This window comes from Manihot esculenta, chromosome 5, assembly GCF_001659605.2.
Source record: "Manihot esculenta cultivar AM560-2 chromosome 5, M.esculenta_v8, whole genome shotgun sequence".
NCBI lineage: Eukaryota > Viridiplantae > Streptophyta > Magnoliopsida > Malpighiales > Euphorbiaceae > Manihot > Manihot esculenta.
The window spans coordinates 25,778,519-25,833,264 of record NC_035165.2 but is presented as its reverse complement, the minus strand read 5'-3'; the positions used below and the strand labels follow the sequence as shown (position 1 = coordinate 25,833,264).

General features: G+C 40.5%; 2 protein-coding genes across 2 annotated transcripts; both read left to right on the top strand.

The window, feature by feature from the left end:
- Positions 1-40,614: 40,614 nt before the first annotated feature.
- LOC110615400 (cytochrome P450 83B1) lies at positions 40,615-41,457 on the top strand. Its single transcript, XM_021757241.1, has one exon. The coding sequence runs from the start codon at positions 40,615-40,617 to the stop codon at positions 41,455-41,457; it is 843 nt and encodes a 280-aa protein (XP_021612933.1).
- A 2,278-nt stretch (positions 41,458-43,735) lies between these two features.
- Positions 43,736-45,584, top strand: LOC110615115 (cytochrome P450 83B1). Its single transcript, XM_021756826.2, has 2 exons — positions 43,736-44,620; positions 44,822-45,584. The coding sequence occupies exons 1-2, from the start codon at positions 43,736-43,738 to the stop codon at positions 45,428-45,430; spliced, it is 1,494 nt and encodes a 497-aa protein (XP_021612518.1). The 3' UTR covers positions 45,431-45,584.
- Positions 45,585-54,746: the final 9,162 nt, after the last annotated feature.

Here is a 54,746-nt window from a genome sequence, read left to right as displayed (position 1 = left end):
TGTTTTAATGCAAAAACTCATTTCCATTTTACTTAAAACCATGAAATACCTTAAAACATTTTATGAAAACATGTTTCTACCCTACTAGAGGCTTCCGACATCCGAGATTCCACCGGACGGTAGGAATTCCGATACCGGAGTCTAGCCGGGTATTACAGTAATAGTCTTGACCCTCTCAAGATACACAAACGGGTCACCACCTGATTCAAACTGGGGAGCACCCAGCTTCATATATTCAGTCATCTTGACCTTGCTCCCACCAGATGAGCTAGGCTTAGGTAGTTGAGTTTCTGGAACTGGGGTTTCTGCTGGTGGTGGAGAAGGTGCAACATTTTCTGCAATAGGGTTTGCTAGATTTGGATAGTAGGGTGGTGGTGGATACATCGGGTACTGTGAGTATGGTGGGTAGTATGGTGGGTAGGGCATGTGTGTGGGATAAGGGGTAAAGCTAGGGTTATCCGATGTACCTCCCATCGAATACCCGGGATGTTGTGAAAAGTGTGGGTAGTAGGGTGGCTGGACAAATCCCGAGGCCTGAGTGCCTCCTTGGGACTCTCCCATACCTTCTTCTGACATGCTAACTCCCAGACTGCCATCCCTCCTCTGCTCTACATCCATATCATCCCCCATATCCTCTGACATTCCTCCCTGAACTGTTCCCCTCACTGATCTGCTTCTACCCAGATCCAGAGACCTTCTAGGGTCTCTTACTGCTCTGTCTCTGTTAGACCTACTAGACATTGCCCTAGGCAATGCTGGAGGACAGGCGCTCATGCCCTCATCCTCAGGTGGCACTCCAGTCAATCGTGCAGATCGACGAGTTCCTCTCATCCTGTTTTCTGAAAAACAGTACATATCAAGCAGACATTAGCATCATATGGTTCATGTGGGCACACATGAACCCTCATCACATACATCACATATCATAGCATATCATTAATGCACATGCATATTATCATGGCATTTCACATCATCATACAAGACAGGACTCTACATCCTATCCTAGTGGACATGATCTTCCTATTGTGCTTGACCTTCTATAACTTCTATGAGCCCGATACTCTAGGTCCGACCATATGAACCTAGGGCTCTGATACCACTCTGTAACGACCCGAAAATCGGACCGCTACCGGCGCTAGGATCCAGATCGGCTTAAGGCCGCCGGGACCCGTAGCAAGCCTGACATAACACCTGTAAACCTGTATAATCCCATACATGATCAACAACATACATAAAATTTAAAACTTTTCTTTCCGTTCATACACCAAACTCAACCTGTGCATGCACTGAACCTAACATAAATCATAAACATTGATCCCTCTGTGGGATCTCATCAGTGCCCCCAAAGGGTAACATATCATATATTGAGTTGGTTTACATAAACATCATAAAAGTCTCTAAGATCATGTATTAAAAGGGATAACAACCATCTATGGTCAAGCACACCTCTAACATCCATAAATATCATCTGATTACTTAACTAAACTGTACTATTACATTACATCATAATCATTTATCATGTCCACACTAACTATTACATAAACTGGCCTTACTCTATCCGACCTCCTCTTCTATCCTGTACCTGCAAGCCTGGGGGTAAAGGGAGAGGGGTGAGCTAAAAGCCCAGTGAGTAGAACTATAAAACATATTAATACAATGCTCCAATGAAATGCATCATAACACAGACAATTCACATAAGGGTTGGGTGAACTTGTCACCAATTAGTCCAAGCTAACTCTGTGCCAGGCCGTAGCATGGGGTCTTGGTCTTCCTGTCATAACATACATTACTTACCATTGCCCCAGGGCCTCCTCTGGGCTCCTGGTCTTCAAGTCCCATAACCGTGCCAGGCCGTAGAATGGAGTCCTGGTCTTTCCTTACTCTGTACCAGGCCGTAGAATGGGGTCCTGGTCTTCCTGTCATGGACTAATTGGGTCATCCAATATTCACCCACATTAACAACAAACGATGCAATGCGGCATATTCGTGAAAACTAATACAATCATCCTATTGCATAATCATGATGCATGAAACATGATAAAAATATTTAATTTCTCAATTTAAAAGATTAAGTTTAGTTCCACTCACCTCTGGCGGACTCTGATAACACCGAAGCAGCTGAACTCACTGCTGGGGTCCTCGGTTCCTCGGGTCCGAACCTACACAGGTGGACTCAAATGAGGGACCAAACATACTAGAACATATCTCTAAACTACTCCCCAAAAACCCCCTAAAACATCAAGAAACAACTATAGAAAAACATGCAAAGGAAGGCTGAACAGGGCACTTTTGGTGGCAGGTTCAGCGGCCGAAAGTCCATCCAGAGCCGAAAGTCAGGCAGGTTCGGCGGCACCTTCGGCGGCCAAAACTCCCAGACAGAGACGAAACTCATGCATGTTCGGCGGCACTTTCGGTGGCCGAAAGTCCCAGACAGAGACGAAAGTCTCCTTTCGGGGGCAGGCTTCGGCAGCCGAAAGGCTTGCCTCCCCAGCCATGTTCGGCGGCCGAAAGTCCTTCGGCTGCCGAACCTGGTTTCTGCCAAAGGGCAGAAACTTGGCTCCTCTATGCACATTTTCCTCAAACTCAAACCATCATGCATTTAGCTCAACCAAAACATGCATACAAGCTCCTAGGGGTCTCAAACTACCTTAAACCCCAACTACAACACATCAAACAACACAATCCAAGTCACATTGTTCAAAAACTTATCAAAAACCCATAAACTCAACCTAAGTTTACACATGCATTTTCTACCCCATGAACTTGCATAAAACTTGTTTAAAACATAATGTAAGCTAGAGATCGACTCTTACCTCTTGAAGATCGAGAGTAGAGGCGATCTAACTTGGGGTTGGGAGAGATTTGAGTTCTTGAACCTCAAAGCTCCAAAATTTGCTCAAATGCTCAAAATCTTCAAAACGAAGGTAAAACTAATGAAAATCGTGAAAGATTTGAAGGAAAGGACTCAAGATCAGTGAGGGATGGCGGAGAACTCACCTTGGCCGACGACGGGGGGAAAAGCTCGCCCGTTTTCGGCTAAGGGACCCTTTTATAGTGGCTGGCCAGGCCACGTTCGGGGGCCGAATGTGCTTCCGCATGCATGCGATGTTCGGCAGCCGAACTTGAGGTTCGGCGGCCGAACCTGGACTTCCCTCACTTATGCCTTCGGGGGCCTAAGGCACACCCGAAATGCATGCATGTTCGGCGGCCGAAGTTGAGGTTCGGTGGCCGAACCTGGGTTTTCCTTCAAGATTATTTTCATGCAAAAACTTATTTTCCTTCATGCTAAAAACATAAAACACATTAAAACATTTTATGAAAACATGGTTTTACCCTTCTAGAGGTCTCCGACATCCGAGATTCCACCGGACGGTAGGAATTCCGGTATCGGAGTCTAGTCGGGTATTACATAGAGCAATTTTTCAATTCATGCATAATTCAAAAAATAATTTTGAAATCATGCAGGATCTGAAAATATTTTCGGATCCTGTGTGTCAGCCCAGCGTGTTCGGCAGTCATACTGCTGAACACGCTAGTTCGACACCCATGGTGTCGAACAAAAGGAAGTTCGAAACCATGGGTGTCAAACCTCCCGTGATTAAGCTTGTTCAGCACCCATGGTGCCGAACAAGCTGTTCATTGCCACGGGAGCAGTTTAAACTGCTCCCGTGGCTGCACACGTGGCGTGTTCGGCACTGTGGGTGCAAAACACGCAATTACAAGAAAGCTCTTCAGCACTTATAGTGCCAAAGAGTGGATTTTATGTTGCATGCAGGCCCGTACCTATATGCACAGGAATTTGTTCGGCACCATCACTGCCAAACATATTCTTGTGCAGTCCGTGGCTCCGTGGCTCTGGCTCCTCTGCACAGCCGAACACTTTTGTCATGCATGCAGGCATTTATTCCCAAAGGCTAGTTCGACACCATCACTGCCAAACTAGCCAACGGCTATTCCCCCCCTCCCGGTCTCTCTATAAAATACCCCACCTAGCACGCTATAAATTACCTTAGCCCGCCCCTTCCCAGTCTCTCTATAGATTACCCCACCCACAACTCTATAAATTACCCAAAATCTGCACTATATCTCAACAAATTGTATTCTATAAACGATTTATTCCCATCTACAAATTTCACAAAATTATTGTTTCTACTCTTATCGATTCGACTACAAAAAAAGAAACGCCGGTAAGTTTTAAATATTTCATATTCTAAATTTTTATTTTTTTTATGTATTTAGTAAATTGAGTACAAATTATTTTTTATTCTAATTTTTTTTTATCAGAGAAATGGCAGTTCCTGCATATGCTAATATTCATTGGGATGGTAATATTATAAATAGTTGTATTGGTTACGATTATGATGGAGGTTTTTCAAATATTATTCCAATGGGTAAATGGGTAAGTTTTAATCAATTAGTCGGTAAAATTGCTTGTGCAATTGGATTATCCGAGAATAATGAATTTATAGAAACAATTAGTTTTAGAAAGCTTACAATTGTAGATGGATCCTTAAAATTTGAATGTATGGAGATATGCGGTGAAGATGATGTATCTAATATGTTTAATTACTTGTATCAAATTGGTAGTATACCTGGTATAGAAATATATGTTAAGATATTTCATTCTGTTGATACTACAAATGAGGATGCTGATATCGGTCCATCTTGAACTGCTGTGAAATCAAATGATGAACAATGTGAAGAGCAAAATGTAGTTGATGATTATGGTTCATCTGATAGTCTTGCAGGGCCGTCAATTAATTTATCTGATACAGTAGAGGATGAGAACGAGGATGAGAATGACGATGATTCATGGATGTCTACTGAGGATGATGATGATGATAATGGTCAGGAGGATAGTGGGAGTGAGTCTCGATATTACAACAAACAATTTCCTAATCCTATTGTGTCTGTTGTTCATCCTCCCCCATACGCAGAAATAAACTTCGATTTGCTTAGGATGGATCCTTATGATAAGCCAGAAGGTTGTTCCTTTTGGGATCCTTCTAAAGAGTTTTCAGTTGGGATGATATTTTCTTCGAGAGATATCACCTAAGACATCACCATCAATTTTGTTACCATGAAATAAGAGAGAAGAATTATTCTATAAAGTGTAAAGACAAAGACAGTGGGTGTGCATGGAGGCTTCGAGCATCCAAGAAAGGAGAGGATATATGGAAAATTACGAGATATAGTAGACCGCACATGTAACGACCCGGAATCGGACCGCTACCGGCGCTAGGATCCAGATCGACTTAAGGTCGTCGGGACCCGTAGCGAGCCTAATATGCACCTGTTATACCTGATAAATCCCATACATGATCATACATATACATAAAAACTTTAAACTTTTTCTTTCATCACCAAGCTTAAACTGTGCATGCACAAACTCATAATCATACAACCCCACATTGGAGCCCTCATCAAATGCTCCAATGGGGTAACATATCATACATTAAGCTTGGTTTACATAAACATCATTAAAACATTACATAGATCATATACAAAAGGGGTTAACTATAACTCTAGGGTCAAGCAAAATACTAATCCTTAACACAATTATTACATTACATTACATTAATTCTCATGTCCACATCTAACTATTACATACATAAACTTTTACTCTTGCTGACTTCCTGGTCTAGCCCGAACCTGCAAACCTAGGGGTTAAGGGAAATGGGGTGAGCTACAAGAGCCCAATGAGCAGAATAGTAAAACATTATATTAAAATTCATACTTTCATGAAATGCAACACATCACAAACAAATCACATTAAGGATGAACTTGTCACCAATAGTCCTCTACATATCCAATAGTGCCAGGGACGTAGAATGGGTCTTCCTGGACTTTCTCTTACATAACATATCATAACATTCCAATGTGCCAGGGACGTAGAATGGGTCTTCCTAGACTTTCTCATTCATTGTAATACCCGGCTAGACTCCGGTATCGGAATTCCTACCGTCCGGTGGAATCTCGGATGTCGGAGACCTCTAGAAGGGTAGAATCAAGTTTTATAAAAATGTTTTAATGTGTTTTATGATTTTTAAGTATTAAATAAAATGAGTTTTTGCATGAAAAGTCTTTGGAGGAAAACCCAGGTTCGGCCGCCGAAAGTCAAGTTCGGCCGCCGAACATGCATGCGTTTTGGAGGCACGTTAGGCCCCCGAAAGCATGAGTGAGGGAAGTCCAGGTTCGGCCGCCGAACCTCATGTTCGGCCGCCGAACATGGCATGCATGCGGAGGCACATTCGGCCCCCGAACGTGGTCTGGCCAGCCACTATAAAAGGGTCCCTTAGCCGAAAATGGGCGAGCTTTTTCCCTATTTTCGGCCAAGGTGAGTCTCCGCCGTCCCTCACCCATTTTTGATGTTCTTCCTCTAAATCTTTCAAGATTTTCACTTGTTTTCACTTGGTTTTGAAGATTTAAGCTTTTGAAACAAGTTTTGGAGCTTTGGGAACTCAGGAGCTCATTTTCGTGGATCTCCAAGTTTAGGTCGTCTCCCTCTCCATCTTCAAGAGGTAAGAGCCGATCTTAAGCTCCTTATGTGTTTTAAATAAGTTTTATGCAAGATCTATGGGTAGAAATGCATGTTAGGTTATATGTTGAGTTATGGGTTAATATTGATGTTTTGAACAATGTGGCTTGCTTGAGTATGTTTGAAGTGTTGTAGTTGGGGTATTTGATGTTTGAGGCCCCTAGGAACTTGTATGCATGATTTGGTTGAGATATATGCTTGATTTGAGGTTTTGGGAGGCAAGGGGTTCATGTGAACCAAGTTTCTGCCCTTCTGGCAGAAACCAGGTTCGGCCGCCGAAGGGAGTTTCGGCCGCCGAACCCCCTTTGTGGAGGTAGCATTCGGCTGCCGAAGTTGCCCCCGAAAAGAGACTTTCATCTCTGTCTGGGACTTTCGGCCGCCGAAGGTGCCGCCGAAAGTGCCAGACTTTCGGATCTGTCCAGGACTTTCGGCCGCCGAAGGTGCCGCCGAAAGTGCCCTGTTCAGCCATTTCATGCATATCTCTATGTGATAGTTTCAGGATGTTTTAGGGGGTTTTTGGGGAATATTTTAGAGTTATGTTCAAATATGTTTGGTCCCTCATTCGAGTCCACCTGTGTAGGTTCGGACCCGAGGAACTGAGGACCCCAGCAGTGAGTTCAGCTGCTTCGGTATTGTCAGAGTCAGCCAGAGGTGAGTGGAACTAAAACTTAATCTTTTAAATTAAATGCTTTATCATGTTTCATGCATCATGATTATGCAATAGGATGATTGCATTAGTTTTCACGAATATGTCGCATTGCATAAATTGTTGTTGTTGAGGGTGAATGTCGGATGACCCAGTTAGTCCATGACAGGAAGACCAGGCCCCATGCTACAGGCTTGGCACAGAGTAAGAAAGACCAGGCCCCAGTCTACAGGCCTGGCACAGAGTAAGGAAAGACCAGGATCCCATCCTATGGTCTAGCACGGTTATGGGACTTGAAGACCAGGAGCCAGAGGAGGCCCTGGGAAAATGGTAAGTAATGTATGTTCTGACAGGAAAGACCAGGACCCCATTCTACAGGCCTGGCACAGAGTTAACTTGGACTAATTGGTGACGAGTTCACCCAACCATTATGTGAATTGTTTGTGTTATGATGCATTTCATAGAGCATAGTGTTAATGTGTTTTTAATAGCTCTACTCACTGGGCTTTTAGCTCACCCCTCTCCCTTTACCCCCAGGCTTGCAGGTACAGGATATAGCAGGAGTCCGGATAGAGTAAAGAAGTCATGTTTATGTAATAGCTAGTAATGGACATGATCAAATTGTAATGTAAAACTACAGTATAGTTATGTAATGAGTTTTATGGATGTTAGTGTGTGCTTGACCATAGATTGTTGTGTCCCTTTTATACATGATCTTAGAGATTTTTATGATGTTTATGTAAACCAACTCAACAGATGATATGTCACCCATTGGGGCCACAGATGAGATCCCACAGAGGGATCAAAGTTATGTTCATGTTTATGCACAGGTTGAGTTTGGTTGATGTTCATGAAATAAAAAGTTTTAATTTTTATGCATGTTGTTGATCATGTATGGGATTATACAGGTTTACAGGTTTTATGTCAGGCTTGCTACGGGTCCCGGCGACCTTAAGCCGATCTGGATCCTAGCGCCGGTAGCGGTCCGATTTTCGGGTCGTTACAGAATGGTATCAGAGCCCTAGGTTCATATGGTCGGACCTAGAGTGTCGGGCTCATAGAGGTTATAGAAGGTCAAGCACAATAGGAAAAGATCATGTCCACTAGGATAGGATGTGGAGTCCTGTCTTGCATGATGATGTGAAATGCCATGACTTTATGCATGTGCATTAATGATATGCTATGATATGTGATGTTTGTGATGAGGGTTCATGTGTGCCCACATGAACCATATGATGCTAATGGTTATGTGTTGTGTACTGTTTTTCAGAAAACAGGATGAGAGGAACTCGTCGATCAGCAAGATTGACTGGAGTACCACCTGAGGATGAGGGCATGAGCGCCCGTCCTCCAGCATTGCCTAGGGCAATGTCTAGTAGGTCTAACAGAGAAAGAGCAGCAAGAGACCCTAGAAGGTCTTTGGATCTGGGTAGAAGCAGATCAGTCAGAGGAACAGTTCAGGGAGGAGCGTCAGAGGATATGGGGGATGATATGGACGTAGAACAGAGGAGGGATGGCAGTTTGGGAGTCAGTATGTCAGAAGAAGGAATGGGAGAGTCCCAAGGAGGCACTCAGGCCTCGGGATTTGTACGGCCACCTCACTACCCACATTTCTCACAACATCCCGGGTATTCGATGGGAGGTACATCGGATTACCCTAGTTTCACCCCTTATCCCACACAGATGCCATACCCACCATACTACCCACCATACTCTCAGTACCCAATGTATCCACCTCCACCCTACTATCCAAATCCAGCAAACCCTACCTCAGAAAATGTTGCACCACCTCCACCACCTGCAGAACCAGCAGCCCCAGTTGCTCAACCACCTAGACCTAGCTCAGCCAGTGGGAGCAAGGTTAAGATGACCGATTACGTGAAATTGGGTGCTCCTCAGTATGAAAAAGGGGATGACCCATTTGTGTACCTTGAAAGGGTTAAAGTAATCACCAATGAGATTGGGGCTGATGACAGTAGAGCCATTCAGATGGCCGGGTTCACGCTTAAGTGCAAGAAGGCACGGGAGTGGTTCAAAAATTATGTGAACCCGAGAGTGGACAGCATGACTTGGGAAGAGTTTGCAAACGAGTTTGCAGGATGGGCTTTTCCCGATAGTTCAAGGGAGCTGAAGATGATAGAGTTTGAACAGTTGAGGCAGACGGATGAAATGGGTGTGGAGGAGTTCACTGACAGATTTATGGAGCTGTTGCCTTTTTCTGGGCAGAGTCTGGACACAGATTCAAAGAGGTCAAGGAGGTATGTCATGAAACTTCATTCCAGGTATTCCTCCTTGATTCAGTCAGTGGACAGGGAGAGCTTCCATGCCATAGTAGATATGGCCAGGAAAATGGAGGCCAGTGCCATCGTTCAGGGGACAGTCAAGCAGTCAGTGGCACAGTCTTCCGATTCTAAAACTCCGGGTGGGGGAAGGTTAGATCCCTCTACCTTGAGTGCAGCAGCTTCAGGCAGTAAGAGATGGGGTAAGCCCAAGGGTAAGAAGAACAAGTTCTGGAATAAAGTCAAGTCCAGTCTGGGATTTGGGAGTGGCTCAAGCTCTGGTGCGGATAATGCAGTTTGTGCAAGGTGTGGTAGACCACACAAGGGAGTTTGTCGGTTAGGGACTACAGCCTGTTTTAGATGTGGTCAGGAGGGGCATATAGCTCGAGATTGTCCAAGAGCAGTCCCGATGGCTCCGTCCCAGCAGACAGCTTCAGGCAGTGTAGCGCAGCCAGCAGCTCCAGCCATGAATCAGGCCAGTGGCAGAGGCAGAGGGAGAGGAGCAGCCTCTTCTTCAGCGGGTTTCAGAGGTGAAGGTCCATCAGCCCCAGCACGGATCTTCACAATGACACAGCAGGAGGCAGACGCATCCAACACCGTGGTGGCAGGTAATCTCGTCATTGGATGTTCGGATGTATATGTATTGATGGACCCTGGTGCATCTCATTCTTTTATTGCGCCGAGGGCTGTAGAGAGGTTGGGATTGATGATATCTGGGTTAGAGTGTCCTCTCTGGGTCAGTGGACCCAAGTGTGATCCATCAGTGGCAGAGTCAGTCTGTCAGTGTAGTCCAATTTTTGTTGAGGGGAGAGGCATGTCCGCCGACCTTGTGGTTCTAGATTTGACAGACTTTGACGTCATTCTAGGGATGGACTGGTTATCTACCCATGGTGCTACCTTGGACTGCAGGGACAAGGTAGTCAGGTTCAGAGGTCAGGATGGATCAGAGGTTGTCTTCAGAGGAGACAGGAGGGGTACACCTAGAGGTATGATCTCAGCTCTTCAGGCTCGTAGGTTGCTTAGGAGGGGATGTCAGGGGTATTTGGCTCATGTGAGAGAGCTTAATAGTCAGGTTAGAGAGCCCGCCTCGGTGCCAGTGGTTAGAGAGTTCTTAGATGTGTTCCCAGACGAGCTGCCAGGTTTACCACCTGCTAGGGAGATAGAGTTCGAGATAGAACTGATGCCTGGAACCCGATCGATCTCTATCCCTCCCTACAGGATGGCGCCAGCAGAATTGAAAGAGTTGAAGGAGCAGTTGCAGGAGCTGGTAGACAAGGGCTTCATCCGACCGAGTACCTCACCCTGGGGTGCTCCAGTCTTGTTTGTGAGAAAGAAGGATGGATCCCTTAGACTTTGTATCGACTACAGGCAGTTGAACAAAGTCACTACCAAGAACAAGTACCCATTGGCAAGGATCGACGATCTATTCGACCAGCTAGCAGGAGCGGGTTGTTTCTCCAAAATAGATCTGAGGTCCGGGTATCATCAGTTGCGGATCAGGGAAGAGGATGTACCAAAGACAGCTTTCAGGACCAGATATGAGCATTTTGAGTTCCTTGTGATGCCGTTCGGGTTAACTAACGCCCCTGCAGCATTCATGGATCTCATGAACAGAGTGTTTAGCCAGTACCTGGATCACTTCGTTATTGTCTTCATAGATGATATCTTAGTGTATTCCAGGAATGCAGAGGAGCATGCCCATCATCTGAGGTTGGTTCTACAGACATTGAGGGAACATGGCTTGTATGCCAAGTTCTCTAAGTGTGAGTTCTGGCTAAGGAGCATTTCATTCTTGGGGCATGTAGTGTCAGAGAATGGGATTGAGGTAGACCCCAAGAAGACAGAAACTGTGGCTAACTGGCCTAGACCCGCTTCAGTGACAGAGATCAGGAGTTTCTTGGGTCTGGCAGGTTACTACAGGAGGTTCGTTCAGGACTTCTCAAAGATAGCAGCTCCTCTGACCAGACTAACCAGGAAGAATCAGAAGTTTCTGTGGACCGACCAGTGCGAGGAGAGTTTTGAAGAGCTCAAGAAGAGGTTGACATCAGCACCAGTTTTAGCTCTGCCATCAAGTGGAGAGGACTTTACAGTCTTTTGTGATGCGTCCCGTGTGGGACTGGGTGGTGTACTGATGCAGAATGAGAGGGTGATTGCTTATGCTTCTAGGCAGCTAAAGAAGCATGAGTTGAATTACCCCACACATGACCTTGAGATGGCAGCAGTAATCTTTGCACTCAAGATGTGGAGGCATTACCTCTATGGGGTAAAATGTGAGATCTTCACAGATCATAAAAGCTTGCAGTACATCTTGAGTCAGAGGGATTTGAACTTGAGGCAGAGGAGATGGGTAGAGCTGCTGAGTGACTATGATTGCAAGATTCAGTATCATCCGGGTAAGGCGAATGTCGTGGCAGACGCCCTAAGCCGGAAGTCACTAGGCAGTCTATCCCACATCACGGCAGAGAGGAGACCAGTGGTGAAGGAGTTTTACAAGCTCATTGAAGAAGGTCTACAATTGGAGTTGTCTGGTACAGGTGCCTTGGTTGCTCAGATGAAAGTGACACCCGTGTTTCTGGAGCAGGTGGCTCAGAAATAGCATGAGGACCCAGAGTTAGTGAAGATTGCCAGGACTGTTCAGTCAGGCAAGGACAGTGAGTTCAGATTCGACAATAGGGGGATCCTCCGCTATGGGAGTCGTTTATGTGTACCAGATGACATTGGGCTAAAAGGAGACATTATGAGAGAGGCTCATCATAATGCAAGATACAGCATTCACCCCGGGGCCACCAAGATGTATCAAGATCTGAAGAAAGTTTATTGGTGGCCAGCTATGAAGAGAGAAGTGGCACAGTTTGTGTCAGCCTGCGAAGTATGTCAGAGGGTGAAGTTGGAACATCAGAAGCCGGCTGGGATGCTGAACCCGCTACCTATTCCAGAGTGGAAATGGGAGAATATAGCTATGGACTTCGTAGTGGGGTTACCGGCGACGTCCAAGAGATTGGACTCCATATGGGTGATTGTGGACAGACTCACCAAATCTGCTCACTTCATCCCTGTCAGGAGTGGCTATTCTGTGGACAAGTTGGCGCAGGTGTATGTTGATGAGATAGTCAGACTGCTTGGGGTTCCTGTTTCTATAGTGTCAGATAGAGGGCCCCAGTTCACCTCCAGGTTTTGGCGGAGTCTGCAGAATGCCATGGGTACTAGATTGGATTTTAGCACTGCCTTCCATCCACAGACAGACGGACAGTCAGAGAGGACCATCCAAACCATAGAAGATATGCTAAGAATGTGTGTGCTGGACTTTGGCGGTTCTTGGAGGCAGCATCTACCTTTGGTGGAGTTTGCCTACAATAACAGTCATCATGCTAGCATCGGGATGGCTCCATATGAAGCTTTATATGGGAGGAAGTGCAGATCACCTGTTTGCTGGGAAGAAGTTGGGGAAAAGGCCTTGGCAGGGCCTGAGCTAGTAGAGATCACCAGCAGGGTGGTGCCCTTAATCAGAGAGAGAATCAAGACGGCTGCAAGCAGACAGAAGAGTTATGCAGACATCCGCAGAAGACTAGTAGAGTTTCAGGAGGGGGATCTGGTACTGCTCAAGGTGTCTCCTATGAAAGGAGTGGTTCGGTTCGGGAAGAAGGGTAAGCTGGCTCCGCGGTACATCGGACCCTTCGAAGTCTTGCAAAAGATTGGGAATGTATCGTACAAGCTGGACTTACCTGCTTCTATGGCAAGAATCCACCCGGTTTTCCATGTTTCTATGTTGAGAAAATTCGTGTCAGATCCGGGCAAGGTTCTTAGTGAGCCTGATGTGGAGATCCAAGAGGATCTAACCTATGTTGAACAGCCAGTACGGATCTTAGACACCAAGATCAGAAAGCTAAGGAACAAGGAAATCCCGATGGTGAAAGTCCTTTGGAACCACCACAATATTGAGGAATGTACCTGGGAGATACGGGAGTCCATGCTCCAACAGTATCCCCATCTCTTTTAGAGGTTAGTATCTATGTGTTCTATGTGTTTAGTATGTATGTTACGTTTCATGATATGCATGTACTAGTTGAGGAACATTCGGGGACGAATGTTCTTAAGGGGGGGAGAATGTAATACCCGGCTAGACTCCGGTATCGGAATTCCTACCGTCCGGTGGAATCTCGGATGTCGGAGACCTCTAGAAGGGTAGAATCATGTTTTATAAAAATGTTTTAATGTGTTTTATGATTTTTAAGTATTAAATAAAATGAGTTTTTGCATGAAAAGTCTTTGGAGGAAAACCCAGGTTCGGCCGCCGAAAGTCAAGTTCGGCCGCCGAACATGCATGCGTTTTGGAGGCACGTTAGGCCCCCGAAAGCATGAGTGAGGGAAGTCCAGGTTCGGCCGCCGAACCTCATGTTCGGCCGCCGAACATGGCATGCATGCGGAGGCACATTCGGCCCCCGAACGTGGTCTGGCCAGCCATTATAAAAGGGTCCCTTAGCCGAAAATGGGCGAGCTTTTTCCCTATTTCCGGCCAAGGTGAGTCTCCGCCGTCCCTCACCCATTTTTGATGTTCTTCCTCTAAATCTTTCAAGATTTTCACTTGTTTTCACTTGGTTTTGAAGATTTAAGCTTTTGAAACAAGTTTTGGAGCTTTGGGAACTCAGGAGCTCATTTTCGTGGATCTCCAAGTTTAGGTCGTCTCCCTCTCCATCTTCAAGAGGTAAGAGCCGATCTTAAGCTCCTTATGTGTTTTAAATAAGTTTTATGCAAGATCTATGGGTAGAAATGCATGTTAGGTTATATGTTGAGTTATGGGTTAATATTGATGTTTTGAACAATGTGGCTTGCTTGAGTATGTTTGAAGTGTTGTAGTTGGGGTATTTGATGTTTGAGGCCCCTAGGAACTTGTATGCATGATTTGATTGAGATATATGCTTGATTTGAGGTTTTGGGAGGCAAGGGGTTCATGTGAACCAAGTTTCTGCCCTTCTGGCAGAAACCAGGTTCGGCCGCCGAAGGGAGTTTCGGCCGCCGAACCCCCTTTGTGGAGGTAGCATTCGGCTGCCAAAGTTGCCCCCGAAAAGAGACTTTCGTCTCTGTCTGGGACTTTCGGCCGCCGAAGGTGCCGCCGAAAGTGCCAGACTTTCGGATCTGTCCAGGACTTTCGGCCGCCGAAGGTGCCGCCGAAGGTGCCGCCGAAAGTGCCCTGTTCAGCCATTTCATGCATATCTCTATGTGATAGTTTCAGGATGTTTTAGGGGGTTTTTGGGGAATATTTTAGAGTTATGTTCAAGTATGTTTGGTCCCTCATTCGAGTCCACCTGTGTAGGTTCAGACCCGAGGAACCGAGGACCCCAGCAGTGAGTTCAGCTGCTTCGGTATTGTCAGAGTCAGCCAGAGGTGAGTGGAACTAAAACTTAATCTTTTAAATTAAATGCTTTATCATGTTTAATGCATCATGATTATGCAATAGGATGATTGCATTAGTTTTCACGAATATGTCGCATTGCATAAATTGTTGTTGTTGAGGGTGAATGTCGGATGACCCAGTTAGTCCATGACAGGAAGACCAGGCCCCATGCTACAGGCCTGGCACAGAGTAAGAAAGACCAGGCCCCAGTCTTCAGGCCTAGCACAGAGTAAGGAAAGACCAGGATCCCATCCTATGGTCTAGCACGGTTATGGGACTTGAAGACCAGGAGCCAGAGGAGGCCCTGGGAAAATGGTAAGTAATGTATGTTCTGACAGGAAAGACCAGGACCCCATTCTACAGGCCTGGCACAGAGTTAACTTGGACTAATTGGTGACGAGTTCACCCAACCCTTATGTGAATTGTTTGTGTTATGATGCATTTCATAGAGCATAGTGTTAATGTGTTTTTAATAGCTCTACTCACTGGGCTTTTAGCTCACCCCTCTCCCTTTACCCCCAGGCTTGCAGGTACAGGATATAGCAGGAGTCCGGATAGAGTAAAGAAGTCATGTTTATGTAATAGCTAGTAATGGACATGATCAAATTGTAATGTAAAACTACAGTATAGTTATGTAATGAGTTTTATGGATGTTAGTGTGTGCTTGACCATAGATTGTTGTGTCCCTTTTATACATGTTCTTAGAGATTTTTATGATGTTTATGTAAACCAACTCAACAGATGATATGTCACCCATTGGGGCCACAGATGAGATTCCACAGAGGGATCAAAGTTATGTTCATGTTTATGCACAGGTTGAGTTTGGTTGATGTTCATGAAATAAAAAGTTTTAATTTTTATGCATGTTGTTGATCATGTATGGGATTATACAGGTTTACAGGTTTTATGTCAGGCTTGCTACGGGTCCCGGCGGCCTTAAGCCGATCTGGATCCTAGCGCCGGTAGCGGTCCGATTTTCGGGTCGTTACATTCATTGTGCCAGGGACGTAGAATGGGTCTTCCTGGACTTCCATACCGTATCATCATCATATCATATCATTTCATACGAGGATTAATGGATCATTCAATATTCATCCACATCAACATCATATTGTGCAATGCAACATATTCGTGATTTCTAATGCAAACATCCTAACGTATCTCATGGCATTCGTGATGCATGAACATGCTTAAAATTGATTTATTTATTTTGCAACATAAAGAATCATTCTACTCACCTCAGGCTAGCTCTGAAAAGACACTAAAGCAGCTATCTCACTGCTGGGGTCCTCGGTTCCTCGAGTCCGAATCTACACAGGTGGACTCAAATGAGGGACCAAACATACACTAACATGACTCTAAACATCTCCCCAAAAACCCCCTAAAACACCTTAAAGTAATCATAGAAATCATGCAAAGGAAGGCTGAATAGGGCACTTTCGGCGGTAGGTTCGGCGGCCGAAAGTCCCTCCAGAGCTGAAACTCAGCCACTTTTGGCAGCACCTTCGGCGGCCGAAAGTCCCTTCCAGAGATGAAACTCATGCATGTTCGGCGGCACCTTCGGCGGCCGAAACTCCCCTCCAGAGCCGAAAGTCCAACTTTCGGGAGCAGGGTTCGGCAGCCAAAACATGCTACCACAGGCAGGTTCGGCGGCCGAACATGGTTTCGGTTGCCGAACCTAAGTTCTTCCAAAGTGGCAGAACTCAGCCTCACTTATGCACAAATGCCTCCCAAACTTTCCAAACATGCATTTAGCTATTCTATAACATGCATACACATATACATAAGCATATAGGGGTCTCAAACTAATCTAAACCCCAACACAAACACATATAGCAACTCATACAACATACATTATCCATAAACTCAACATTAACCCTAACAACAATCAACTAACTTAAACATGCATTTCTACCCCATAATCCCTCATAAAACTTGTTTAAAACATGGGATAAGCTAAAGATCTACTCTTACCTCTTGAAGATCGAGAGGGGAGGCGACCTGAACTTGGAGAAATGGAGGAAGAGAGCTCCGGGGTCTCCAAGCTTCAAATCTTGATCTTAGCTCCAAAAATCTTCAAAACCAAGTTAAATAACTTGTAAAAACATGAGAGACTTGAAGGAAGGACACAAGATCGAGAAGGGAGGTAGGAGACTCACCTTGGCCGGAAATGGGGAGAGAAAACTCGCCCATTTCGGACAGGGGACCCCTTTATAGGTGGCTGGCCAGGCCACTTTTGGGGGCCTAACATGCCTCTGCATGCATCCCATGTTCGGCGGCAGAACTTAAGGTTCGGCGGCCGAACCTAGGCTCTTCTTTCATTCTCTTTCTTTCTTTTCTTTAAAACTTTAACTCAAATCCTTTCTCATAAAAACCATAAAATATATGAAAATATTTTATAAAAAACATAATTTTACCCTTCTAGAGGATTCTGACATCCGAGATTCCACCGGACGGTAGGAATTTTGATACCGAAGTCTAGCTGGGTATTACAGCACACATGTACAAATCCTCAGTTGACGAAAAACCATAGCCAATTGGATGAAAATTTCATTTGTTCATCCATCTTTGCATTAATTAAAAAGCAGCTCGATATAAAATTGATGCCCTACAAGCTGAAGTGAGGGATAAATTTAATTACGAGCCGTCTTATCAGAAAATATGGAAAGCTAAGCAGAAGGCAATTGCAAGGCTTTATGGGGGTTGAGATGAATCATACAGCCGTTTGCGTAGATTCATGACTGTTCTTTATCATTTTAACCCAAAAATAGTATACATGATTGAAGATAATCCACATTGGATAAATGAACGATTAAATCCGATGTGTCGTGTATTTGACTGTATGTTTTGGGCTTTTAAGCAATCGATTAAGGGATTTAAACATTGCTGACCTGTTATCTCAACCGATGGGACTTTCTTATATGGAAAATATACTGGGTGTATACTGTGTGCAACCGCACTTAATGGAAATAATCAACTATTTCTGTAACGATCCAGAAACCGGACTGCTACCGGCACTAGGATCCAGATCGGCTTAAGGCCGCCGGGACCTATAGCAAGCCTAATATACATCCTGTGAACCTGTTTAATCCCATACATGATCAACAACATACATAAAAATTTTGATCTTTTTCTTACATTCATTCATTCATTCACCAAACTCAACTGTGCATGCACTAGACATAACCTTAATCATTAACCCACACTGGAGTCTCAACAATGCTCCAATGGGGTAACATACATACATTAAGTTTGGTTTTCACTAATCATCATTAGACATCAAGATCATGTACTAGAAGGGATTAATAACCTTACACTATAGTCAAGCACAACTCTAAACTTCCATAAGCATAATTACATTACATTTCTATACCATACTTTTACATGACTGTACTCAACATAACATATCAACATTTATCATGTCCACACTAGCTATTACATGACCATGACTTCATTACTTTGGCTGACCTCCTGGTCTACCCTGTACCTGCAAACCTGGGGGTTAAGGGAGAGGGGTGAGCTACTAGAGCCCAGTGAGCAGAATAATAGAACATAGCATTTAAAACATATTATATCATGGAATGCATCACAACACAAACATTTCACATTAAGGATGAACTTGTCACCACTTAGCCCTCCATACAGTCTAATCATGCCAAGGGCGTAGTGCAGGCACATCTGGACTTCCATAGCATAACATACATATTCAGTCATGCTGGGGGCGTAGTGCAGGCTCACCCGGACTTCCATAGTCTGTCATGTCATACCATATAAGGGCCAATGGATCATTCAACATTCATCCATATCAACAACATAATGTGCAATGCGACATATTCGTGAATTCTAATGCAAGCACCCCAATATATCTCATGGCATTCATGATGCATGTATCATGCTAAAACATTCATTATTCGCTTTGAAAACATAGAGAGTTATTCCACTCACCTCTGGCTAGCTCTGACAAGACTCGAAAGCAGCTATCTCACTGCTGGGGTCCTCGGTTACTCGGATCCGAACCTACACAGGTGGACTCAAATGAGGGACCTAACATACATAAACATGACTCTAAAATACTCCCCAAAAGCCCCTTAAAACACCTCAAAACATCCATAGAAAGCATGCAAAGGAAGGCTGAACAGGGCACTTTCGGCGGCAGGTTCGGCGGCCGAAAGTCCCTCCAGAGCCGAAAGTCATGCAAGTTTGGCGGCACCTTCGGCGGTCGAATCCCCAGACAGAGACGAAACTCATGCATGTTCGGGGGCACCTTCGGCGGCCGAAACTGCCCTCCAGAGATGAAAGTTCTCTTTCGGGGGCAGGCTTCGGCAGCCGAATGCTGCCTCCACAAGCGGGTTCGACGGCCGAAAGTCCCTTCGTCGGCCGAACCTGAGTTTCTCCAAAGTGGCAGAAACTCAGCTCCAACATGCACAAACGCCTCCCAACCTTTCAATCATGCATTCTACTCAACCAAAACATGCATAGAAACATACATCAGCTCCTAGGGGCTTCAAACTACCTTAAACCCCAACTACAACACATCAAACAACCACAAACATCATACATTGCTCAAAAACTAAACATGAACCCATAAACTTCAATATAACCTAACATGCATTTCTACCCATAGATCTTCATAAAACTTATTTAAAACATAAAAAGAGTTCAAGATCGACCCTTACCTCTTGAAGATCGAGAGGGGAGGCGACCTAAACTTGGAGAACAGAGGGAGAGAGCTCCTGAGTCTTCCAAGCTTCAAAACTCGCTTTATGCTCCAAGATCTTCAAAACAAAATTGCAAACTCATAAAAATCATGAAGAATGGAAGGAAGAAACTCAAAATCGGTGAGGGACGGCGGAGAGCTCACCTTGGCCGAAAATGGGGAGAAAACTCGCCCATTTCGGCTAAGGGACCCCTTTATAGGTGGCTGGCCAGGCCACATTCGGGAGCCGAACGTGCCTCCGCATGCATGCCATGTTCGGCGGCCGAACATGAGGTTCGGCGGCCGAACCTGGACTTCCCTCACTTATGCCTTCGGGGGCCTAAAGCACTCCCGAAGTGCATGCATGTTCGGCGGCCGAACTTGGGATTCGGCGGCCGAACCTGGGTTTCGGCGGCCGAACCTGGGTCTTCCTCCAAGGCTATTTTCATTTAAAAACTCAACTTCCTTTTTGTTTAAAACCATAAAATACATTAAAACATTTTATAAAAACAAAATTTTACCCTTCTAGAGGTTTCCGACATTCGAGATTCCACCGGACGGTAGGAATTCCGATACCGGAGTCTAGCCGGATATTACAATTTCCATTAGCTTTTGCCATTGTTGATAAGAAGGATGGTGATAATCGGTCATGGTTTATAGATTGCTTAAGGATCTTTGTGACCAATCGTGAAGATTTGTGTGTAATTTCATATCGTCATGCTGAAATTCTAAAGGCGATGCAGAAAGATTGGTAGCAACCTCCAGCTGGTCATCATCGTTACTGCATCAGATATGTTTTGAGTAATTATAATAATACATTAAAAAATGCAACAATAAATGAAGTGTTGCACAAGGCAGATATGTGTCATGTTTTAATACGAAGTTTGCTTAATTTTTTAAATTTAATGTCACATCTGACTTATACTAATTTTACTTGGATGAACTTGTCATTTATATCAGCAAATGAAAATCAGAAAAGAAAGTTTTACGAGGCAATGAATAATATTCGGGAGGTGCACCCTGAATCATATGATTGGGCAGTGAAGATAAATTTAAATAAATGGACGAGATCACATGATGGTGGACAGAGGTATGGCGTGATGACAACAAACATGGCAGAATCCCTAAATGGCATGATGAAAGGATTTCGAGTATTGCCAATAACGGCAATGGTTGAAAAAATATTTTTTGAGTGTGTCCATTATTTTGATACGCGGAGGACAACATTTTTGGATCAATGAAGGATAGGCTATGTTTTCAGTCAGTATTGTAGTGACACACTGCGTGCTAACACAATTAAAGCAAATGGACATAGAGTTAGACGGTTCAATAGTCAAACAATAGTTTGCAAAATAATTACTGCAAATGGCAGGCAAAAGCAAATGGTCAAACTCATGGATCAGACATGCACATGTGGCAAATTTCAGGAGTTAAGGATACCATGTTCCTATGCTATTGCTGCATGAATGTCACATTCAATTAACTACGAACAATTTATATCTGACCATTATAAATTGGATCGTACAATCCAATGTTACGCGTACACGTTCCATCCTTTTGGACATCCTAACTATTGGCCTGCAGCAGATGGACTTCCTCTCATGCCTGACATTTCTAGAACAAGGAAGAAAGGACAGCCAAGGTCTCTTAGAATACGTAATGAGATGGACTGGAGGTCAAACAAAACAAAAGAAACTTCCAGAGTCCATTGTTCCATATGTGACAGGGTGGAGCATAATAAGAAAACTTGTATGGATAAGTAGATAAATATTGCAAAGAATTCAGTTAATTATTACTTTATTTTTAATAAAATAGATTTTTTGTGTAACATAAGGATTACTCCATATCGATTTGTAGTGGCGCAAAACATTCCCACCTAATTCTCGCACTGACATAAACTCCTTTGTTTTTCCTTTGATAAATTGAATAATATAAAATTTGAATTAAAAGGAAAGAGAAATATCTGAATATTTCAATTTCTCATGCAGTTGATTCGATATATACATAGATAGTAATTAATTTCATCTTACTTTTTGCATATATCATTAATTAAATTCTAAGTTTTCCAAATTGCATGTGCTTACCTCTCCAACTCATTCATAGGCTTCATTTCATGAAGTTAATTATTATTAAAAAATTTAATATCATATAATGTTTTTTGATGACTAACATATAAAACTTAAGCACGTGACATGCTTCCCTAGCTTGTAGTATAAAGTTTGTTTTTTTTTTTAAAAAAAAAAAGTAATTCTATAATTAAATTGTGAAATCTCAATAATTATTTCTTCAATCCTAAAATTGAAAAAGAAAATCATATCATAACTTAACAAAAACAATAAAATGAAATCGCCTCTTAGGTTGATGAAGTCCAACCATTCATGCAAAAGTATCAAAACATAAAGCATAACAGAATTAACAACTAAGCATAAGGTTACAAATTCCTGACGTTATTCACATGGAAAAATGGCAAAATCAATTCAATATGTAAAAAACCACTCAGCGCTTCTGAATATGAAAATTACAAGGCTTGACTGACAACATCAGTCTTTTCCTAACCCATTCCATTATCAGCAGTCATTTTCAATTTCACATCAATATCATCTGTTGAATAATCACCATAAACCTAGAGAGGAACAACAAATCAATGAGTGAACACATGTTAAAATGTGTATTGTTCTAATCATGCTCACTAATGTTAATACTTAGATAGCCACAATTAATCAATTCAAAATGTAATATGAGATCATCAACAAGGAAATATTGAATCAAGCAACTCACAATATTGAGAAGCAGAATGTTGGAGAGGAGAAGAGAAGATAAAATTCTGATGAAAATTGGGGAAAAAGAAGGAGAAGGGGGAGACTTTGGCTTTCGCCGGGCCTGTGCATGCAGGTCCGCGTGGCTTTGCATGCATGCAGAGCCACGCGGACCAAGTGCCAAACACTTTTCTTTCGGTCAAGGCTTCGTCAGAGATTCCTGATGAAGCCTTGATGCTTGTGCGTGTTCGGCATTGTGGATGCCGAACACGCCACGCGTACAGCCACGGGAGCAGTTTGAACTGCTCCCATGGTAATGAACAACTTGTTTGGCATCATGGGCGTTGAACAAGCTTAATCACGGGAGGTTCGATACCTATGGTGTCGAACTTCCTTTTGCTCGACACTATGGGTGTCGAACTAGCGTGTTCAGCAGTGGCTGACACACGATCCGAAAATATTTTTGGATCCTGCATGATTTCAAAATTATTTTTTGAATTATGCATGAATTGAAAAATTGCTCTGGAAAAGTATTTGGACAACCAAGGAATTGTTACAGAAGGGTTGTAGATGACATATTAGCAGTGGTGATGAGACTTTTGTTTACCATCATCCATGGCTGCCTGACGAAGAAAATCCTTTTGTACAAGCAATTCGAGTAGAGGGGAATATGTTATTGAGGGTGGCAGCATTTGTATGGGGAAGGAAGAAGATGGGATGAAGAGAAGTTAGAAGAATTTTTACAACCACAAGATATTGAACTTGCCAAAAGTATTCCAGTGTCGTATTGTGTTCATCGAGATACATGGAGATGGGTGCACGAAACACTTGGAAGATATATAGTTAGAAGTGGTTATAGAGTATCAATGGAACAAGTTCAGACACCAAGGTTAGACAATTTTGATTTTTGGTCAGTTGTATGGAAAGCACATGTGCCATTAAAAGTAAAGCATCACTTATGGCGTGCTTTCACAAATACTCCTCCTTGTAATGAGATACTGCAGTCTAGGCATGTTGAGGTGATGATTGCGTGCCCGGTTTGTGAACATAATGCAGAAACAGTTTCCCATGCGCCGTTGTATTGTCCGGCAACAAAGGAAATATGGTTACATTCAGATGTGGATTGGCAGAATTAGAGAGATGTAACTTATTGTATTGGCTGGTTGAAATAGAAAGGGAAGAAGGACTGTGTTCATGGTTCCATGGTTTTATGGGCAATTTGGTGGTCAAGGAATCATATAGTATGGAACAAGATTAGAAAATCGGTAGGGCCAGTTATGCATTTGTCTCAGCAAATTTTGGCAGAATGGAAGGCGACGCTGGTGTAGGAAGGTAATGATAAAGCTGGTTCAGTTGCTATAATTTCATGGAAGCCATCAAATTGAAGTTAAATGCAACTTTGATGTTTCCTTGTAAAATGGGAGGTTTGGTTTTGATAGGATTTTGCGAGATAGTAATAGCATGTTCATGGCAGGCTTTTCATCTTCTACGCCAGCTATAAAGGACCCGAAATTGGGTGAAGTTTTGTGTTTTAGGAAGACGCTGAGCTTATTGAAATCATTAATATATATGTAGATCACAGTGAAGACTGATTGTTTGCTCATAGTTTAGTCTATTGAAAGTAAACATCAGTATTTCTCAATTTTTGGGTCTATTGTTCATGATTGTCAGATTATGATAGCTGAATTTTTATCCATTAATTTTATTTTTGTTAAGAGATTAGCGATGAGGTTACTCATTGTATTGCAAGGACGTTTGTTTCTGTACCTGATTTCCAATGGAGGTATGTCTTCCTTCTTTTTTTGTATGAAGCTTTCAGTTATGATGCTAATAATATGGGTGCATGAGAGCCTAAACTTCAGTTTTTTAAAAAAAAATATACAGTGTCAATTTTCTTGTTTTTAAATGGGTGGCAATTTATCTTTGTAGTCATCAAATGGTTCATTTTCATACTTAATTTTTTTTTTTTTTATGACATGTATAAAAGCTCATATATGACATGAGTCCAAAACAAAAATGGAACCATGGTAAGGGCTCTGTAACGACCCAGAAATCGGACCGTTACTGGCACTAGGATTCAGATCGACTTAAGGTCGCCGGAACCCGTAGCAACCTACTATGCATCCTGTATACCTGATAGAATCCCATACATAATCAAACATTATAACAAAAATGTAATACCCGGCTAGAGTCCGGCATCGGAATTCCTGTAGTCCGGTGGAATCTCGGGCGTCGGAAATGTAACGCCCCGGAAACCGGTACCCCTCAGTAACGGCCCGAGTTGTTATGGCACTAGGATCCAGATCGGCTTAAGGCCGCCTAGACCCGTAGTAAGCCTATCCTGAACTCTGTGTACCTGATAAAATATCCTGTACATGATCAAACAATACTCAAAAATCCTGTAAAGCTACCAGGCTTAACTACTGCTATTCAGATATGCAAATCTGAAATGGCCCTCAGGGCCTATACCAGCGACTACTGACTGCTGTGGATCAAGGGAATAAAACCCTTTCTTCCCAATATAACACACTGGTATCTCATCAAAGCCATTCATTAAACCTGGTTTCATCCATTTCTCATCAAGAAACGTAAAACAGGATCCATGTACAAAGGGATAGATCATACACCAAACTTAGACAAAACATATACTAGGGTTAAGCACAATACTATCCACAATCTGACAATACATCTCTATACATTATGTTACAAACTAATATTTAATGCCATCATGTCCACTGTTCTATTACATATATACAGGCATATCCTTCCTCGTTACTCTTGCTGACTTTGACTTTCCTTAGCTACCTCGAAACCTGCAAAACTGGGATTAAGGGAGTGGGATGAGCTACTACAGCCCAGTGAGGAGGAATAATAAAACAGTTCATTATTTACATGCTATAGTGAAATGCACCACATCACAAACAAATCATCAAACGGATGAACTTGTCACCAATAGCCCTCTATAGTATGGGTGTGGTGCTATACCTACTATGTTTAGGGAGGCAGAGCCATCACCTAATATCTCTATGGTATAACATCACAATGTATCCAAAAGTGCCAGGGAGGCGGAGCCATCACCCAGTCTTCTCTTAACTATGGTCTGTCTGTCTCATAGTACCAGGAGCGACCTGGACTATCCAGGAGCGACCTGGAATGGCTATCTGAGCCATATCTCATCTCATAATATCTGCTCTCATGTCAAGGGCTAAGGATCATCCAACATTCATCCACACCAATAAAAACTTATGCAATGCATCATATTCGTGAATTCTAATGCAACACAACCTAAAACATAACATGACATTTTATGATGCATGGATCATGCTAGAGTCGTGTCATTTCTCAATTTAAAACATTAAGTTAGTTCCACTCACCTCTAGCCAATGTTTGGCTAACTCTGGGCCAACTCTATCTCTGAAGCAGCTACTACTGCTGAACACCTCGGTCCCTCGGTTCCAATCCTACAATGGAGGATTCAAATGAGGTACCAAACATACTCGATACAATTGATACACAACTCCCCAAAACCCCTCTAGAATACCTCAAAACAATCATAGAAAACATACAAAGAAAGGCTGGACAGAACACATTCGGCAGCAGGTTCGGAGGCCGAATGTCCTGAACAGAGCCGAAACTCAAGCACCTTCGGCGGCCGAATCTCCTCTTTCGGCGGCCGAAGCCTTTCGGGTGCTACCTTCGGAGGCCGAATCCCCTAATAGAGCCGAAACTCCAAAACACTCAGGGGCAAGCTGTGGCAGCCTAAGCTACCATGCAAGTGGTTCAGCGGCCGAATCCTCCCTTCGGCGGCCGAACCTGAGTTCATCAGGAACTCAGCTTCGTGCACAACCTCCTGCCTTCATCCTCTCCTCCTCTCTAACATGCATACTCAACTCCTCAACTCACATATACTCTGGTATATGTACAAAGGGGTCTAAAACTACCTATTAACCCCAACAAAACAACAAGCATAACACATAATCAAACTTCTCCATAAACTCATCAAAACTAACCTAAGCATGCAACTCTATATAAACTCCCATAACCTCTTTAAAAAGCTATTAATAACCATTAAAACAAACTTAAAGACTTCCCTTACCTCCTGAAACTAGAAGAGGAACAACCTGAACACAGCAAATCCCCTTCTCAAGCTTCAACCACCAAAACCTCTCTTTTCTCTCTTTTCTCTCAAAACGTTCAAACTTACTGAAAACACAACCAAACCCTCTGCCTAAGCTGATAAAAGCTTGCAGATGAGTCAAGGGAGACGTGGCCTAACCTCTGGTCATGATCTGGAGGCAAACACCTGGCCAAATCACGGACTGAGGAGCATGCACAACTAGCCGACTTCCTCAGCTTCGGCTGCCGAAACTGCATGCAAAACCATGCAACTTTCGGGGGCCGAACTTAACCTTCGGGGGCCGAACATTGGGCACTTTCGGTGGCCGAACTTTAACATTCGGGGGCCGAACCTGGCAAATGTCTCCTTTGCCCTTTCTCTTCAAAACTCAATCCGGTTTGATTCAAAACCTTTAAAACACTTACAAATCTTTTAGAAAACCTTCACTCTACCCTTCTAGAAACCTCTGACATCCTCGAATTCTACCGAACGGTAAGAATTCTGATGCCTGATCTAGCCGGGTATTACAATCTTCCCCCCTTATAAAACATTCGTCCTCGAATGTTAAAACAAACAAGTAGGCACATAAAGCCTAATGCTTCTCTCTAAAGAGAGAATATCTGAAACTCGATTTCCTTATCTGAGTTCATACTCTATAATCAACATCTTAATCTTTTCTGAACTCCACAGCTTCCGCTGCACTACTCTGATTCTTACTCTTCTCTTTCTCTTTTCATCTTAACTAAACTCATCTCATTAATTCTTATTACATACCAATCTGTAAACACACTGGAATCACAACCAGTTTCTATGATATCAAGCTATACCCAATCTCTGATCATATTGAGATCATAGTCAGCTTCTACTGATTGTTCCAATAGGTCACCAATCTTTTCTACCAATCTGATATCCACTTGTACTCTTAATCTTGCCTGCCTTTCTTCTTCTTTATTAAACTAACTTAGTCTCTAACTCTCAACAGGTTACTATCTAAACTCTTTGATCATATCAATCTGTAATTCCAATCATCTTTGATTAGTACAGATCCAGCTCTTCTAGCTGTTCTACTAGATCAACATTCCTAACTAGGAATACCAATCTGTAAGGCCTTTCATATCAACCTATAATACTTAATCTGTAACAATCAATTCCTAAGGAATTATCCTTCGTTTCCCACAATAATACTGGAAACATTCCAGAGTGAGGTACTAAGTCGGATAAAAACCTTTAGCTATTAAGCTTCTACACTACAGTAACTATTTTCTCAACTCTGCAGGTACCATCCTGTAGGGTAGAAGGAAAGAAATGGTTCCGCGTCCAGATACCAATCCTGTTCCAAACTCTAACTCCTTAACAGATGGATAACCTGACAACTCGTCTGGGAGACATCTAGAACTCACTAACAACGGGTATTGAGGCTATTTCCCTTATCTGACTGCTAATCTCGCTCACTAGAGCTAGAACCCTCTGACAACCTTTCCTGTATAAAGATGAGCCTGTAGGACTGATATCAACTTCTAGGCATCTATACTATACTCGATCCCCTATACTCTGTCCTTTCCAAGGACTTACTCTGATCCATCCTAGCCTCTAAACTCTCCTACCTTATCTCTGTGGACACAGGTAGTACTATGAGTAGCTAGCCAATCCGCCCTAGGTTGACATCATCAGTCACCCCTAGAACCCTAAGGTCAGCTGGATTGCATCGCCTACTCTGTATACACTCTGAACTGTACTATCTGACTCTGCATTAGATGGATCATACTCAGGTCCATTGACCCTGAGAAAAACACTCTAAACCCAGAAGTCATCAAATCCACTCTATCAACGGCCCACCAACAACAAGGAAAGCGAAACACTGGGGTTCAAACAACAGCATACACATTCGAACACTGCCAAGTGATCGTTTATGTCGTCACCGTGTACGATGTGTTAGCCTCCTACTAAGTCAAGATGAAGATCCAAACTAAGGCTAATGGACCTTCCCTCGGGAACCTACTGAAGAAAAGGCTCACCCTTTTTCCTCTGCCTCAACCACCACTGAAAACCCAGACTAGAATTAACCTCTTTCTAAACTCCTCTTTACTTCTTCTTTTCCTTTTTACTCTGCTCTATCTTATTCTTCTGCTTTATCTTGCTTATTATTATTTTTTTTCTAAACCTTCATCTCTTACTTTCACTTTGAACATCCAACCTTGTCAAACTCTCTTCCTCTATTCTTTGTCTTACTTATATATATTTTTTTTTCACACTCTGTTCTGTTCTAGTTCACTTACTTTTCTATTTTCTCTCACTTTCTTTCTTATTCTTGCTCTTTTCTTACTTCCTCTTAATCATACTCTTCTTGAGAAATCAATTCTCACTATACTTGGCTATGCTATGAAAACCTGAGACTATAACATCTCATAGCAACTTTCTCTCTAGCTCTCTTCCTTAATGCTCCAACCTCTTTCTCTGAATCTAGATCTCTTAACTTCCATTTTGAATATCTAACTTTGTCACATCTTACTCCTATTGTATCAACTTTCTTGAACTCTTCTCTAGCTTATTAACCTCTAGCTACTAACTCTTCTCTGAACCTCTATCTGAACATCCAACTCTGTTATACTCTGCTATGCTCACATTAACTGATATTCTCTAAAGCTCATAAAAACCTAAACATCAAAACTCTCAAAAGTGAACATACCTGTCACCACTGGGTCTGATGTGGCTGCCTCCTGCTGAGCAACTCTACCTGAAAATGTCCGCTGGGACTGAGTCATCCAAGGCGCTGTAGGACACTCACGTGCTATGTGCCCTTCCTGTCCGCACCTATAGCAAACTGTTGTCCCATGCCGACAAACTCCCTTGTGTGGTCTTTCACACCTCATGCATCTAGAACTATCCCCACTAGAACTCAAATCATCGCTAACACTCAAACCAGACTTTAACTTATTCCAGAACTCCCTCTTCTTTGACCCTTTAAGGCCTCTAACTTTCTTTTTACTCCTTACAGCAACTTCACCTCGGGGAAAGGAATCAATATTCCCTGTACATTCATCTACCCTTATGTTTTCTGTCTGCCTTAACTGCTCACATTCACTTTCCTTACACTCCCTTGGGTGATCTAGAAAAGTCCCTCCTATAAACTCATTGACAAACTGCTCCCAGGTTAATCTTTCTATCTTTGGGTCCACATACTGTTCAAACCATTCTGTTGCCTTCTTACATTTCAATGTGGCCCCTGCCATTTGAATGGCTCTACTCTCACTGGCTCCCAACTCATCAGTTAGCATCTTGACCATTCTAAGATACTTCAAAGGGTCATCACCTGTTTCAAACTTAGGGCCATCTAACCTCAAATAATCTATCATTTTTACCTCACTTCCTCCAGGTGAACTAGGCTTAGGTGTTTGGACAACTGGGATTACTGGTTCTACTGGTGGTGGAGGAGGTGCAACATTCCCTGAGGTAGGGTTTGCTAAACGTGGATAACCAAAGAAGGGTGGAAACATGGTATACTGTGCATGTGGCGGTGGATATGGCGGATAAAAGGAAGGATAGGGCATAAAGGTGGGATATGGGTGATAACTAGGAAACTCTGATGTACCTCTCATCGGGTACTCTGCCCCCCACTGGTAGGGTGGATACTGAGGTGGAACAAATCTCGAGGCCTGAGTGCCTCCTTGGGACTCACCCAAATCTCCTCCTGACCTGCTCATGCCAAAGCTACCATCTCTGCTCTGCACATCCTTCTCTAGGACTCTCCTAAACCCTGACATACCACTCTGCACAACTCCCCTTCTACTCTCATCACTAGACCTTCTAGGGTCCCTTGATGCACCTTCTCTGCTTAAACTAGTTGATGTTGCCTTTTGCAGAACAGGGAGATGAGCATCCAGGTCCTCATTTTCTGACGGAGCTCCAGTCAATCTAGCAGATCGACGAGTTCCTCTCATCCTGCTTCTGTAAAGCACAACATCACACAAAACATCAAATGACCCATGTGAAACACATGAATCCATAACACATATATAGCATATCAATAATGCACATGCATCTCATCATGGCATTCCACATCAGCATGCAAGACAAGACTCCTCATCTTATCCTAATGGACATGATTTTTCCTATTGTGCTTACCTTCCTATAACCTCTAAACCAACCTCCTTCCGATGTGGTTTCTCTCTAATCTTTGAGCAACTTTGCTCTCCACACCGTACTTATGAGGCCCTATGCTCTGATACCAATCTGTAACGCCCCGGAAACTGGTACCCCTCAGTAACGGCCCGAGTTGTTATGGCACTAGGATCCAGATCGGCTTAAGGCCGCCTAGACCCGTAGTAAGCCTATCCTGAACTCTGTGTACCTGATAAAATATCCTGTACATGATCAAACAATACTAAAAAATCCTGTAAAGCTACCAGGCTTAACTACTGCTATTCAGATATGCAAATCTGAAATGGCCCTCAGGGCCTATACCAGCGACTACTGACTGCTGTGGATCAAGGGAATAAAACCCTTTCTTCCCAATATAACACACTGGTATCTCATCAAAGCCATTCATTAAACCTGGTTTCATCCATTTCTCAACAAGAAACGTAAAACAGGATCCATGTACAAAGGGATAGATCATACACCAAACTTAGACAAAACATATACTAGGGTTAAGCACAATACTATCCACAATCTGACAATACATCTCTATACATTATGTTACAAACTAATATTTAATGCCATCATGTCCACTGTTCTATTACATATATACAGGCATATCCTTCCTCGTTACTCTTGCTGACTTTGACTTTCCTTAGCTACCTCGAAACCTGCAAAACTGGGATTAAGGGAGTGGGATGAGCTACTACAGCCCAGTGAGGAGGAATAATAAAACAGTTCATTATTTACATGCTATAGTGAAATGCACCACATCACAAACAAATCATCAAACGGATGAACTTGTCACCAATAGCCCTCTATAGTATGGGTGTGGTGCTATACCTACTATGTTTAGGGAGGCAGAGCCATCACCTAATATCTCTATGGTATAACATCACAATGTATCCAAAAGTGCCAGGGAGGCGGAGCCATCACCCAGTCTTCTCTTAACTATGGTCTGTCTGTCTCATAGTACCAGGAGCGACCTGGACTATCCAGGAGCGACCTGGAATGGCTATCTGAGCCATATCTCATCTCATAATATCTGCTCTCATGTCAAGGGCTAAGGATCATCCAACATTCATCCACACCAATAAAAACTTATGCAATGCATCATATTCGTGAATTCTAATGCAACACAACCTAAAACATAACATGACATTTTATGATGCATGGATCATGCTAGAGTCGTGTCATTTCTCAATTTAAAACATTAAGTTAGTTCCACTCACCTCTAGCCAATGTTTGGCTAACTCTGGGCCAACTCTATCTCTGAAGCAGCTACTACTGCTGAACACCTCGGTCCCTCGGTTCCAATCCTACAATGGAGGATTCAAATGAGGTACCAAACATACTCGATACAATTGATACACAACTCCCCAAAACCCCTCTAGAATACCTCAAAACAATCATAGAAAACATACAAAGAAAGGCTGGACAGAACACATTCGGCAGCAGGTTCGGAGGCCGAATGTCCTGAACAGAGCCGAAACTCAAGCACCTTCGGCGGCCGAATCTCCTCTTTCGGCGGCCGAAGCCTTTCGGGTGCTACCTTCGGAGGCCGAATCCCCTAATAGAGCCGAAACTCCAAAACACTCAGGGGCAAGCTGTGGCAGCCTAAGCTACCATGCAAGTGGTTCAGCGGCCGAATCCTCCCTTCGGCGGCCGAACCTGAGTTCATCAGGAACTCAGCTTCGTGCACAACCTCCTGCCTTCATCCTCTCCTCCTCTCTAACATGCATACTCAACTCCTCAACTCACATATACTCTGGTATATGTACAAAGGGGTCTAAAACTACCTATTAACCCCAACAAAACAACAAGCATAACACATAATCAAACTTCTCCATAAACTCATCAAAACTAACCTAAGCATGCAACTCTATATAAACTCCCATAACCTCTTTAAAAAGCTATTAATAACCATTAAAACAAACTTAAAGACTTCCCTTACCTCCTGAAACTAGAAGAGGAACAACCTGAACACAGCAAATCCCCTTCTCAAGCTTCAACCACCAAAACCTCTCTTTTCTCTCTTTTCTCTCAAAACGTTCAAACTTACTGAAAACACAACCAAACCCTCTGCCTAAGCTGATAAAAGCTTGCAGATGAGTCAAGGGAGACGTGGCCTAACCTCTGGTCATGATCTGGAGGCAAACACCTGGCCAAATCACGGACTGAGGAGCATGCACAACTAGCCGACTTCCTCAGCTTCGGCTGCCGAAACTGCATGCAAAACCATGCAACTTTCAGGGGCCGAACTTAACCTTTGGGGGCCGAACATTGGGCACTTTCGGTGGCCGAACTTTAACATTCGGGGGCCGAACCTGGCAAATGTCTCCTTTGCCCTTTCTCTTCAAAACTCAATCCGGTTTGATTCAAAACCTTTAAAACACTTACAAATCTTTTAGAAAACCTTCACTCTACCCTTCTAGAAACCTCTGACATCCTCGAATTCTACCGAACGGTAAGAATTCCGATGCCTGATCTAGCCGGGTATTACAGGAAACATCTAGAAGGGTAATACATATGTTTTCTAAGTGTTTTGTTAAGTGTTTTAATGTTTTACGTATAAAGGAAAATGAGTTTTGAATGAAAAGCACAAAGGAAGAAAATGGCAAGTTCGGCCGCCGAAAGGGAGTTTCGGCCGCCGAACCTTGCATGGTTTCGGATTCACGTTTGGCCGCCGAAGGTGGTCTGACCAGCCACCTATAAAAGGCCCCAAGGCTGTGGAAGGATGATATTTTGCTTCCACTTTCAGCCAGAGGTGAGTCCAAACCCTTCTCAAGTTGACTTTCATGATTTCCCTCAAATCTTTCAAGGTGTTAACAAGATTTGTGTTATTTTTGAAGTTTTTGAGCATAAAACCAAGGATTTGAAGTTTGGAGACTTGAGGAGTGTTTTTCCCATATCTCCACGTTAGGAACCTTCATCCTCTTGTTTGCTAGAGGTAAGTGAAGTTTCTTGACATCTTTTAATGGTTTAAGCCAGTTTTATGCAAGTTGTTTGGGTAGATATGCATGTTTAGGTTAAGTAGGTTTTGTGTGAAAGTATGTCTATGTAGTGTTTTGATGTTGTTGTTTGGGGTTTTAAGGTAGTTTTAGACCCCTTTGTGCATATATTTGAGTATATGCTGGTTATGTTTGTTGAGATGCATGTTTGAGCAAGTTTGGGGGAAGTTGTGCATGGGTTCAGCAAGGTTTTGCCCTGTTGCAGAAACCAGGTTCGGCCGCCGAAGAAGGGTTCGGCCGCCGAACGTTCTAAGGAGGTGGCTTCGGCTGCCTAAGCTCGCTCCCGAAAGTTTGGACTTTCGGCTCTGGAGTGGAGTTTCGGCCACCGAAGGTGCTGCCGAAGGTTGTGGACTTTCGTCTCTGGAGTGCTTTCAGCCCCCGAACCTTGCCCCCGAAAGGACTTTCGGCCGTTGAAATATGGAGTTCGGACGCCGAAAGTAGGCGAGTTTCATCTCTGGAGAGGACTTTCGGCCGCCGAACCTACCGCCGAAAGTGCCCTGTCCAGCCTTCTTTTGCATGCTTTGTGTGATTGTTTTAGGATCTTTTAAGGGGGTTTTGGGGAGTTTAATAGAGATGTTCTTGAGTTAGTTTGGTCCCTCATCTGAGTCCACCTGTGTAGGTACGGACCAGAGGAATCGCAGAGACCAGCAGTGAGCACTGCACCAGAGTCAGCCAGAGGTGAGTAGAACTAACATTCATCTTTTATTTTAAAGAAATCAAATGCCTAAAGCATGTTCATGCATCATAATGATTATAGTAGGTTGATTGCACTAGTTTCACGAATATGGCGCATTGCATAATATGCTGAACATAATGAGGTGGATGGACTAAGGCGACCCCAATAGCCCTAGATATGTTGTAAGACCTGGCCGGGCCAGGCATACAGAGGTTGTAAGACCTGGCCGGGCCAGGCATACAGAGGTTGTAAGACATGGCCGGGCCAGGCATACCGAGGTTATAAGACCTGGCCGGGCCAGGCATACCGATATTGAGAGTTTTGGTGGTCATGTCCATCTGTGATATAGAATGTTTGTGATGTGATGCATTTCATGAGAGCATGTAATTAATGAACTATTTTCAGTGTTTCTACTCACTGGGCTTTATAGCTCACCCCTCTCCCCTAACCTAGTTTTGCAGGTTCAGTGTACAGGGGAGTCTAGCAGGGTACAGGAAGAGAAAGAGTAAGAGATGTATAATAGTCTAGTGTGGACATGTAATGATGTAAAGAAAAGTTGTGATATAAAGAGATGTAATGGTTTTATATAGTATTGTGCTTGACCCAGTTGTGATGTAAATCCCTTTTTGTTACATGGTCTGTTATGATTATGTCTAGTTGATGAGTATGTATGACCAGGTTTAACATATACTGTGTGGACTCAGTTAGAGCTTTGATGAGTGCTCTGACAAGGGGAGTCTGTGTACAGAGTTAGTGCATGCACAGATTGAACCATGGATTGAAATGGCAGAGGGCTACAGGTTTTGTCTGATCATGTATGGGATTTTACAGGTACACAGAAAGTATGGCAGGCTTGCTACGGGTCCCGGTGACCTTAAGTCGATCTGGATCCTAGCACCGGTAGCGGTCCGATTTTCGGGTCGTTACAGATTGGTATCAGAGCATAAGGCCTCATGAGTACGGTGTGCTGAGTTCAGATGCTCAGAGATTAGAGATACCTCACATCGGAAAGAGGTTTTTCTTTATAGTTGGTCAAGCACAATAGGAACATATGTCCACTAGGATAGGATGTGAGTCCTGTCTATATGATGATGTGAAATGCCATGATTTATGCATGTGCATTATTACTATGTGATGTATGCTAATGTGCTAGGTGTTATGTGCTGTTTTCTAGAGCTAAGATGAGAGGAACTCGTCGATCAGCTCGATTGACTGGAGTCCCACCAGAGAATGAGGGTATGGATGCTCGTCCTCCTGTGTTGCCAAGGGCAAATTCTCAGAGATCAAGCAGGGAGGGCACGTCAAGGGACCCTAGAAGGTCTTTTGACGAAAGCAGAAGGGGATCAGATAGAGGACAGAGGTCAGAGGAAGTGAGGGAGACAGTGGATGTTGAGCAAGAAAGAGAAGAAAGTCAGGGTATGGGAGAATCTCAAGGAGGCGCTCAGGCCTCGCCCTTTTCACCCTTTCCACAGGGCCCAGGGTATCAGTTAGAGCTTTGATGAGTGCTCTGACAAGGGGAGTCTGTGTACAGAGTTAGTGCATGCACAGGTTGAACCATGGATTGAAATGGTAGAGGGTTACAGGTTTTGTCTGATCATGTATGGGATTTTACAGGTACACAGAAAGTATGGCAGGCTTGCTACGGGTCCCGGCGACCTTAAGTCGATCTGGATCCTAGCGCCGGTAGCGGTCCGATTTTCGGGTCATTACAAAAAACTTAAACATTTCCCTGAAACTAAGCTCAACCTGTACATGCATCATACTGAAAATATAAACCCATGCTAGAGCCCTCATCAAATGCTCTAGTATGGTTAACATCACATGTCTCAAGCTTGGTTCAAACATAACTCATAATTAAAAACTTTTACATAATGATCATGTTAACAGGGATTACAAAGGTAAAAACTAGGGCAAAGCACAAATCTAATCCATTATACAATACATGTCCACAACTATTCTATTAAATTAAACTATACCAGCTACTATGCCGGCTTCCCGAGTTATCTTCGACCCTGCAAACCTGGGGTTAGGGGAAAGGGATAAGTTACAAGAGCCTAGTGAGCAGAACATAAAAACAGTTTAATAAATATATGCTCGTATGAAATGCATCACTGCACAAATAATTCACATCAAGATGGACTTGTCACCAGTAACCCTCTACATAATCCAATGTGTCCGACCCTCAACGGAGCTCCTCAGAACTTTCGCTTAAACATAACATAACATATCCATAATGTCAGGGGCGTAGAATGGGCAGCCCTGGTCTTTCCGTATCATATCATAACATCTCGGGGGCTAGTGGGTCATACAATGTCCATCCACATCAATAGTAAATTATGCAATGCATCATATTTGTGAATTCTAATACAAACATCCTAATACATAAACATGGCACTCATGATGCATGAACATGCTTAAAGTTTAGTTACTTTGAAAAGATAGTTCAGTTCTACTCACCTCTAGCTGACACTTGCCTAACAATGACGCAGCTAACTCACTGAAGGCCTCTACGGTCTCCCAGGTTAGATCCTACATAGATGGACTCAAATGAGGGACCAAAACATAACTATTACATGACTCTAAACAACTCCCCAAAATCCCCCTAAAACATAACAAAACATGCACATAAAACAAGCAAAGGAAGGCTGGGCAGGGGACTTTCTGCAGCAGGTTCGGCTGCCGAAGGTCCTCCACAGATCCGAAAGTCAGGGACTTTCAGGAGCAGGTTCGGCAGCCGAAACTCCTCACAGATCCGAAAGTCAGCAACCTTCGGGGGCAGGTTTGGCAGCCTAAACCCCTCCACAGATCCGAAAGTCCATACTTTCGGGGGCAGGTTAGGCGGCCAAAAGGCTACCTCCACAAGCAGGTTTGGCGGCCGAACCTTGCTTCGGCGGCCAAACCTGGGTGCTTCAGTAAGGTAGAACCCGATTCTGCCCTATGCATACAGCCACCCAACTCTCCAATCCTCACACCCAACTCCTCAAAAGCATGCATGTACTCACTCAAACATGCATAAGGGACATAGAAACTAGTCTATTTCTCAACAAGCAACAACAAAAACACATAAGAGTAAACATTCATCCTCAAAGCTAACACAAACCCTAAAACTCTATATCTAACCATTTCATGCATTTTTAACCCTTTAACCCTTCTTAAAACTTGATTAAAAACATAAGAAAAACAAAGATCTAGGCTTACCTCTTGGAGATCTAAGGATTGCAGCAACCCAAACTTGGAGATGAGAGAAAAACGATCTCTAGAAGTCTTTAAGGTTTAAAACTCGGATTCAAGCTTAAATCTTCAAAAACAAAACAAAACTCATGAATTTCTTTAAGGGATTTGAAGGAAAAACAACAAAATCACCAAAGAAAGGGCAAGGACTCACCTATGCCCGAAAATGGAGAGAAAACTCCCTCATCTTCGGGCTGAAGGCCTCTTATAGGTGGCTGGACGAAACCACCTTCAGGGGCCGAAAGGGGAAATCCCGCGGCGGCACCACCTTCGGCAGCCGAACTTAAGGTTCGGCGGCCGAACCTGGGTTTTTCTTCCAAAACTATTTTCTTCAAAACTCTTTTCTTTCTTTCTTAAAACCTTAAAATTTTCAAAATTCATTTTTATAAAAACTATATTTTACCCTTCTAAGAGGATTCCAGTTTTGGGAATTCCGGATTCCAACGGGAATTTCATCTGGGATTCCATCGGAAGGTTAGAATTCTGACGTTGGAGCTTAGCCGGGTATTACAGGCTCGATCTACGTAGTCATCAACGTTACATGTATAAAAGCTTACATATGACATGAATCCAAAACAGAGACAAAACAATGGTGAGGGCTTAGTCTTTGTAGTCATCAACGATCATACGTGTATAAAAGCTCATATATGACATGAATTCAAAACAGAGAAAGTAACAATGGCAACGTCTTGGTCATGGTTCACGCCTATTGGTAGTGGGACTAATTTCTACATCAGAAATTTATCAGAGTATATGAGAGTACATTTGAATTAACTATTTTAAACTAAATATAAAATGATTCACAGCTTATTTATTATAATTTTGTTATCTGGATACAAATGGTTTTAAAGACACACCAACTCAAAAAATTATATCCAACTAATAAATTTATAAGAAAAAGTTTACGAAATAAAGTGAGCCGTCTGAAATAATAATAAATTATAATATTTTAAAATTAAAAATTGTGTTATTATTAGAAGAATTGACTTAGTGTGCAAGTTTAAAATTATAATTATTAGGCTAAATCCAATAAGTTAGTTGTCAAATTGTTTTGTTAAGATTTTAAATTTAAAATTTAAAATTATTATTGTTCTTGAGAAATGATTGGCCCATTCCTCGAAAAAAATTTTGATGAAATCTCTTTCTATCAAAATTTTGATTTCTTTCGTGTACATTTTAATGTATAAATACAATCACATCAATAAAATCAGTAGACCAATTGGAGTCTCAATTAATATCTTTTCTCCTCAACTCTAAAAAAAAGAAGTAACAATTGGTATCCAAAAACACAATAAACTCACGCCATAACAAACCCAAATAACAGGAGAAGAGAATTTACCATTTACAAACAATATCAGGAGAAGAAGCAGCATTGGCTAGAAGGCAGTCCAGCAACTTTACCAGCAATCCTTCCAAGACTATGCAAAATCAGCAACTTCACCAGCAATCCTTCTAAGACTATGCAAAATCATACCCAAGCTTCTATCTATTTTGAGAACTTCCTCCGGGACTCAGAACTAGAATGCTAAAACTTTTTGGGATACTTTTTTTAAAGTTTTCAAACATCTATAAAGTTTATATTCCGGATAAACTAAACCGGAGCGGTCGACGTTTTGGGTTCATCAAAATTTCTTCTAGAGACCAAGTAGACAGCCTCATATATGTTTCCAATAACTTGTGGATTGGTTCTTTCAAACTCAGAGCTTCTTTCTCACGTTTTACCCGTTATCAATTTCTGAAGCATAGCAGCAGAAAGCAGTGGGCAACCTTCACCCAAAATCACAACGTACACAATGAAAGATTCTAAAAGCAGCCTCGAAAGAAAGCAACGAACCTCAATGGGCCAAAATCAACACTTTTTCTACAATTGTGGAATTAATCAATCCAAATAACTTTTGAATTTATTTTTTTTTTTCAAAATAATTAATTTAAGTTATTTAGTAGTTTTTAATCTGTTATTATATACAATTTTAAATTTTCCCACAGAGAATTTACAAAAGGAACTACCAGACCTTGGGAGGGAGGCTGTCAATTTATATCCTGAACAACCTAGACAACCCACACGTTTCTTAGTCACTGGTAAGATTACTTCATTGCTGAGGGTCTCCTCAACATTAATATCACTCTAATGGGTGGAGATAAGGTGCTCTTAACTTTTGAGTAAGAGGATTACATGAAAGATTTTTTGAATGAAAGCATAAATTGACTTAATCAATGAACCTGTTCATACTCATACCCCCCCACTGATAGACTTATATGGCTCAGGTTGCAAGGTATCCCTTTCTCAGTTTGGTCTAATCATTTCTTCAAGGTCTTCTTGGAAAATTTATCTAAGTTGATAGTTCATCTCAAACAAAAGCAAGATTAGACTAAGCTCGTATTTCTAGAACACATCAATAAGCTAATTTTTCATTCACAATCAATGCCAAAAAAAGAGAATTCTCCATTTACAAGCAATGCCAGAATAAGAAAATTCATCGTCAGGAATTTCTCCATTCACATTCAATGCGAGAAAAAAAATTTTCTCAATTTAATCATGTTCACTATTATATTCAAGTTCACAATCACATTAAAGACTCGGTGAAGGCCAATTCTCAAATGCAACAGTTCATAATATTCAAACGGCATTTTCTAAGTCAGGAAGTCATTTTCTAAGTCAAGAAGGAGTGTTAGAAGAATTGACTTAGTCTGCAAATTTAAAATTATAATTGTTAGGCTAAATTCAATAAGTTAGTTTTAAATTACTTTATTAAGATTTTAAGTTTAAAATTTAAAATTATTTATAATCTCATTTTTCAATTATATTTTAATGTATAAATATCAGTATATTAATAAAATCAGTAGACCAATTGAAGTCTTAATCAATCTCTTTTTCTTCTTTCCTCCAAAAGAACTATCAATTGGCAACTAGTTGTAGCTGGGCTGTAATGGTCATAGTCGTCAAATTGTTGGAACTTTCGTACGCATTGTCGTGATTTAATCTGTTTGTGCTCCGTGTAAGTAAAAATAACTAAGAAATCATTTATCTTTGGATTAAAGGAGTTTCGTCAGCTGCTCCAACAAAGGAAAAGATCTGTATATATATGTAACCAGTGGTCTCCTTTTTATAATATCTCATATTCAGAGTTGAAACACAAAATGGTTTTGCTTGTACTTCTCCTGTTAGCTCTTCCATTCCTTCTTTCATTTCTTCTCCGAAAACTCAAAACCAAAAGAAATCTTCATTTGCCACCTGGTCCAAAGGGTCTTCCATTCATAGGCAACTTGCATCAATTTGATAGCTTAAACCCTCATTCCTACTTATGGCAACTTTCTCAAAAACATGGTCCTGTAATGTCGTTGCGTCTAGGTTTTGTCCCAATCCTCGTAGTTTCCTCTGCCAAAATGGCTGAAGCAGTCATGAAAACCCATGATCTTATATTCTGTAGCAGGCCTGCTTTAGTTGGCCAGCAAAGGTTGTCGTACAATGGTTTAGACTTGGCTTTTTCACCTTATAATGCTTATTGGAGAGAGATAAGAAAAATTTGTATGGTTTATCTCTTCAACTCTAATAGAGTGCAAAGTTTCCGTCCCATTAGAGAATTTGAACTTTCCCATATGCTTGAAAAGATCTCCAAATCAGCCGTTGCCTCGAAACCTGTAAACTTGTCTGAAGCCATGATGTCGCTTACAAGTACTATAATTTGTAGGGTTGCTTTCGGGAAGAGGTACGAGGAAGATGGGGTTGGAAGGAGTAGATTTCAAGAGTTGCTGAAAGAAGCTCAGGCCTTGTTTATGTGTTTTTTTGTTGCAGATTACTTTCCTTTCTCGGGTTTTATTGATAAGTTCTTGGGTTTTTTTGTTACAGATTACTCACCTACTGAAAGGCCTACTGATCTCTCTTGGTGTGTCACATTGAAGTGGACTGCCACTTTATTCGCAATGAAATCTATTGTGCAACATTCGCACTCTCTACGTCCGCAATTCGGTGCAACTAACTAATATTTTCACCAAGGCCTCAGGCAAAAATCAATTTCATTTTCTCCTTAGCAAGTTGGGCATTCGGAACCTTCATGCTCCATCTTGAGGGGGGTATTGGAACATGTCAACTAGGCGTCCTGATGATCCGACCTGTTGACCAGAAGTCTTGACGACCTATCGACCTATATTGACCTGTTTGCCATCTTGGGTCCTACCAACCTGTCTGCCATCTTGACGTTCTACCGACTTGTTCTATGTGAATATCTTTTCTTTTTTTCTTTGTCTTGTGTGTATAAAAAGTTTAGTTTATACAACATAAGAAGTTTAGTTTGTATCATATAGGAAATTTTATATTTTTAAGATTTTCCTAAATAAGAGTGAATCTGGTGTGTATATTTTTACATTCCTCACAATGAAACACAAAAATTTTCATTCTCAAATTTTGTGATTTATTTTCACATTTCTGAAAATGAAATACATGGATTTTCATTTTTAAATTTTGTGATTCTCTTTCTTTATAGCTTTTATTGTTTTATGAAAAATATTTTTTAAAAAAATAATTTTTCACATTCTTTATTTAAATTTAATCTATAAAAAAAATATTTTAAAAAATAATTTTTTATTAGGAAATTATTTTTTATATTTTATGAAAATTTTATTAAATGGTTATATATAAATTTATTAATATATTTTACTTTTATATTAAAATTAAATAATAAAAAATATGTTATTTTATTAAAAATATTTTAAAGATAAATTATTTTCTGCCAATACAAAATTTAATGATAAAAAAATAAGTTGAATTGTTTGGCATTCAAACAAAATTACGAAAGTTTTAAATGGACTTATTTCTGATCCAAAATAAAAACGGAACGGTGGCAAGGATTTGTCTTCGTAGTCATCAAGTTGATCATACGTGTATAAAAGCTCCTAAATCCAATACAGACAAAGAAACAATGGCAAGGTCTTGGTCATGGCCGTCACACCCATGGCGGTGGGATTAATTTCCATATCAGGAATTTTGCAAAGTATATAATAATTTGTTTAAAATTATTAAATAATTTAAATTAATTATTAAATAAATAAATCCTTGAGTTAACGTCAAAATTACACTATATATTACTTGATTAATGTTTTTATATTTTGTAAAATTTAATTTTTTAATCTTTTTATTAAAAAATTATTAATTGTCTTGAATGATTTATAATGTTTAATTTTTATAATTTTAATCATATGTATTATTTAATTTTTAAAATTTTAAATATTCATCTATTTAATTATGTTGATAAAATTATAATAAATGGATTAATTATTTTTTGACAGAAAAATTAAAGAGTTTAATTTTATAAAATAAAAAATATTTTAATTAAATGATTTTAAAATAAAAATAAAAGTAATGAATTTTTTAAAAATTTAGGGATCTGAAAGTAACTTTCCATAACTATTTTAACTCATGTGAACAGATATTTTACAAATTATTTAATAGATTTAGGTAGATATTACAATTGCTATCACTGAGTTAGAAAATTATACCAACTAGTGAGTTTGTGAGAAAAAATCTTTTCGTGACATAAGATTGAACTCACTAAAATAATAGTAAACCATAATGTCTGAAATCTAGTCTTGTGCTATCAATTCTACCAATATAGTATTTTATAAAATTCAATTCTTTAATTCTATTAAAAAAGTTTTAAATTATTTATAATATTTAATTTTATTAATTTTAATTATATATTATTTAATTTTTAAAATTTTAAATATTCATACTATTTATTTCTTTTGATGAATATTAAAATAAATTGATGAACAATTTTTTTACTACAATAATAAAGAATATATTGAATGATTTTAAAATAACAATGAAATAATAAATTTTTTAAACAGTCAAAGACTTAATAACAATTCTTTCTTAACTATTTTGAATTATTAGATGTTGGAGTTAGAAAATTATACCTGACAAGTGGGTTTGCGAGAAAAATCTTTCTGTAAGATAGATAAAGTCTTTCTGTGAGATAAGATTGAGTGGCAGCTTCTGAAATCCAGTCTTGTGTTATCAATTCTACCAATATATATAGTATTTGGCTGGGCTGTAATGTCAAATTGTTCATTTTCATACACACTGTCGTGTTTTAAGAATTTTGTGCTCCGTGCAAGTGAAAGCAACTTAACAAATAATTCTTCTTTGGAGCAATACGAGTTTCGTCAGCTGCTCCAACAAAGGAAAAGATCTGTATTTATATATATGTAACCAGTGGTCTCCTTTTTATAATATCTCATATTCAGATTTGAAACACACAAAATGGTTTTGCTTTTACTTCTCCTGTTAGCTCTTCCATTCCTTCTTTCATTTCTTCTCCGAAAACTCAAAACCAAAAGAAATCTTCATTTGCCACCTGGTCCAAAGGGTCTTCCATTCATAGGCAACTTGCATCAATTTGATAGCTTAAACCCTCATTCCTACTTATGGCAGCTTTCTCAAAAACATGGTCCTGTAATGTCGTTGCGTCTAGGTTTTGTCCCAATCCTCGTAGTTTCCTCTGCCAAAATGGCTGAAGCAGTCATGAAAACCCATGATCTTATATTCTGTAGCAGGCCTGCTTTAGTTGGCCCTCAAAAGTTGTCGTATAATGGTTTAGACTTGGCTTTTTCACCTTATAATGCTTATTGGAGAGAGATAAGAAAAATTTGTATGGTTTATCTCTTCAACTCTAATAGAGTGCAAAGTTTCCGTCCCATTAGAGAATTTGAACTTTCCCATATGCTTGAAAAGATCTCCAAATCAGCCGTTGCCTCGAAACCTGTAAACTTGTCTGAAGCCATGATGTCGCTTACAAGTACTATAATTTGTAGGGTTGCTTTCGGGAAGAGGTACGAGGAAGATGGGGTTGGAAGGAGTAGATTTCAAGAGTTGCTGAAAGAAGCTCAGGCCTTGTTTATGTGTTTTTTTGTTGCAGATTACTTTCCTTTCTTGGGTTTTATTGATAAGTTCACAGGATTGTTACATCGCCTAGAGAAAAACTTCAGGGAATTTGATGTTTTCTATGAACAGATCATCCAAGAACACCTTGACCCAAGTAGGTCAAAGCCTGCAGAAGAAGATATTCTTGATATCTTACTTCAACTGTGGAAGGATCGTTCTTTTAAAGTTGATCTCAGCTTTGATCACATCAAGGCTGTGCTTATGGTAATTTCCACATTTATATATTCAAAATTTCTTTATTTTTTTTTAATTACACATATTATTTTATTTTTGTTCGCATCAAAAGTGCTTCTAAGAGATTTGCTCAATTCATAAGGACCCAAAGGAGAAATGATTGCTTTGGTTTCTTTATTTGATGTCATGCATTAATAGTGATTTTTTTTTTTGGTCCTTTGCTCTATACAGAACGTATTTGTGGGTGGAACAGACACCGGTGCAGCAACTGTGGTTTGGGCCATGACCTTACTGATGAAGAATCCCATAGCAATGAAGAAAGCTCAAGAAGAAATTAGAAAACTTGTTGGGAAGAAAGGTTTTGTAGAAGAAGATGACGTTCAACAACTACCTTATCTCAAAGCTGTGATCAAAGAAACAATGAGATTGCAACCCACAGTTCCCTTATTAGTCCCAAGGGAATCAACTGAAGACTGTGTGTTAGATGGATATGACATAGCAGCTAAAACTGTAGTTTATGTGAATGCATGGGCAATTGGAAGAGATCCTGAAATCTGGGAAAACCCAGAAGAGTTTAATCCTGGGAGATTCATCAATAGCTCTATTGACTTGAAAGGCCAAGATTTTGAGCTGACACCATTTGGAGCTGGTAGAAGAATTTGTCCTGGGATTTTTATGGGTCTCGCAACTGTAGAGGTGTCTCTAGCTAATCTACTTCACAAATTTGATTGGGAGATGCCTGTCGGAATGAAGAAGGAAGACTTGGACATGGATGTGCAACCTGGTATTACTATGCACAAGAAAAATGCTCTTTGCCTTATGGCCAGGAAGTATGCCTGATCTTTGGGCACGCATTCATATGAAGGAAAGACTTACTGGATAGGATTTCTCAGCTTTACATAAAAATAAAACATTTATATATTAAATCCATATGATCTGATTTAGATAATAATTTTTCTTAATATAAAAGTCATTGTATGTGTATAAAAATAAGTTGCTGTCATTTTCTGTTATATATATATATATATATATATATATATATATATACTTTTTATCTTTGTGCTTGATTTTAGTTCTCCTAATTATATTATTATTATTATTATTATTATTATTATTTTGGTTAAAAATTGTGCTCTTAATTTAGTTTTTATGGTATCATGATAGGCTAAAACTTTAATTCTGCCATTATACTTGTTAGAAAAGTTTGATTAGTATATTTTTAACCTTTTTTCTAAATTAACGCATAAGTTTTAAATTAAGTTTATTAATTTAGTCTAAAAATTAAAGGTTTTTTTTTTTGTCAAATTTCTTGGTTTGTTGATTGATATAAAAAATTAGAAAATTCAATTTCATGAATTTAAGTTAAATTATTTGACATCGTGATTTAACTAGAATAAAGATGTTTAATTTCTTGATTTTCTCAATTTTAGGTTAAATTGAGTTTTTTTTTTCTAAGAAAAATTTTATTAAAATCTAAAAAAAAACTTAGCATAACAATTCAACCTAAACCAACAAGTCCCCATAAAAACAAGAAGAAACTCAACATAGACATTGCATACTAAATGAAAAAAATTGGAGAACCTCAATTACAAAAGTATCCAAATATCACAAAAAATCAAATATTATAAAATTACATTCTATAATAAAGTCCTTTTCCTTTAAGATTTCGTGTTTGGTTAAAGTATTTCCGGTCCAATTAGTTTTTAAAAAATATAATTAAAGCGGATAACCGGTAACGATTTGGAAATCTTGAGGATAGAGTTGTGTACAAAGTTAATTTTGTAACGTCCCGGAAACCGATACCCCTCTGTAACGGTTCGAACCGCCACCGGCGCTAGGATCCAGATCGGCTTAAGGCCGCCGGGACCCGTAGCAAGCCAAACATACCTCCTATCACCTGGTCAAATCCCATACATGATCAAAACATGGACATAAAAACTGAAATATCTGATGTACAAACCGAACCTGACCTGTATGCGACATAACTAAAAACATAAAAGGACCCCCCTACTAGAGCCCTCATCAAAACTCTAGCTGGGTCTACATAACATACATCAAGCTGGAGTCACATCCAAAGAACCAAACCTGACCTGTGCATGCATCAAACCACAACACAAGACCTCCACTAGGGTCCTCATCCATTACCATAGCGTGGTAAACAACACATGCCACAAGATTAGTTCAAACATAACTCAACATCTAGCATAACATACATCATGTATTAAACAGGGACTAACCAAGTCTCAGGGCCAAGCACAGTTCTAATCCATAAACATAACTCTACTATACTTGTATTACATTACAATTCATTTTCTCAGTTTACAATACATGTCCACACTAAAACACTAATCTAATACTATTACCCTTGACGTTTTCCTGGCCTACCTCTGACCTGCAAAACTGGGGTTAGGGGAGAGGGGTGAGCTAAAAAGCCCAGTGAGTAGAAACAAAGAAAACAGTTCATTAATTACATGCTTTCATGAAATGCGTCACAGCACAAACAAATCATATCACGGATTGGACCTAACCCCAAAACATCCCTTCCAGTCTCAGTATGCCCGGCCCGGCCGGGTCTCACAACCTTCGTATGCCTGGCCCGGCCAGGTCTTACAACAACTGTATATGTATGCCTGGCCCGGCCAGGTCTCACAACATTTCTAGGGCTAGTGGGGTCGTCCTTGGTCCAATCTCCATCAACAGTAAATAATGCAATGCTTCATATTCGTGTAACTAGTGCAATCAACCTATTACATATAAACATGATGCATGAGCATGCTTTAGGCATTTGATTTCATAAAATAAAAGATTAAGTTTAGTTCTACTCACCTCTAGTAGACGCTGGACTAACTCTGCAACAGCTAACACTGATGGCCTCCTCGATCCCTCGGGTCCGATCCTACACAGGTGGACTCGAATGAGGTGCCAAACACACTCTAAACAACTCATAAACAACTACCCAAAAACCCCTCTAACAACCTCAAAGCATGCATAGAAAATAACCATGAAAAGGCTGGACAGGGCACTTTCGGCGGCACCTTCGGCGGCCGAACCCTTCCTCCAGAGACGAAACTCGGGCACTTTCGGCGGCACCTTCGGCGGCCGAAAGTCCCACTCCAGAGACGAAAGTCAGGCACTTTCGGCGGCCGAACCTTCCTTCGGCGGCCGAAAGTCTGCTTTCAAGCCAAAACTCAACTTTCGGGGGCAAGGTGAGGCGGCCAAACCATGCATCCACAGACAGGTTCGGCGGCCAAAGCCACTCTCGGCGGCCGAACCTGAGTTCTTCCCAGAAGGGCAGAACTCAGCTTCTCATGCATTCAAGCCTCCCAAACCTTCCAAACACCCTAAAACAAGCACCCAACTTTACCAAAAATATGCATAAACCTTGAGCCATGCATAAAGGAGCTTAATAGCTTGATTAAACTCCAAAAACAACATCAAAACATACATAGATAGCTTATGACCCACATAGGCCAAAACCATCAAAACAACCCAAATCCTCACATACTCTCTCCCCATCATGCATACTCACTCCCACAAGCATAGACTAGCTTAAACTTCCTACATATCATCACATAAACATATATAAACATACATTGGCATACATTGGGCATAAAACCCACATAAACCCTAACATGCATATCTACCCATACTCAACCATCAAATCCTCTTAAAACTCACTTAAAACTGCATTAAAACCTAAAGGAAAGCAAAGATCCACACTTACCTCTTGAAGATCGAGGGTTGTGCGAGCTCTAACATGGAGATGGGAGAAGCTAACTCCTTGGGTCTCCAAGCTTCCAAAACTTAGATCTAAGCTTGAAAACTCTTCAAAACAACCATGAAACTCATAAGGACATGGAGGAGATGAAGAAAAACATGAAAACGGCCAAGGGAGGACAAAACTCACCTGAGCTCGAGAATGGAGAGAAAACTCGCCCATTTCCCATCGGAGGGCCCTTTATAGGTGGCCTGGTCAGAGACCTTCGGCAGCCTAACGTGCCCCCTAAACTCATGCATGTTCGGCGGCCGAACTTGACTTTCGGCGGCCGAACCTTGGCTTGTTCAAACAAGACTTTCGGAGGCCAAAGGCGCTCCCGAAGCCTTTCCATGTTCGGCGGCCGAACTTCACTTTCGGCGGCCGAACCTGGCAAATGCCTCCTTGGTCTTTTCCTTTCAAAACTCAATTCTTTTCCATTTAAAACCATGAAATCAGTAAAAACATTTTTGAAACACATTTTACCCCTCTAGAAGCCTCTGGCATTTTCAGAAATTCCAGATTCCAACGGAGATTCCGCCGGAAAGTAGGGATTCCGATGCCGGAATTTAGCCGGGTATTACAAATTTCTAATGACAATTGAAGCATCCCACATCAATAATAAAAATAGGTTTTATAATTAAATAATTTTGAACTAAGAAAAAAATAAATTTAAAAATTATTTTATCAATTTGGATCAGACCGTTACCGTTGATATATTATGAATTAAAAAAATTATATAAAATTAGTGGTCTTATGAAGAACAGGGCTATCCGTGGACAAAATGAAATCGTCCGAAACACTATTAAACTAGAATACTGCCTATCTAAAGTAAGATTAAAGAGTGTATATATAAATTCACAGTATCAAAATCTTTTTTTTAACTTTTATAATATTTTCTATCCGTTTTGAAATGAAAATGAATATTATTTTGATTATATGTTAATTATTAATTTAGTGTATAGGCGAGTGTGAATATATTAATATCGGCAATAATCAATTTCTAATTAATATCACTCAATTTAATTACGTAGAAAAATGGGAATTGCTAACAAAAAGTTGAAGTGAAATGATCGTGATAGGCATATTTTGTCTTTAATTAGTTCTTAAGACTTTTTACAGAGATTTCGAGACATGGACGAATTCAGGATTGAAAAGTGGAAGGATGAAATATAAATAGTAATAAAAAGAAACTATTTATTTGAAATGCAACTAATAACTTTTATAAAATAATTTTAATATATATTATATCTACTACATATAAGATATCAAAATAGAACATGTCGCTTTTTTAAGTCATGAAAATTATTTATAAATAAATCTACAGTAAATATTTCAATAATTTATATTTATTTATTCACTTATTATGTTTTATTAATATTTTAATATATAAATAAATTAAATTTATCTTATTTTTAATTATTAATTATAAATTATTTAATTTATTAAATTTTTAATGCTCCAATTTAAGTGATAAGTTTGAGAAATCAAATTTAACGAGACCGAGTGTAACGATCAGCTTCCTGCTTTTGGTGCGGAAGACGTCCTACTCTCGAAAATTACAGCAATATATAATAGCTAGCATGAAATTACAAAATAACTTAGATTAACCATTTTGAGCCGAGTGGGAAAGTGGATGCAAAAGTTATTTGGGTCAGTTTGGGTCCGACTGTTTCACTTATAGTATGGAAAAACTCGCTACTTAATCCCTCAATTTTAAAAAATATATTAAACTATCATTGACCTTTTAAAAAATCTACTAGTTAGTTTCTCTATTATTTTTATTACTAAAAATTTTACTATTTAGTCCCTATAGTTTAGAAAAAATTATTAATTGGTCCCTCAAATTATTTAAAAATTTACTAATTAGTCCCTCCATATCAGGGTATTTTAGATTTTTTTATAATACTTAATGATTAAAATTAACATAAAGACTAACTAGTAGACTTTTTAAAATATCAGAGATGTTTTAAAGAATTTTTCAAATGGCGAGCAGTGATCGATATCGAGTGACATCACAAAAATAATTTTTATTGAGTTTTAACTTTTTATTTTTAATAATTTAAATTTTATATATTTTGATTTTTATTATTTGCTGAATTTGAATATTAAATTTATTGAAATTTTTATTTATTTATGAAGATTGAGTTTGAGATTTTCTTCCTTAAATTTTGACGAAATTAAATTTCAGGGACTAAAGTGTTGAATTCGAAAAAAAAATGGATAAATCTATTTATTATGTAATATCTTAAGGACAAAAACGTATTTTTTCATTCAATTCTTTGAGAGAGGAATCTATAAATTTATAGAAATTAAATTTCAAGGACTAAATTGTTGGATTCTAGAAAGGGTAGTTCGGTATTTTTCCTGTCACTAACTATATTTTTGATGGAGTAACCTCTAAGTTTAACGGAATTAAACATCAGGACGAAAGTGTTTGATTCTAAAAATAGAAGGATGAATCCGTTAGTTACTCTATATCTTAAGAACTAAAAAGTAATTTTTCCATATTTATATGTATGATTTATATATTTATAAATATATTATATAAATTTTTAATAAAAATGTTTAGAAAATTATTAAATTTAAAATTTAAATTAATTAAATTATATAACTAATTTAACAAGCTTTATTTAAGATTAACAAATAAAAAATAAAAAAAATTTAGAAAATGCTTAAATTTTCTTTTTTCTTTTTTCTCATTTTACTTGTCTCTCAATTAAAAAAAAATCATTTAATTAAGTATCCAAAAGAATCCTTAAGCTTATGATTTAAGCTAGAAATAGCAAAATACATGTTTGATATGGTAGGTCATGGGTGTAACTATCATGGAGCTATTAGATCAGGGAGTCATAAGGAAGATTCAGTCTCCCAGGAGTGATATAGATGCTGTGTTTTAGGCTTGAGTAAAGGAGATATAAGGCGAAATCTGTCAATATTTTTATTTGAATGTGTCTAGTGGTTGAGATTCTTAGGGTGATTCGTTCCCTAACTAGTGATAGGTCTTGCGTTATTTACGGCAACTTTTGTTATTAATTCTCTTATTTAAAGTCGAATGTATACTGTAAAGAACACACAGCAGAGGCTTCTCTTCAATAAAATTACATCTTTTTCACTTTGTTATCTTGGTATCAGAGCAGTGACGATCTTCCCATCATGGCTTCTTCAACACTTAATGTTGCCAATTTCGTCACATTGAAACTGAAACAATCAAATTACCCACTCTGGAAAGCACAGGTCTTGAGTTTAGCTGAAAGTCAGGAGTTGTCTGATCATCTTGATCATGGCTTCCCTGAGGATCAGAAATTTAATTCCCCTCCCAACCCAATTCCCGAAAACTACCAGCCACAACATTCAGAAAATTTCAAAACATGGCAAAAGTCTGACAGACTGCTTCGTGGATGGATCTACGGAACCTTAAGCGAGGAATCGCTCAGACTTGTCATCGGCTTGGACACTGTTCATGCTGTTTGGGGCACACTACAAGATGCGTATGCCCAAGATTCACAGGAGCGGGAGTTCACTCTTCGACAACAGCTGACCTATTTTCGCAAAGAAGAAAATCGGTCGATCACAGAACATCTGCGATTATTCAAAGAGATTTGTGATAATTTAGCCGCAATTGGCAAAACTGTACCCGACGGCGAGAAAATATTCTGTCTTCTTACCAGTCTGGGTCCCCAGTATGAGACATTCACAACAACAATGCTAAAGCCACCACGACCAACGTATAATGAGTTGGTTTCACAATTGAAGAATCACGATCAACGTCGAACGTGGTTTTCCTCGCAATCAGAGACGGGTCTTGACCAAATTGCTTCGCAAGTGGCCTTCTATGGAAATTGACAACCTGCGTCCAGTTCTTCATCAAATCGTCGACCAAGGTTCAATTCTCAAGGGCGTGGTTTCCAGGCTCAGCAAACACAGAGACAAGGACAGAATACTGACACGAACTCCTAACAGCGACGACCTCCTCTGGCAGGCCGTAGAAGAATGACGCCGACCGAACGGGAACAGTATAAGGATGAAGTGTGTCAATACTGCAATCGAGACGGTCATATAGCAAAAATTTGCTGGTGGATTCCACAAAACAAACCGAACAGCCCAGCTCAAGCTCTTACTACACTCACATTGGATACTGATATCGTTGACACTGATTGGGTTGCCGACTCTGGTGCGTCGAACCATATGACAGGTAATAAACACTTGTTACATAAGATTAATGATTACTATGGACCTGATTCCATAACCATTGGTGATGGGACTTTTCTTTCTATCGATGGTATTGGCACAGCTACCATAGAACAAAAACAAAACTTTCCAATTTCGAATGTTTTATCAGTTCCTGCTTTAAAAAAGAATTTATTATCTATAGGCCAATTAACTGATGATTATCCCGTCAACTGTGAATTCTCTAATGTTTCTGTTTCTGTAAAGGATCGACAAACGGGACAGGTACTGCTACGAGGGCCACGGAAACATAATCTTTATATTTTGTCAGGACTCCCTAAAGCCTATTTTTCCAATCGGTATAAAACTGGAACAGCAGACATATGGCATCAGCGGTTGGGATATCCTCAGTCATCAGTAATTTCTATTTTATTTAATAAGAACCTCATTCATGTTCAAGGTTCCTTGCATTCTAAATCTTTGTGTGATAGTTGTCAGTTAGGCAAGTTGAGTAAATTTTCTTTTAGTTTGTCAACAAATAAAAGTTCATCTATGTTTGACAAAATCCATTGTGATTTATGGGGACCAGCCCCTGTTCTATCTTATGCTAAGTTTAAATATTATGCTTGTTTGGTTGATGACTACTCTAAATACTCATGGCTCATACCCTTGCGAAAAAAATCTGAATTTTTTGTTGCATATAAGGCTTTTGAACAATATGTTTATCGGCAATTTGGCAAAACAATAAAAGTTTTTCACTCAGATGGTGGAGGAGAGTTCTTAAACACTGCGTTATCTTCACATTTTCTTGCACAGGGAATTAAACATCAGGTATCGTGTCCTCATACACCAGAACAAACTGGCAGTGTCGAACGACGACACCGTGTCATTCGAGAATTAGGCTTAACCATGCTATACCATAGTCATGTGCCGTTGTTTATGTGGGTTGAAGCATTTCAGACAGCTGTTTTTTTATTAAATAGGTTGCCTTCTTCTGTTTTAGGACATGAAACACCCTATTATAAGTTGCATAACTCTCACTTTGATTATAGTTCTCTGCGGGTATTTGGTTCAAAATGTTTTCCGTATATATGGGACACCAAAAGACATAAATTTGATCCTAAATCGTGCTTGTGTGTTTTTATAGGCTACAGTGAAAAGCATAAGGGGTACAAATGCTTCAATCCCAGAACCAAAAAAATTATAATTTCTCGTCATGTGAGCTTTGATGAAACCATTTTTCCTTACAAATCTACATCCACTAATAAACAATTTGCTATTCAGCTCATTGACTCATGGTTACCTTCCATTGAAACTAAAGTTTTGTCTCAAAGTTCTGATGATAGTGCAGGGTCATTACCAGGAAATTTCCCAGCAGAGATTGTCAACTTAACCAATAAAAGTGGACCTTCACTGCTGCCTACTCAACAAACAGAACCGATCATATCAGCAATACCCTCTGGAAGTGTCGTTCATTCTGTCGAATCACCTACAGCACCAGAACCGTGTTCAGCAGCTCCCATTCCACATCAAATCGAAGACGATGCGCTGCCCCTCGCACTTGCAGTACAGGACCAAACTGCGTCAACATCTTCCACAGCACCCAATTTATCAGTAGCTGCTTCACCAGCAGGTGCTGACTTCTTATCTGCTCGTCAAGTCCGCCACATCCTAGAAACTGATACAGCGTCCATAACCAGCCCACCAGCCTTGCCATCGGCAGATATTGTAGCAGATGCATCAGCAACTGTTTCACCACTTGCACAGATAGCTCCAGCGTCCTTTTTGCCTGACGGTGATCCTTCTAATCAAAGTTTGATGTCAACAGGCTCAACATCCGCTGAAATGTCAGAAGGTCAGATACAGGAAGAAGTGCTACAACCACGACATTCGATGGTAACCAGATCGCAGTCAGGTATTGTCAAACCCAACCCCCGATATGCTTTACATGTGTCTTTGTCTTCAGATATTCCTCCAGAGCCGAAAACAGTCAAAAGTGCTCTTGCACATGTTGGCTGGAAACAAGCTATGATTGATGAATACCAAGCTTTACAATATAACCACACATGGACTCTTGTTCCTCGACCCACAAATGGGAATATAATAGGTTGTAAGTGGGTTTATAAGGTAAAACTCAACACTGATGGTCAATTGGATAGGTTAAAAGCTAGACTAGTGGCCAAGGGGTTTCATCAACAGGATGGGGTAGATTACACTGAAACCTTTTCCCCT

Coding starts and splice junctions, on each gene's coding strand:
- LOC110615400 (XM_021757241.1), top strand. CDS start 40,615: ATGGTTTTGCTTGTACTTCTCCTGTTAGCTCTTCCATTCCTTCTTTCA.
- LOC110615115 (XM_021756826.2), top strand. CDS start 43,736: ATGGTTTTGCTTTTACTTCTCCTGTTAGCTCTTCCATTCCTTCTTTCA. Junction 44,621..44,821: donor ACATCAAGGCTGTGCTTATG/GTAATTTCCACA, acceptor TGCTCTATACAG/AACGTATTTGTGGGTGGAAC.